This window comes from Ptychodera flava, chromosome 17, assembly GCF_041260155.1.
Source record: "Ptychodera flava strain L36383 chromosome 17, AS_Pfla_20210202, whole genome shotgun sequence".
Lineage (NCBI taxonomy): Eukaryota > Metazoa > Hemichordata > Enteropneusta > Ptychoderidae > Ptychodera > Ptychodera flava.
In genome coordinates this window covers 34105280-34177368 of record NC_091944.1, presented here as the reverse complement: position 1 = coordinate 34177368, position 72089 = coordinate 34105280, and the positions used below count along the sequence as shown (strand labels likewise).

The 72089-nt window shown below is 37.8% G+C and overlaps 2 protein-coding genes across 2 annotated transcripts; both read left to right on the top strand.

Moving 5' to 3' along the window:
- The first annotated feature begins 19879 nt into the window (after positions 1-19879).
- Positions 19880-34486, top strand: LOC139116124 (O-acyltransferase like protein-like). The gene is made up of 14 exons (XM_070678667.1): positions 19880-20253; positions 23972-24129; positions 24704-24779; positions 25128-25227; positions 26009-26274; positions 27718-27891; positions 28113-28209; positions 28785-29058; positions 29319-29398; positions 29678-29785; positions 30220-30355; positions 31481-31667; positions 32069-32211; positions 32967-34486. Exons 1-14 carry the CDS (start codon positions 20022-20024, stop codon positions 33093-33095), a joined length of 2160 nt encoding a protein of 719 aa, XP_070534768.1. The 5' UTR covers positions 19880-20021; the 3' UTR covers positions 33096-34486.
- A 3792-nt stretch (positions 34487-38278) lies between these two features.
- LOC139116123 (O-acyltransferase like protein-like) lies at positions 38279-70948 on the top strand. Its single transcript, XM_070678666.1, has 16 exons — positions 38279-38645; positions 52570-52727; positions 53972-54047; positions 54365-54464; positions 58714-58982; positions 60217-60390; positions 60963-61059; positions 61428-61698; positions 61928-62007; positions 62300-62407; positions 62835-62970; positions 65046-65232; positions 66931-67073; positions 67489-67741; positions 68328-69149; positions 69588-70948. Exons 1-14 carry the CDS (start codon positions 38405-38407, stop codon positions 67612-67614), a joined length of 2166 nt encoding a protein of 721 aa, XP_070534767.1. The 5' UTR covers positions 38279-38404; the 3' UTR covers positions 67615-67741; positions 68328-69149; positions 69588-70948.
- Positions 70949-72089: the final 1141 nt, after the last annotated feature.

Below are 72089 nucleotides of genomic sequence, written 5' to 3'. Positions count from 1 at the left end.
ACAAGAGCCAAATATAATAGCTAAGACGAGCAATGGTGGAATTATGGGTCTCTCGAAAACATTTATCTTTAGCGCCTCAGTTGTTGTTGGTGGAGAGTGGCCGAACCGGAAGAGGGAGATAAAGAAACGTTTCTTTTCTATAAAGTTTATGGACAGTGCTCAGTTGATGATGGGGTCATTGGCGAAGTTGGCAAAAACTGTGCCGGAGGATGGGTGGACGGTACCACTTTCGTACCCGGACATTCAAAGGGCGAAAGGTTTCTTCCCCTACGAATATTTAGACTCGGTTGACAGACTGGGAGAGGAGGAGCTCCCGGAGAGAGGGGAATTTTATAGCGAATTGACGGAAGAGGGGATTTCAGAGTCCGATTACGAACATGCTTTGCGAGTATGGGACGAAGTTGAGTGTAAGACGATTCGTGATTATATGGAATTCTATTGCGAGACTGACGTTCTCCTTCTTGCGAATATATTCGAAAATTTCCGTGACACATGTTTAGAAGCATATAAGTTAGATCCGGCCCATTACATGTCGGCGCCCGGCTTGACATGGGATGCTATGTTACTTTACACAGGTAATAAATTTGGGCTCATTCAAGATGCTGAGCAGATGAATTTCGTACAGAGGGGAATTCGAGGCGGTATCAGCCAGTGTAATATTCATTACTTACAGACAAATCATCCTGCTTACGCTGGCGCCAGCTCCGCCGAGGGGGCTGGTGAAGCTGGCGGGAACTGGGATCCAGAGAAGCCGGTGACCGAAATAAAATATCTCGATGCAAACAATCTCTACGGCTGGGCAATGAGTCAGGCAATGCCTACGGGCGGACTTCATTGGATGACGATGGAAGAGTGGGAGGAATGGGAAGAAAGGGGCCGAGGCGGAGTCGGTGGAGCGGGTTCCGGAGGGTGGGGACCTGGTTCCACCTTTCCACCAAGTTTTCTAGAAGTAGACTTAGAATATCCCCCCGAATTACATGAAGAACACAGCGATTTGCCATTAGCGCCACATCACTATGAATTTCCGAGGCAGGGCACTCGACTGATTACAAGTGTGTTGGATAGAGAGAGATACGTCTTTACACTACAAGTTGCTGGAATTCTATCTTCGGATGGGAATGAGATTGAAAAGATTTATCGGGTGCTTGCTTTCGATGAGAGGGCATGTCTCGCGGAATATATTGACTTTAACACTAAAATGAGGGCAAAGGGAAAGACAGATTCGAAAAGAATTTCTATAAGCTGATGAATAATGCAATGTTCGGTAAGACAATAGAGGATGTTCGAAAGTACAGAGACTTTAAATTTGTTTCGGACTGGAACGGTACGGATAGTGGCCGTAAAAAGATTCAGAAGTATAATCCAAAGATGAAACATATAACTTTCATAACTTCCGAAGAGGATGGCGATTCCTGCGACAGTGCCCTACTGGAACTGAAAACGGATGAGCATAGATATGTAAAACCAGTTTTCATCGGCGCCGCAGTACTGGAACTTTCTAAGCTGCTTATGTATGAGACGCATTACAATTACTTTCGAAAGCGGTTCCCTGGAATACGATTAGCCTACATGGATACTGACAGTTTTGTTTACAGTGTACCGATCCCGGACCCGGACGTAACTTTCAATGATATAGTCCGAGAAGATGTTGAAAAGAATGGTGAGAAGTCTATATATGATACTAGTGGGATGAGTGGGCCCAACTTTCCGAAGATTAATAAAAAAGTGATAGGTAAATTTAAAGATGAGTTGAATGGTGAACCTATTCTTGATTTTGTCGGCATACGCTCGAAAGTGTATGCTTTTCGAACTCCCGTTTCCGAGACGAAAAAAAATAAAGGGGTGAAAGATGTTTGTGTTAGAAAACATTTGAACTTTGAAGATTATAAAGATCTGTTTGAAACTGGGAAGAAGCCGGAGCCGGCACAATTTGTACAGTTTGTACGGAAAAAGGCTGGAGAAATCCGTAGTGAAAAGCGTAGTAAAATCATGATGGCGCCAAATGATATCAAACGTGTGCAGTTATACAATCCAGACACAGGCGAATGGCTGGCAGAAACATGGCCGATAGGACGGACCTACGTTACGGTTTAAAATTGTAAAGACTTTAATCTACTATTTTCAATAGAGACCTGGGCATCACTGATAACATAAACGTGGGCAAATATATTATCATTGTGAGCGTCATCGCCACCCCACGAGGCATCTTTCTTCAGGATCTCAAGCTGTATTCCGTCCTTTGTGTTCATTACTTTTAAACCATTTCCATGAAATTCAATATCTTTAAAGCTACGCAGATCGATAAACAGACAGAATTTATTCTTCAAATAATCAACTTCATCTATATCAATTTCACACCAATCTTTATCTTCAGCAAAATACCGTCGCACCTCTCGCCAAAATTGTCTTGGTATCATCTTCTGAGCGTACACTTTATTTGCAATGCCTTCAATCATTACAGACACAGATTCAATGGAGGGGTTAAAGAAAAGTTCACTGTTCAGTTCTGTCTGATTCTGATTTTTAGTGAAGAGTATAGCGATACCTCTAATGCTACGTCGTGGTACATTTATATTTTCATTGATAACCGTGTCCGATTCTTTGAATGGGATTGTTCTAAAATAATGTATGTGCTCGTAAAGGTAACTTTTTCCACCGTTGTAATAACCAGCAGTTGACCTCGCGAGTTCGGGGTCAGAAATTGTTTCGTATTCCATTTGAATGTTTTTTAATTTATAATTGGCTGTAACAACCTGATTACTGACAAGTAATTGGGAGGCGGGTGCCAACGTAATTTCCCATTCAATATGACTCCCTAACGCTTCTGGATATGCAACTCCATGGCCTGTTATGAGGGGGTGAGTGAGACGAATAGCATATTTTGTTTTATATGTGTCGAAAAGTAACTTATCGTTCACGACGGCGGCATCTGCATCGGTCGCACCGCTTCTTAATTTTCTTAGATTTTCGTTCTGAATTCCGTACAGTGTCATGTTCGATCTCTCCTTTTTATGTTTGAAGAGATCGCGATAACATTCAATAAGGTTATATTTATTCAAATTGAAGTGTATTACCCTCAATGTGAGAACCATACGCTCCACCAAATTTTTTGCAACATTTTGTACTACTCGGTTATATTCATCTCCCATTACTTCGAGATCAAAAACCAGGTCGAAAGTGTTAGGAACTAGTACTACTCCGCTTTCTAACTTCGGACATCGTATGATAAGTGTCTGACCTGGATCTGCCTCACTTGGATTATGAGCAACCACATGATGAGTTCTATATGACTTCGTTCCCTTCGGTATTCGGTTGCTGAAACTCGGTAATAATGATCTATCGTACCCCATTTTTGTGTAATGTATATAGTAGAAGAAAAAAAGAAAATTAATCACATCTTAAGTTTCACTTCGTGTATATAATAACTTAGAAGAAAAAAGAAAATCACATCTTTACGTAAATATTTCCGTCTGCCTGAAAGATAAATCGATTGCCTGTGTCGCGAATCAATCGAAGAACCCAATATTCTTGGAGATGTTGGACTTCCATTTCATCATTGTCAATCTCCTGAAAGACGTTTATGAATTCTAGTCGCTTAAAGAAGTTAGTCTTTTGACATTCCTTCACGAAAGCTAAAATGTTATGATAAAGATTATCATCTTTGAGTCGGACACCTGGATTTGCTCGAAGGATATGGCGATTTACCCGCCGAAGTTTGCACCATTCCAATTCGACAGAGAAACCAAACAGGTCTTTATTTTTAGAAAGAAACTTTGCAATATTCTTTTCACCAAACATGCCGATTCCGTAGGGGGTCATATATTAATACATAATTTTATTTATAATGACTAATGTTAATCCAGTTAAAAATATCCATAGCTGTTCTCCGACAAATCCGACCACCGATCCTGCTGTTTTTAATAGAAAACTGACAAGGGAGCCGATTAAACCTGGTATTGCAGCAGCACTTTTTGCAGCCAATGTTTTTAACCATTCACCAAATTGCTTTACAATTTCTTTCGCTTTTGTATATACTTTGGGTGGACCTGAACCTCCTGCGTTTGCTCCAGTTCCTCCTCCTCCTCCTAGTCACAGCCAGGGCAATTGTTGATATTGTCATTCCAAGGGCAGTCAGTATTGCAGCGATTGTTATACCATTTCGTTTAAATAACTCTGTCAGCTTCAGCCTGAGTGATAATTCTGGATCAGAAATTACATCACGAAGAGACCTAGTCGTAGCGAGACTTTCACGTGCCCCGCTAATCTTACCATTTTCGTATTCAATTCGATTGTCAATTTTAGCTTCTCTTGTTATGAGTTCAGCTAGTAGTTTCTCGTCTTTTTCTTTTCCTTGGGTGTGATTCAGGAATTTCCTTTAACTGTTTTTCAACTTCTCTTTTCTCTAGCCTTATTTTAACTTTTTCATTGTTAAGCTCACCAAGACGCATATTCGCAATCTTTAATTCATCATTAATAGCTCTATATTCAGGGTTTAGATTGTTCCATTGTTCGATTTTATTTTCAAAAGCTTGTATTTTATCTGCATTACCAGAAGCATCTTGTCGTAAGAATGTCAGTTCATCTTTGTATACACCCATGTCTTCTGGTGTCATCTTCTCAGCCGGTATTTTATCGTTTTTCACATCTTCAGAATACAATGTTGAACTAACAAATTCGGGCTCTTCGCTGCTCCCCCTCAAACTGTATACTTTACTTACAAATTCATATCCTCCTTCTTCTCTTTTTACTGTCTCGAGTGATCTAAATCCACGTCCTGTAGTTTTTGATAGCCTGAGGTTTTTATAATACAGCTTTCCATTCTTAATATTTGCATTCAAAATTAATTCGTTTCGTGCTGCTTCATAAGTAATATTATTTTCATCTAAGAATTGTTCAGCCATTAGTATTTCAAGTTCTACTCTCTGTCCAATCACACGATCCACCTTCGGGCTCCGCGCGCTTGAGCTATCCCGGTAAGGATCGACTTCTGCAAGGGCATTATCATCTTCTATAAAGAATGTTTCAGCAGTAGCGTCATCATCATTTAAATTTGCATCATCGAAATCCTGGAGTGGTATATCTTCTCCTCCTTCTGCCATATTGTATTTCTATATTACTACAATTATTTTTTATCATCCCTTACATATACAGTAAAAATGCACATCTCAGTTGTTGAAAGCGTTGAACAATTGGCTGACTATATCGAAAGAACAAGCGCTGCATATCGACGAAGTTACAAATTAATGGGTCGAATTGATATGGCTCTCAATATTACTAAGGGAATTCTTGTAAGTTCTGCTGTCATAGCAGCAATTCCGACAGTTCCAGTTCTTTTAGCTTTAACTCCTATACCAGGTGTTATTATTGATGTAATACAGGGAAAAACGGGTGTAGCAAAGAGACGAGAGAAATATAAACATTATTATGTGCAATATAAACAGCTGCTTACACAAATACAAGAAAAAGGTGCAACAACAGAGGCCCCGGGGTCAGAACTTATTCAGGACATATTTCATCAGGCGCTAGAAATTCAAAAACAAGAAGGATTTAGTCCACCTCTGGAAAGATACCTAAGACATTATGGATTAAATGGATATGAAATTTAGTTAACTTCGTGTTCAACATCAGCTAGACTCCGCGACTGACTGACAACACGGGTAAAAGTCCCTTTATATAGGCTAGTTTGATGGTGATGACTCACACGGAATTTCCCGTACACCTTCGGAACGTGTCTATACATGTTGTGTGTTTAGGTCAGACAGAACAAGTTTCTACATGTCCCAGCATCAGTGGTCCCCAGCTAGTGTATTGCGCAAGTCCAGGACCTGACTCAGCAGGGAATTTCCCCGCTTAGTTCAGGACAATGCACTGCTGCGCAAGCTGTTGTGCGTGAGTTCGTATATAGGTCAGGGTCATACTTTAGTTACATGGATGGTTAATTTTTCCTTCGCTCCATGTAGATAAATGAATAAAATGGGTGTAAAAAATTCTTACTTATCCCAGTTGTACACCTTTATTTTACTACTTAAAGCCAATGGAACTAAGTGTTACAACTATAACAGCACTCATGTAGTTTGTGAACAGTGTAGATTTTCCGATCAACAACTTTGACAGATGGTGGACTGACCTTTCCTACCGCAATTGTTATCTCCCTCGATTCAGCACAAAATTTTCGTGTGGACTGTTGATGATGCGGTGTTTACAGTTGTTACGTGGTGGTAAATCCTAGTCGTATTTACGACTGCTGCGTAAACAGTCACTGAATAAACTTTGCACGCATTTACGAGCACTGGATATTTTTACCGTTTTTAATCGAAAACCGTCCGTATACGCGTATGACAGTGACAAAAACAACACAAGGAATCTGGCGTATATTGTTACTGAATTACTTTGACCAAAAAAAATTCACCCAAATGCCGAACGGTGATCATACAGAACTCTGCAGGTTTCTGGACTAAACGACCCCAAACCGACCGGATCTCAGTCAACTGTGCCGGGCTTGACGTCTACTCTATCAGCGTCAACTCAAACTTTCACTCCAGACAACTTTACCCCACAAACTGGGAATATACTAAATTTACCTTGAAAAAATTCAAACTGTGTATCGTATTGAAAAAATCTTACCGGGGCCACGGAACAAATTAAAAAACCAACAAATCCCAACAGAAACAGTGGAATGATCATTAGTGTGCAAGGTCGCTGTATTATATGTCAGGGTAAAAAAATCTAGTTTGAAATTTCTGGACGGTACAAAAGGCGGGGCAGAATTAGACAAGATTACGACCAATGTGTTACCGCCGATGGTACATAACGTACTGTTGATAGCAGGTAGTTCGGTGTCCAATGAGAACACTATTCCCAATATAATATACCATGGCTGTTGATTTGAGCTGCCTCCGATCGAAAATTTTCTATACAAAGACATGATATCAATAATTTTGCGAGATTATAAGTACCCGCTGTCTTCTCGCCAAATAGCTGCGATCAAGATCATTATGATAGAAGCAATTGACCGCCGAACACCTGCTTGCTGTTCTTATACACAACGTGTAAAAAATGATTATTCCTGCTGAGAAATACGACAGCAAATATTGCAACGTGAATTTCTTACTATTTTCCTTGCAATGGTTTTACATCTGTGTCTATTTTAAGACGGTCACTGGATCATTTCTGACGATTTTACAAACAAAGAATCAGTTCACACTCATCGTGGGAACACATTGCAAAGACGTTCAAAAATGTTCATCACATGAAAGATTCCGTAATCCCCGTTTCAAAGATGTAGGAAATGTATAATGTGTTGTTCATCTTGAAAAATCCCGAACTGCAGCCTCTAAATACAACTTCCCGACAACTTGCCGACAACTTTACAAGCACACTCCGGTCATCACATGACGGTTGTAACCGTACATGTGCTGCCGCCAATGGAGAATCAAAAGACTTCAAATCAAAAGTAAAAAGTATAGAAAAATATCAATATCCAAGCATTGTAAAACAGAGTAATTTTGATAAGGTCAATTTATTGTATATTATAAAAAATCTCCAGGCCACTCGGAACAGCGTAAGATTATGATCTCACTCGTTCGAATACTACACTCACACGGTAGGGTAAAAATGGGAACTCAGAACGTTATATACTGCTTCCGCCAAGCGAGTCCGCTTAGCTAAAGACGGTAAAATGACCATAATTATTATTGCTAGTCTCTGTAAATTTTGCCGAACATTCGTTAGTAGTTGTCGAATTTCTTGAGTTTGTCCGAAAACTATTTCAGTGAATGACGTAAGTTTCAAGACATGTGAGTGCGAACGCAATATCGATATCGGGATAGCAAAAACAGTCACAGACAATCGAGGAAGAACATAAGAGTCTATTACATGTAATCTGCGAATTAAATGAATCCTAAGTTATATCAAATCGTAAAAGAGTGTCTTGTGTTTCGAATCACGATTAAGGGAACTTCAGACCACAGTGAGCGTAGATAGAGTAAATATATAGATCAGGCGACACAGGAATAACGTTCGCTCGAAACTTTATTTCCCCAGGTCAGCCTGATTGCTGCCTGGGGCAACCCTTAGCTCCGAGACGCCTGGAGATATGCTCACTCCAAGGCTCCCAAAGTCTGACTCCCAAATTTACAATACTTTGTCGACAAGAAAACTTGCCAACGCTTGTTTCACAATGATTAGGCCTAATACATAGTATGCATGAGACATGTCACAACACCATTGTTTTAAATCCCAAGCTGTGAAAATATGAATAGCGATACTTAACAGCTACAGTTCTGATAAAAGTTCGACTACATTGTCTTTCTATTGTCCAACCTTGCGTGAGACATTAATGCATAATCATAGGAATTCACGAGACATGCGGGTGCCTGGAATGGTGTTGCCATTGAATTTAAACAGAAGAGACTTGAAAATGTAAATTTGCCGCCAATTTGAAGAATTACACCTCCGGTAATCGTGGGAATTCAAGCCCAAGTGGCGAAATGTTGAAATTTGGCGAATTACTAGAATGAAGATTTACAGTAACCGGTGCAAATTATAGAAACATGACATTACTATGAAATAAAAAGGTAATGTTGTGCCCTGGTTAGGAAAGAAAATTGATCAAAAACACGTCAGATAATATTAGAGCAATTTAGTAAAAAACAAGCTCAGAAAACGTGTAGAGAAGAATGACATCACGGCGATCTTCAGACCTTTCATCATGTTTCAGTCTGAATGTCAACATTTGATGCTATAATCTATTTCAAGTGTCTCTTTTTGGTCAAATCCGACAGAGATGAGTCAATCGCGATTTAGTTTCATCGCCCGACCCGACAGGAAATAATGCAGCTCATGGGCACCTGCATAATTGTTGCATGAAACGTATCCAATGGGAGTCCACTGCCTCGGCCATTGACCATGCATCGCCAGGCAAACAACGGTTTTAGGACGTCACGAGAGCATTCTTTTCGCACTCTGTGAGCCGTTGAGTGATTTGGGTAGGCCATTGGATTTGGATCGGACTCGAGTTGATTTCGGCCGAAAACAGTCAGAAAAGTAGTTTTTCGTACTCCGTCCAAATCGGATCCGCGTGTTGCCGGTTTTGTCCATGGCAATCAGCAGAGTCGTGGTGGAGGCCGTATAACGCGGGAACACACGGCATCGTACGCAGGGCTAGGCCACTATGTACTTCCAAAAGAGATCTATCATAAATACCGTATACAGGTCAACATACACGTCACCATTTATAGGCCTACAGGTACACAGATCAACAAACAAACAGGGAGAGGCAATCTGCTTGAAACCATGAAGCAGTCCGTTTGTGTCTGAACTCATCTGAGACTCGGTTCAGTAACCGTTGGTCAAGTATTTTGCTCAGTGGTAAGGGACTGGTCAGTTTCTTCAGCCTGGGGGGGGCGGTGGATTCATGGGGGGGGGGGTCACCCCTGTTTTTGACTTTGGTGATAGGGGGGGTCACCATGTTTTTGAAATGCCCAAGGGGGGGGGTCAGTGTGTTTTTGAATTTTGAAACAGGCTCATCATTGCCTAAAATGCTAGTGTCAGCCACAAATTTCATCATTCAGTTGTATTTTTCGGCGCGCCCTTCGGGCGCGTAACTTTAATAATCAGTCATATTTTTCAGCACGCCCAACTTTAACATATCAAGCATACATACATCAGAGATATCTGTATGTTCAATATTTTTCAGCGTGCTCTTCAAGCTCATTACTTTTATATATCAGACATTTTTCAGCATGCCCTTCAGGTGCATGACTTTAATATACAAGGCATATATATCAGAGATATCAGGATGTTTCATATTTTTCGGCGCGCCCTTCGGGCGCAATACTTCAATAAATCAGAGATATCTTGATGTTTGCTGAGTGAAAGTGTACCATTATGAAATCTGCATTTCATATGAAAAGGATGACAAATTCCTGATACTTTTCTGTTCTCTCTATGAGAATTCAGTATGAGAAAGCAACATGCACAAATATTTCACAATATATATTTGATACAGTGACTTAATTTAGGGATAGAAAAATGACAAGATATCTTTCCTTCTCATTGATGCAATTATTTCCTTTGTGTCACAGGTTTTCTGTAGAAAGATGCTTTTTTATGAACAAAATAACAGTTAAAAAAGGCAGTTTTGTCATTATTAGCTGTGCTTTTATGGTTTCAATGTTACAAGAAAGGTCCTCTCAGACACTGTACACATCAGATTTGGCTAAAAAAGCTCTCTAGGCTCCTCAGGAGATTTAATTGGATGGTTGGCAAGTCTTAACACCCATCAAAGTTTTTGATTCACTGCTTTTTCCTCTTTGATATTAATGATTGACATCCATTTCTGTACAACAGTTCAGGACATCTGGTTAAGCATAGAAAGTGTGAAATACATTCACAGCTCATTCAAAATACAGCTCATTCAAAATGTACTGTATTCAAACTTAAGATTGACACTTTGAAATTCCTATCTTACAACTGACATGTCAACAATTTCATTAAAACATAGAATGACTATTAAAATATAATATATGTAAAATGTAAAATATAATATATATAATATATATATATATATATATATATATATATATATAATATATATATAATATATATATATATATATATATATATATATATATATATAATTTATGTCCACCTTTGTTTTACCTATGTCGCGCCGGGGGGGGGGGGTCACCCTGTTTTCGAAATTTGGAATAGGGGGGGTCACCCTGTTTTCAAAATTTGGAATAGGGGGGGTCAGCCACTTTTTGACGTCGGCAAAAAATAATCCACCGGCCCCCCCCCCCAGCCGAAGAAACTGACCAGTCCCTAAGAATCGTTTATTCATTGTTGACAATCGTATCGATCCGATGTACACATCAAATGTTTGATCGTTTGCACCATTTTCGCAGTCCCCTCGTGATTGGCAGCTGTTTGAATGCTTTCATCTATTGTTCTTTGGATGCTTTGAACACAACATCAAAGCAGTTTTGGCATCAAAAATCAACTTAAATGGAAAAAAATGAGAGAATTTCACCAACAAGGTGATGCAACAAGTATTCACAAAACGTAATATGTTGGAACAGTGCTTTAATTTACACCATGGTTGTTGAAAGCTCCAGATTTCCGGGAGCGTTCGTTGACGCTGTTACCATACGCCACTCATTTTGGATTATGAATGCCAAGGGAGATAGGGGGTATTTATAGGCTCCCCTGCCTTTAAAGAGATAATTAAAAGAAGAGTATTCTAGTAGTTCTGTTCTTAAGGATGGGAATGAGAAATATGTGAGTATGTATAAAACTTTACTGAAACACAAGGAACAATTAATTATCAACTTTTGATGAACAGAGCTGAGCTCAATGATTGCTGGTAGTGTGACAGCTCTGTCATAAAAGGGATGTGACTCATAATGCATGCGTTTTCCATTTGTGATTGTGTAAGGATTTCATCCTACGCAAGTCAATCAAAGGAGGGTGTGGAATTGGTGGAAGGTTGGTATGCACAGTCCTTTAGGTAACCTAAATCAAATGTCTTTCTATGGGGTGAAATTCTCATGTTTGTATTTTTGGTGCATTTGTTTAGCTCCCATATGGCCATATATGTTCCCTTGAAAGATATTCTTATATCCCGTCTGATTGACATCTTTCTGAAAGCCTATGTGACAGCACATCCTTCTCCCATACTTGTACCATCCTCTGTGCTTACAGTGACATTCCCTGTTCAACTCAACTATACTCATCAATGCATTATGAGCCACCCAGCCCCACTTGCAATTCTGATGTAAAGAGGGTTCCAGAGCAAAAATGAACACTTTATACCATTGTGCAATGATGGAGTCAAAAATCTCCATGGTGTAATTCACATGTTGGGCACTTTTGTTACTTCCCCTTTTGCACATCCATACATTAAATATTTACTTACGAGATACATCAAATTGGAGTACAGTGTTATTGACAATTTTGTTTTATTCATTTCTTTCAGTATCTCTGGTTTCGTAGAATTGTTGGATTGAGGACGAGAGAAACTGGTGTTATTCAAAGATTCATCACACAACTTTGGCTTGTCAACAACTGGGTATAATGGTCAAAATTTCATGATACGTTTGTGGTTGTGTTTATTGGCCTTTTGAATGTTCGCGTGAGTCACTTGTTGCACTGGAGAAATGAAGGGTAATAAAATGTTAATTGCCAAAAAGGGGGGGTGTGTTGTCTCTGATATGTTTCCCTGTAAAGACATTTCCCATCATAATTGTCCATTGACCTCACATTTTGGAAAATCATATACATTTGCTGATCCAAAAGGTAAGTCTGTGTTCACAAACATTTCTGGACTGGGGAGGGACTTGAAAAAATTTACAAAATGCCAGGGGGGATCTGAAAAGAATTGACATCGCAAAGAGGGGTCATGAAAATTTATTGAATATCAATATTCAAAATGCCTTCTGCCACTTTCATTTCCTGCCATTTCCATTTTCGGGCACGTCTTTCGGTGCAAGTTTTAGGGTATATTAAACAATTTATTGACGTCTAAGCAACCAACTTGAGGCAAAGATTTAGGTTGTCATGATTTCCTGGTACCCAACCCCTCTTTTGTGCACTGTTATTGTTCAAAACTGTTCTCTATAATGACGTAAAGTTTGAACTTAACCTTTCCATAACAATTACGGAGATGATAACTTATTGTAACATCCTCCCATTGACAATACATTAGGTCTAGGTCAGTGTCAAATGTTCATGTGGCTGTATACACATTTGTATTTTTGGGGGACTTTGACAGAACACATACAAACTATTTAGACCAGTGCATAGTGTCATTAATAACAACTGAAAGCTTCAGGTCAAACAGCCTTTGAATAACAATTTTGGAAATGATAACCTTCGAGTCCAAATTGTCTCATAGACAATACCGTACTCTACCGAGAGTTCATTTCATTCTGCATGTCATATTGTCATTCACTCCTGTGAAATGAGATCTATACTAGGTAGGGATATGGCAAAATAGCCACCGTTCCCCGTGTCTTTGCCAAAATAAGGGGATGGGTACTCTGGTCATGCAATCATTAATTTTAAATCTGAAGTCCTTGCTCTACAGCACTAGGGTAAATGAAATGTAAATTATTTTCAAAAACTTGTGGTAGGGGCTGAGGGAGCTGTCATTATTTATGGACTGGGAGGTTCACTCAAAAATTTGAAAGTTACAGGGGGATTGTCAAAATATGGAGAGAAAGAAAGTGGCGTTACTCAATTTTGGCGGAAAAATGACTTTTAACACCTTTCAGATTGCACAATCTCATACATAACTTCTCAAAATGTTCAATGCGAGAGGGGGCCACCCCCTCTTGCACTCTCCCCTTTGGGTATTCTAACAGTTTTACTTGAAAAAACCTCATATTGCACCAGAGTGCACCATCGCACACATTTGTTTCTCAAATTTTTCCACATGAGAGGGGGTTACAACATCCTCTGACACTCCCCCTCGGCCTCCTGCACATTCTCCCTGTGTACTTTCAAACTAGCATGGTACACCAGGATATGACAGGTCTTTATACTGTTGCTATATTTTTGTAAATTTTACAAATCCCATTTAACTTCTCTATTGGGGGTGTCAGTCAAAATTTCTGTGTTAGAGAGGAGGGGTTACTCAACTTCATCAGAGTTGGGGGGGGGGCTCGAAATTTCAGTTTCCGATGAATTCCCTCCCTGCCCTAAATAATGACGGCTCCCTATACATCGACAGGAGTAACTCAGTTAAAGCCCCCACTCAATTATCAGATTTATGTAATATAAATATTATTTACTTGATAAAATATTCAATGGAAAACAAAGAATGACAAACTGTCAATGGGCTGTTGACACATTCGCTAATGCGAGAACCTGGGATTGAGAAGGAAGGCACCTTTAAGTACGATACATGCATGGGTCTGGTTTATGTCAAATGTTCTTCTTAACCAATGAATATTTCCATTTCTAGAGGACTCTACTCAGAAGACATGCTATTTTAATACTACATAGTGTTTTAAATAACTGAAAGTTTCAACGCAAATAACTAAATAACCTAGGGGATAATAATTCATGTGTCCAAATCCTTCCGAAATTGACTTCTGCTGGAAAAATGTATGACCACTGTCCCTCCACACAGGACTGACATTTCATATCAATATAGGGACTAGACGGAAATTACGATGTTTTTCAAAATGATGCTTTGCGAAAAATAGTAACTGCTTAGAAGTGTTTGCAATAAAAAGAGTGACCCTCCCTAATTTTCCTGCCCAAAAGACTGACCCCACCCCTGTATATCACAGTCCGTATCAAGTATATCTTAATTGACATATTATTTCTCATTTGACCTTTGAACTCAAAGTTTCATAGAACACTTTTTAACCTCTACAGATACTCACTTTGGTGAAATTCCAATATCATATTTGTTTTTCATACCGGCTCTTTCAAACATCCTATTCTCATCACGTACATTCATATCAATTGTCACGCATTTATAAAAGCACAGATTTAGCTTGTTTTCTATTGTAAAAAAGTACAGAAATAGCTGGTTTTGTGGGGGAAAGTTATTAATAGTTTGCCCAATGGATTCCAAAGTATTATGATTTTGTATTTTTCTGTGAAGCACTGTGTTAATTACATGTTGCCTGAACTTATAGTTGTGCAAAAGAGATGATCCTACCCCAGAGGCATGCATGAATTTGAATTTCATGACCTTTGAAAAATCTCACACAAAAAATAGCGACCCAACCAAAAATAACCTGGCCCTACCCCTCTGTAATTTCTGTCCCGTCCCTTTACTCAACAGAGTAGCTGTATCACAGTAATAATGCTCACTCAATATACTGTTATTGCACCACATTTAGTGTGAACAGGCTTCTAGCAAAACTTTGCAGTGTCAACCTATGAGATACCCTGGAATTTGAACAATTTTCATATCTGTTGGGAATACAATGTCGGTAGGTTTGGTGGGGACTTCAAAATTTTAGGGGGGAGAAAGAAGTTTGAAAGCTTTTGGGGTGTGGTAGGGACACTCAAAATTTTTCACATTTTTTAAGATCCCCCCCCCCTCAAGAAGTTTTTGTGAATGCAGCCTGAGTGACATTCATGCTGAGCAAGAAGGAGAAAGTCAACATGAAAATGATCAAGTTGCCCACTTTGACTTATTAAAATAAAGGCATTTCTCTTTGTCCAAAACTATATAATCTTGTGAAAGGTTGGAAGTTAGAAAGGTTGTAGGTAAGCAAGTTCACAAGCTTGTATGCTCCCATATACACAACTATCCATGAAATCAGACCACTAGCTCTATTGCTAGCCTAGAATTAGGTATGAATTAGAGGATGTGCCGCTATTAGGGACTGGTCGGTTTCTTCGGCCTTGGGGGCACCCTGTTTTTTTACTTTGGTGATAGAGGTCACCATGTTTTTGAAATGCCCAATTTGGGGGGGGGGGGGTTTCAGTGTGTTTTTTAATTTCGGCATGGCTCATACTTGCAAAAAATGCATTGTGCCAGCCACAAATTTCATCATGTGAAATACTTCAATCTATTCGTCTCTATTTCATGAAATGCAGTAGTCCGTTTCGCTTGTCTTGTCTTCCTTGTTTCACTGACGGTTGATTTCGAGAATGCCATGAATTTGGTCACACTGCAAGTTCTCTTTATCTACACACGACCTCTTAGATCGACTCTTGATTTTTAACCAACTCTTTTGTTTAGTGGAGTATCACAGTTCCGCTGGCCGGATGAAGGTTGATGCGGTGAGGTCCTTTTCTAAGACAATTTTCGATTCATAATATCTCACCAACTTGACTTAAACATTCTGGTTAACTGGCCTGTGTGCAAAATTTTGCACACATCAAAACAGAATAAATTGAAAGAGATAAACTTCAGCAAACTGTTGCGTTGATGGTGACGCGATCGCAAACTTGAGAGCAAAAACAAAAAGGAATTGAAAGAATGAAATTTTGTATGGATGGCGAATACAGTGAAGACCCTACTTTAACAAATCAAATATAATAAAGAGAATTCCCCGATATGTCAGTGTATATGTATGACTCTACTCAAAGTAATAGACTTTATGCATATAGCTATAAGAATGCCTTTCATACACTGATGTGCAATGTCCTGTGTACGATCTGATTCACTGATAATAATTTCACCATGTTCTTGGTGGACTTGGAACTTCTCTTATGAAGTAACATTTACCCAATATTACTCTTATAAAATTCACTTTTGTGTAAGTCATGGTTTCCCAGGAAATAGTACAGTTCAGTGTTGTATGATGCTGATAGCATTGTTTGGAAGTCACTGAGTTGGGGATAGGTCTCATACTTTGCATTAGCTTTCCTGACAGTTTCATTTCTATGGCAACTGGGAAGTGAAATTACCGAAAAACAAACAAAATCCCTGTTATGAAACAGATGATGTTTGCAATGTACAGAAAGGTGATACATTGTTGGTCCCATAAATCTGTCATTTCACAGTGTATTTTCATTTTTCCAATGGTGAATGGTTCTGGATAAATCCATGGTGATATACTCCAGAAAAGTTATTTTGGATTTGCAATTAGTAGAGTGACTGATGTATTGTAATTTGTAATTGAAAAATAGCTCTATCGGAGGAAGATGTGAATACAGACATTGACAGTGGGAATGGAACCGGAGACTAATGATGTCATGAATGCATAATGAGGTGTAAGTAGACATTGACAGTGGGAATGGAATCAGAGACTAATGATGTCATGAATGCATAATAAGGTGTAAGTAGACATTGAGAGTGGGAATGGATTCAGAGACTAATGATGTCATGAATGCATAATGAGGTGTAAGTAGATATTGACAGTGGGAATGGAATCAGAGACTAATGATGTAATGAATGCATAATGAGGTGTAGTAGATGTTGACAGTGGGAATGGAATCAGAGACTAATGATGTCATGAATGCATAATGAGGTGTAAGTAGACATTGACAGTGGGAATGGAATCAGAGACTAATGATGTCATGAATGCATAATAAGGTGTAAGTAGACGTTGACAGTGGAATGGGAATCAGAGACTAATGATGTAATGAATGCATAATGATGTGTAAGTAGATATTGACAGTGGGAATGGAATCCGAGACTAATGATGTAATGAATGCATAATGATGTGTAAGGGAGCGTTCAGTTAACATGGCCGGGGGTGGGCCGGCAAAATCCAGGGGGTCACCTCAAATTTGAAAACTGCAAAGGCGAGGGGGCATGTATTTTTCAAAGAGCTCAGAGGGGGGGGGGGGGCACTTAATTTTCATAAGTATCCGTCCATCAAAAAGCAGTTTCATTGTTCAGAAGTATTCTTGGAGATAAAATGATTGGTTGCATGATTTCATTCTCTGAAGTTATTCAACTGTAAATCAGAACAAAAGTATAATTATCTGTCACATGAACATCTTGACTGGACAACTCTGAGGCTTGTCTTATTGTAAATCAAGCTCACTACACTGAGGGCAATGAACAATTCCTATCAATTACATATTAGAGATATAGCAAGTTTGTCAGGGAAATTATATAACAGTTGCCTGTACTGAGACTACTAGTACCATGAAAAGTTAAATAATACTTTTAGGTGAAATTCAATATCATAATTGCTGTCCACATCTGAACTTTTAATATCCTATTTGAATCAAGTACATTTGTATCAATTATCAAACCCTATAAAAGCGCAAATTAATTAGTTTAGCATAGCAAAATATTATTCTTAGTTTCTCATAGACTCCAATGTATAGTGAATCAACATTTCGCGGCTGACTTGCAGCGTGTTTGCAAGGTTATATCTGATTGGTCGATTGTCATTATTCACAGCAACTTAGGGAGTTTTATTTTCATTATTCCAATTATAATGGTGAGATTCTGCCAACCAATGGATTAAAGCTTTCAAATCGCTGCAAGTCGCACACATATCAACCTTTAACCATCCTAGACTAAGTATTTTAAATGAATTACTCAAATGTCTATAAATACACAGATTTGATAGTTTTGTTTTGGAAAAATTATTCATATTTTCCTCATAGACTCCCATGTACAGTGAATCTACATTTTGGTATAATTCCAAAATCCAATTTCTGGCGAAACACATCCATTTGTTACCACCCTAATCTAATCAAGTACATTGATATCAATAATCGAGAGTACATAAATACACGGGTGTACCTACTTTTGTATTGGAAAAAAATTATTCATAGTTTCCTCATAGACTCCCATGTATAGTGGATGAACATTTTCAGTGAAATTCCAAAATCAGATTTCTTGTACACATAATATGCACCTTTAACCATCATATTCTAATTAAGTACAATTATGTTAATTATTGAACGTCTGTATATGCACAAGTATACCAAGTTTTCATTGGAAAAAAAATTATTCACAATTTTATCATTGACTCCCATGTATAGTGGATGAACATTTTTGGTGAAATTCTGAGGTCAAACTTTTGTCCACATGCCAGTTGTAACAGCCCCATTTCATTTATGTAAATTATCATATATCTATAAATGCATAGATATAGTTTTGCATTGAAAAAGTATTACATTTTTTCATCACACATTACCTGTATATAGTGAATCAACATTATCAACAGCTGATTTTAATTAAATCAAATATCAAAATTTGTACACACACGCTTGCGCAAAATATTGCGATCCACCTGTAATTTCTGTCCAACCCCTTTGAGGGGTAATTTCAAAATTATAGCAAGTCAGAAGGCGAAATCTGAGCATTTACACCTTGTGAGTTTGTAAGGAAGGTCATTTGAAAAAATCTAAGCTCTTTCTTTTGGATTCTATCGCTCCATACCCCCGAGGTGTTTGTGTGTTCAGCTTTACTCAAGCAATGTGGGGGGGGGGGGGGGGGTCATGAAATTTTTGTCATCTTGAAAGGGGGGTCCATCAATTTTTTGGTACAATGGGTAGGGGGGTTCACTTATTTTGACTGATGCGCAGGAAGAATTTGCCGGCCCACCCCTGGCCATAATAACTGAACGCTCCCTAAGTAGACATTGACAGTGGGAATGGAATCAGAGACTAATGATGTCATGAATGCATAATGATGTGTAAGTAGTGTAAATTTGACAGTCTGTCTGATAATTAGAAAGATAAAGGAGTTTGCTGTCTGTCAGTCTGCAGGGGTTGTGTGTGTGTGTGTGTGTGTGTGTGTACATAAACCAGGTATGAACGTACATATCTCAAGCATACATATTGCTGTTCTTTACTATATTGTTGTATTAATTCATAACTTCACTAAATGCTTCAGTACATATCAACAAAATTGAGTAGCCCGCCCATCTTGTTCTCCACTTTTGAGCAACCCCCCTTGTAGCTTTCGATTTTTTGAGTGACCCCCCGCAGATTCCTCCGACCCCCAGGCCATAAATAATGACGGCTCCCTTAGAGGCATGGGTGTAAGGGTCAATTAGAGTCAAAGAAAACTGGAAGTGTCATAATCCCCTTCTATGTTTTATATTTGAAACAGCATGTTTCCTTTCAGTTTTCCAATCTCAGATAATCCCTAACCCTCCCCACCCCGCATTGTGCTGGTCCAACCTCGGCCATAACAAATGGACGACCCAATATGCCGGTCAGCGTGATCGATTCTTGCACAAAAGAAACATCACGTGCAGATACACGGTAACATTTCTCAAGGAAATTACAGCTTTTTTGGAGCGGTCATGATGTTTTCGCATTGGAAATGGGCTCTTGTTATTGATTAAGTCAGTGTTATTTGATGTTATAGACAGCGGTGTCTCTAAATTTCCGAGATTGCCTTTGTACAATATATAAAAAATAAGGTTACCCATTCCGATAATGGAATGGTCCTACAGTTAACTCCTTTCGTCACCTACCTGAAAGACACAAAACCTTTAATCGATCGCATTATTAGGTAACCGTTCACTCACACAGTCAGTGAATCTCAGTCGCAGTATCCGGACGCCAGGCATTTTTCCTGCTTTAGTGTTGGTCTTTGTTTGTCATCGATTTGGAACACAGTACAAAACGAAATGACTATTAAGAACATTAAGGCTGCTCTAACCACCGTAGCAGTGATAGTGCTACTTGGCCGTTTTGTTGAGGCACAAAACGTCATGGACGCTACGTTCGCAGTGCTGTCTCGAACACTACAGAATAACACTAACACGACCAATCCGCTACAAGCGGTCACCATGCCCTGTTACTGGGACACAGTAAAGTATATGCGCGACCTTAATACATCGAAGACATACGCCAGGAGTAGTAAGTATGGGGTGTTTCAATCCGGGGTTTCAATTCACTGTTGGTAGCATGGCTGTTCATCGATAGCATTTAGTAGTAGCATAGAGGCTCCTACTACCTCCATGGTAGTAGCACGATATTAGACCGTTTTCGATTCGCGATAATTTGTGTGGCAACTGTTGTAGGCCTACAGGTTATAAATTACGCTCCGTCCCATCATGTTTCACGGCTATACTTGTACCCTGTACGCAATGTGAGAATTGGTGAGAGTGTGTGGTGACTTACAACATAGAATGACTGAATAAATAAATATAGACACTATATAGACACTAGAGCGGGTCCATCATGAAGCGTTACGTTATCAAACGAAAACAGCTAGGCATAGAGCGGAATTGGAGCAAACGAGCGACAATTTTGATATTTATATGCCCACAAACTAGGAGCAAGTCTACCCCTGTTGCAATACAACTAAAAGTCCACTGTGTTCCGGAAAGTATTACGATATAAACAGTTTATGGGCGTTCCTGCAGGCTGCATTACATTTCTGGGATTCCTATTAAAATCATTATCATACCGCACTTACGTAACGCTATGTTTACACTACACGCTGACCGACATCGAGTGTAGTGTGTAACTCAACACAGCTGACAGTGTGTCAGTGTATCAGAAATTCTATGATTGTGTGACTTTATATCGACAGCGCCCATTGAAATGGAAACTGTCGTCAACCTTGTTAGATTCGCCCACTAATTTTTGGAAATCCTTTCGTTAGGAGCGAAACTGAATTATGATGAAAAGGGTGTCAAATGACTTTCTAATCCAGCTAAGTAGTGTCTTTAGGTGTCAGACTGATTTAGTATTTAAATAATTACTGATAGACTTACGCAATGACATTGTAACCCATCGTCTTACATTTTCTAACCATATTAAAGTTCTGTATTAACCCATTTCGGCAGAAAATACTCCGCAACCAATCTCAAATCACGCCAAGGAAATCACATTCAACCAGGAAAATTAAGTATTCACCCCATTTCACTGTAAACAGGTCCAAAATCACCATTGATAACAATGGGATTGGGTTAGTCTATGATAGTGAAAGGGTTAAACAAAAAAGCCGCGCAAGTAATCAATAACACATTCTGTGACATTGATCATGAGGGTGTGTAGGAACAATCTACGAAAGCCCTAATCTCGCACAACTGTATTAAAATTACAATCCGTGATGACTCCGGGTCATCGCTATCTTTAGAAACTAATTATCATGATTTCCTTTGATTAACATGCTTAATTATAATAACAGGCCCGTTAGGTGGGTTCGTAAATGATCATTTAATCAGCTTAGGCGAACATATTGGGAGAAATTTATACCATAATTAGCTTCCAAACTATCTCGTTACCCATTTTAATCGCTTATACAAGTGGAATTACGACAAAAGTCAGAGAAAGGGACGGTCGCACTATTTAGTTTTATAATGTAATTCTGTTTGTTCAGGAAAACAAGCGTATATTCTTTTAATAATATCGTTGTGATGAGGAAACGCACATATTCGTATTTTGCCAGCCATCAAAATGCATACGTTGAAATTCTTCTCGTTTTCAATAAGTGTAAACAAACAACCGTAATATATTCATCTTACTACCCTTTTTGAAGCCGCCATGACGGTCCAGTCAACACCTGCTGCAGTTGTTGAGGACTGTTCCAACTTTTCATGCTGTTTTATGCTCGACATTTTTGATAAACCTCTCTTACGATATATCGCTGACTGTATAATTTCCAAAACGACGACTGACGAGTTTGTTGGGAGAGATGCTGTGTTTACCAAATTAGGATGATAGACTTAGACTTCAATTGTCCGCGGAGCTGCCGTTTTGATATCTTTACACTTCCAAAATATCTAGATTTCAGTTAATTATTCATAATTTAACTTTTAAAACATAAACCTGTTCCTTTTATCAGCATATACTAGAGCACGCAAATAATGTTGTCCGCAGGGAACCTATAGAAACAAATAAATCAGGCGACAATGCTCCAAAAACAGTGTGGATGACTGATTACTAAAGCACAGCGTAAGCGTAGATAGTTCAAAAGGGTACAACATTCCGAGAGTTCTGTTTGCGTTCAGGTCTTTTTTTAAAGTTTTTGCTAATTAATTAGGCAGTTCGCGCCTCGAAAATGAAAGAATTAAACTTTTGCCAGTGCTCAAACTTTCCTCGAGCAAACTTTGAATTATTCTCTTACGAAATCAAGAAAATTATTGGTGGTCAGGGCGGAAATTTTGGAGAAACAAATTATCCAATATTGACTGATTTTTGACATTCAAAGTGGTCGCCATCCCTGTGTTAACTCTAGGGGGAAAATACTCTCGATTTTCACAAAAGTAAACCAGCGAAAACTTTATGTATTCCATAAGCGTCAAAATAAGCCCACACGTGGTAGACTAAAAGAATATTGTGCATTCTCGCTCCTTAAAGTCAAACTGAACTAGTCAATGCCACTTCTCTACAAATTAGAATGTCACAATGTAACGCATAGTGTTCCCAAACCGACCGAATTATAGAAAACGAATAAAAAATCACCGAGAGTCAATATTCATAGGTACAAACAAAGTATCAAAACAATCCCACGGGCATTAGTAGACAACTTGAAGATTCATTATCAAATTTAAGAAATCGCCTTAAGATTGCTATATTATGGCGAAGTACAAACACCAGGCATTGTAAGGAAGAGTTTTCACGTCGATAGACGACGCGAACGTCGACAGAAAAGGCTGGCAATCATTTTCAGCTCCATTTTCACGGTAGAGTCAAATGATGCTTATCTCCATAAATGATAAATGAAATAAAATTGCTAGTAGCTGTAGCGCGTCCAATCTCTTCAACACTACGTCCCTTTTACGATGCCAAGTCAAGTTCAACACTACGTATGATAATACTTCCTAGCTCCACTGGGAACTTTGGTTCAGGAGACTATCATCATGACATTCGATGCCGTACAGCCCTGAATATCGATACTTGCTCTTTTTTCTCTCCTTGAATGTTTCTTCTCGGTTGTTTGAATATAATAAAATAAAACAAAAGCTGTGAAATAATCGCATACGTAACAGCAGACGTGACAAACTTTTATTTCATCCTTTCTGTTATGTTTCTCCGGACTCCCTTTGCGACTTTTTAGTCAGAAAAACTCTCTTTAGAACATATAAACTTAAGGTAGAATTCACCTCGGGGACAGATACTCCCACTCGTCAAACTTTTAGAATACAGTTTTGGCCAGCTGTTTGTGGGGACCATTTTGAGGTTCATTTAGTGAATAAACTTTTCACCGTCATATATTAAAAACATCATTTTTCCTTAGAGTGAACACATGGTGGTCATTTTGAATGGGAAAGGTCCTTGTAAGTCGGTATTCATAGTACTACATTTTGCTCGAGGACGCTTGGTATTTATTTTTGATTTTGAAAGGAATGGTTTAAAGCTTCCTTGAGAAAAAATGGTGAAAGTTTAAGTCTTTTTATTTTCGAACCGCGAGTTTTGAATGTTTTTTCGCACCAAGCTCGTTTAAAGCTATTGCTTGTCAATCACTCAGTAGCGCCATCTCACTTTTCTCAAATGCTGATTTTCCCAAAATCACATTGAATGAGTAGGTCCATGCGACTGGAATACACATTCCAGTATGAACGTAAAAGAATGTATGCTATCACATTATTCTAAAACTAAAAATATTTTATTGGCATCGTTTCAGTGTATTATTCGACGGGTAGATTTCAAGAAGATTACGACCTAACATGGAACGTCAAAGATGTTGGTGATTTCACCATGTGCCAGCGATCCGTAGGATCAGAGGAGCATGAGATCTCATTCGTGGCGAAATATTGTCTGACTCACACGAACATTGATCCGGTCAGTGTACAACAATAGTTATCAAAGGAATCCCAGGGGGTGCATATGCGTGTGTGTGTGTATCTATCTGTCTGTCTGTCTGTCTGTCTGTCTGTCTGTCTGTCTGTCTGTCTGTCTGTATGTATGTAATGCTGCATATATGGATGTAAGTATAATATGTATGTATGTATGTATGTATGTATGTATGTATGTATGTATGTATGTATGTATGTATGTATGTATGTATGTATGTACACAGACAATGAATGTTTTTATTTACATCTGTATTTTTTGGCATATATATATATATATATATATATATATATATATATATATATATATATATATATATATATATATATATATATATATATATATATATATATATATATATACATATATACATATATACATATATACATATATACTATATATATATATATATATATATATTATATATATATATATATATATATATATTTATATATATATATTATGTATGTCTATATATCCCTGAACTAACAGATAATGCGTACGACATACGAAATAATACGTAAATAGTTGATACTCACTCCTTTACTTTACTTTACTTAAGACTTACGAGATCACGATGGCTGTGTGCTTGCCGAATTCTTGCTCCGATGAAGATGTTAAAACTCTTGTCAGGGCAGGTATGTTGCTACTATTCAGTGGAATATTTGTGAAAAGTACTTTCAATTTTTAAAAACAATCATCATTATTAATGGTCGTATTGCAAAACGCCATCTCTCTGAAATGATGTGGTCCATTTCCATGACGATGGTAATATCAGAACGCGAGATGGCAGTCGTCTGGTACAGGTTGTACTGTGTCTTAGACAACAGCACCGTCAAGATTATTGAGAAGATTCTTATTGGGAAATAATAAAATATCAACGCGATCGATTTAATTTGACCACCATTGCTCAGGAAGCAGATCCTTATATCGGCGGTGTCATACGTGATTGAAACTTACAAAATTCATACGTAACCTTCTTTAAGGGTATCTTGAGCGGAACCATGAGTTGCCATGGTGGACTTATACCAAAACTTTGTGTTCACCAGTCTATTATCTATGGCGGTGGAGCGACTTCCTTGCCATGTAAGTACCCTTGGTAAGTAATTTTAAAGAAAGAGCAAATCAAATGTTTGAATACAGCACGTTCTCTATATTTCCCTGGTAAATACCTAGCGTATTGGGCGCAGACTTGGACTTTAAAGTTACAATGCCTTTGACATTTGCGTGTTCATTGTAATACAAGAACACACGTGCACGTGAGCAGCGCAGCCAGCGGTTGAAACGGGGCAGGGGACCAGACTACCATTAGCTGTGGACATGAGTTTGTTCCCCTTTCCATGAACGACAGATTTTTGTTCAACTCCAAAATAATATTATGTATCATTTGTATTTTTGGGCGCATGTCCTCATTTTTCGTCAAAAACGTCTCGGAAACCATTCGTCTCATTGCTTAGAAACTTGCTATGCATGTTCCTAGAGGCAACCTTAGTGGAGTGTCTTTAAAGAGCGGTGAAATCTTTATGTTTATTTGTATTTGGGCAATTATTCCCATTTTGGTCAAAAAATCATCTTCTCTTAAATCGCTTGCGGTCGCGTCTAACCTTTCGTTTTCTGTTCCTTTAAGTTTGTGTGCATTTACATATTGTAAAGTTCCCTGACCTCAGTCATAGCAGTGTGAATTCAAATCCAACAATGTATCAACGATGCGGAACTGCTACAAAGAGATCAGAACTCAAATTTATCACTAAACGATGGCAACTAGAATATATCACATTGTGCTTGAAAGGGAAACATTTCGCTTTTGCCGTACTGTCATCAGGCGCACATTATCCATCGCTTGTTTGTTTGTTTCTTTGCTTCGAAGATTTATTTGTACAGTGCTTTCAATATTTATCGTGTGCTGTACAATATACGATATAATGCGAAGAAGGAAAATGAAAAAAAAGAAAAAGGAAGCCTCCAAGATTTCTCCGGAATACCACGGACTTGAAAATCTACAGGATAATGGAGAGGTTCAAGAAACAGTGGAGGAACAAACGCCAGTACAGAGCCATACTAGTTTGACAGCTGAGGTTACAATTGAAGAAACGAGTCAGCCTCCGGCTTCAGCGAAAGATAACAAAAAGAAAGGTAAACAGACGATGCTCAGTTTGCTAGTTTGATCTTATCCTAGTTTCATATATTTGTTGATACCTGCATACTCAAGGTGTAAATTAAGTTGCAAACATCTCTTCAGAATCTGGGCCAACCGTTTACCAGACATACCCGACCCGCCTTCTTTTTCCACGCTTTCTCTCTCCAAGTGTGACCGTTTGTCCCGCCTAGCACCCGTCGCATCACTTTTCTCGCCAGCAGTTACTGGCTGGTCTAGCTGCCATCGCGTTCACGCCATCATCTATGCAACAGCCTACCACTAACTCGAGTCTGCTGAAGTTTATTCCTTCAATTTATTGTGTGCCAAAAACTTGGAACAAGTCTACGTCTACCACTAAAAGTTAAAAGAAGTCTGATTTTGTGAAAGCTAATTTATATATATTGAAAATCTAGACCAAATATTCTCTGTGAAAGAAATGGTTTATAATGATCAAAAGTCAGAGCAACTCATACAATCGATGTCCCTCGCACTCAATTGTAATGTAATTAGTGATAACATGTTGGACCGACTGATATCAAGTGCAGCTATGTTATTACAACCGATGTCTGTCACCAGTATGACGATCATCGTTATGATCATAGTGATTATTGCTTTTGCAGTTGTAGTTCTCTGTGTGGAGACAATTATATCGAACGTCGCACCCCATAGGATTCAATGGGAACCTGTCGATGACATAGTCATTCGACTTTAGAATTTAAAAATGCTAAAATTACATGTTTTACACAAGAAATCCGGTTTTCAGAAAATTATGCATTAAAAAATCGTAGACCGCATATCATTGATTTCAATACATCAGTTTGCCTTTTGATGATGGAAATCGTTTTCTTTTTTCACAAATTTTCGTCTGACATGGCAATAAAGCGTGTGTTTCATTGTCATTTCTAAATAGACCAATTCGGAAAATAAATTAGTGTTACAACTATGTAAGCGAGGCAATAGCCTAAACAAGGGACTAAATACCTTCGAGGCAGGAGACCCTTTGCCCTTCTGACGTCGGACAAATGGTTACCTGGCCATGTTTGAGCTATAGTATACAATGTCGCTTAACTGACACAATAATCTTTTTTGATAAATTATCAAAAGATCAAAAAATATTCCATTCAAAAAGCAAAGACTAAGTGTCCTTTATATTTGTCATACGTCGTTTTATCTTTGGCTTAGTTTGACATGGTAAGTCTGGCTGACCTTATTTTCACTATCGATTGCATTCGAAAATATATTACAAACCTGCTCGTGAGCTAGAATTCAAAATATCTGACTCTTTTAACCGGACAATACATAGCGCTATATGCAACTTTAGAATAGCATTCAATGTGGCATTCTTTTAGAAAGACTCCTGGAAGCCAGTTAACTACAATGATGGACGAAGATATACTTCAGTGAAGTGACCAATTTTCAATTGCTTCTCTTCTTTGTAGGCAAACTTACCGACGTCGCCATTGCGTTCTCTGTACTCGACACTAGCAACAAAATCTTCAATATGAATCCATCCAAGGGAAGTATTGGATGTTTGAACGGTATACGTGTTATCAGCATGTTTTGGATAATAGTATTCCATACCTGGCTATTGCTTGCATCTCCCACTTACATCAGTGAGTATTCCTCAGTATTATTTGTGTCTTCCTCAGCATCTACAGGTAAGCGACGTCTGGAGTTTGTGTCATGTTGTCTGTCACCTGGATGAAAAAAAACCTCTGTCTCCAAAGTCACTTTTCAAGTAGTCACAGCAGATGAATATGTTAACGTTACGTCATTCATGTGTACCTATTATCTTGACTCCATGTTCATTGAGATATTTTACACATCTACACAGGAAATGTACGTTACCTGGAAGAAACTGTTAAGGCCCGGCACGCTGTTCAAGTGTTATTAAATGGTGAACTTGGGGTGGAAGCTTTCTTCGTACTCGGGTAAGTTACTGAGAAGCATAAAAACTTGTCATTTTATAATTTTAATACCTGCGAGTGAATTGACTCCCCCTATAGTCGGACATTGCAACCCCCGTAAATGGGGTCAATTTGAAAAAGATTGTCATCATTAGACAGAGTAACTTGGAAAATTCTTAAAAGATTGGAAAACGTATACTTTAAGAGGGGCCATTAAACGATAAAAAACGTTCGTATGCAATTTTCACAGCTGTACTGCGAGAGATGGCCATTTAAACATACGGTCAGCTTCTCTCTCTCTCGAAGCAGGACAGAGTGTATTCTTGACATTCAAATCTGCAGGGGTTTATGTAGGAATATGACATTAAACTGGTCCAATAATCATTTCCATCCAAGGTAATACATTGCCAGGTCTATGGGACATTTGTGGTTTACAAATTTAAGTAGGACAATCCTGAACCATCCTGAACTGTCGAATATAACACGGTAACGTTAGAACAAAACAAAGGTATATCCCTGTAGGATATTACTGCTCAGGGGTTTAATTTAATAAGTGACCAGCTATATTTATAATTGATCATTTGTTTTCTGTTTACTAGTGGTCTTCTGGTGTCGTATCTTACTCTCAAGAAAATTGATAAGAGTGGCGGACACGAGAAAGTTAGCTGGTTACGTTTTTTCGCCCATCGTTATCTGCGACTCACACCAGCCTACGCATTCATTCTATTGTTGTATTCCACAATAACTATACATATGGGCGAAGGTATCTGGTGGCCATATTGGTATGGAGCTCAGCTTACGTGCCATCATAGCTGGTGGTCAAACCTACTCTACATTCATCATTTGTACCCTTTTCCTGGAAGTACCAGTGAGGTAAGAACTGAAGCCTTTAGATTATCAAAGAAATAATGCTAGCATAAGTGGAGCAATATACCTTGACTCCGTTTTCTCTGCACACATAGGGAGACTGACTGCACGACTGATATCAATTAATTAGTAATAATAACCAGTTACTTCCAGTAACAAGCAGTAATCAGCAATAACACGCTAGAACTAGCTCCATTTTCGCATATTATTTAATAGCTGTTACGTTGTCAAGTGACTTTCGCTATTTTGTATTTTTGTTTCTTTAGTGCATGGGCTGGTCTTGGTATTTATCCGTTGATATGCAGCTGTATTTTATCAGTCCGTTGTTCATCGTCCTTTTGTACAAGTAGGTTTGTCTTCATTGCTTTATAGATGAGTTCGCTTGTAATTTACATCGAGCCCAGCGGAATTAGAAATATTTTCTGTTTGCTACATCATCGTAACATCATAGCTTGAGACTAGGGACTTTACGCTTATACCATCAAACGCTATTTACCATTAACCGTCATTTCGCTTTGGCAATATCTTCATGCTAGAAAAAGTCAGACATACCTGTCGCTGATATTTTTCATAAACCGCGAGTTTATCTGACTTTGAATGTACCGTTGTTCTTTCTGCTTTGCAGTCGATTGGTCATCGGTATCGTTGTTAGTGTCATCACCACACTGTGTTCCTTTGCCATATCCGCTTACTTAAATTACGCCTTGGCCAGATCCATAGGACGCTCACCAAGGTATGTAACTAAGTACGTGTTCTTGTCTGCCAGTTGTTGGATGGGGATATCTTCTCAAAGACAGAATATTATCAGTGCAGTACTTGGCACAGCCGCTTATCTGTGGTATATTTGAAAAACTTGAAAGGGGCAATATACTGCTACTTCCATGGCAGTTTAAAAATAGTACTATTGTAACAATTCAACACAGGTTTGTATATAGAAAGTTTGGTCATTTTATCAGTTCATCACCACAAGTTGCTTTTTCAGCTCGTTGTGTACACAAGACCTGACATATGTCAAGTATAAAATCTCAAACTCTTTTGTTCTGGATACCTGTATTCAATTGAAATATTTGTAAAAGTGAGTATCCCCCCGATTGACTCTCAATGAAACGTTAAATTAAGCTTTCAAGGAAACGGGGATACATTTAATTTCTGTTCAATTCACTCTAGCTATGGAGAACCCGCATTGCCAGAAGGAGCGTGGCTGTACACGAAGCCATACTACAGGATAACTCAATATCTTATCGGTATTATCCTCGGCTACGTCTTGTTCAGGCTGAAAGGAAGGAAGGTCAAAATTCACAAGGTAAAGTTATAGCAGAAGCACTGCTACAGTATGTGATTTTACGAATCCTCCTATGTCTTGTTACACATTTTATGCAGACATTGTGATCAGGGGCACCATCGCTTACAGCTAGACTATGGCAACAGGCTTATAGGTGCGGGTTATTCACCAGTTTTATCTTAAAACAAATTAAGTTGTCAACATTTTTGAATGAAAACATGCCTAACACAATAACGTAGTCTATGTTGACAAGAAATGATGTGAGAACCAGGAATCGAGAACTTCAGCTTAACGTGTTCGTGGGGTAGTAGGGCGGATTTCCAACTATGTTAGATAGAAATGACGTAAATGCGCAGGGTGTTCTTCTCAGTTTTGTTTTCAAACAAGACGCGGAACGTGATGAAACTGTAAAAGGAAAGCAAACGGCGAAGACAATGTAAGTTTCCACAGTGTTTTGCTGCGACGACTTCGCACCTTTCACCGGAGCACATCGCTCATGAATTTTAGTCCGCTTCAACGGGAACCTTTGCTGTAGACACAATCGCATTCCGTCATATGCTTTGCTAGCCTGGGTGGATCCACAAACGGAGTGTAGAATTTTGCAAACATTCGTTCAGCTTGAAAAAGGTTGATTCTATGATCTGCTATTCTTCAGTGAATGAAGTGATTAAATCAACGTTATCTTTCAATATTTGTCACAATATTTGATTTTGACCTAGTGTGCCGGAGGCACTCTAGGGACCAATGTCATGACCCTGTCAGTCTCTGTGTGTGTCGGTTTGTCTGTTCGCCCGTCCGTCCGTCTGTCCTCCCGTCGGTAGACCAATTTTGTGAAGCTCATAAGTCAAAAGTACAATCAGAACAAATATAATAAAATAATCTTATTTGGTCTTGTACTAGTTATGAGCTTCAAAACTTTGGTCAGACGGACGGACAGACAGACAAATAAACCGACACACACGGACGGACAAAGTCATGACATTGGCCCCTAGAGTATCTCTGTTCCACTAAATTCGACATGTAGAAAAGTGTGGCAGGCTTTCTCCTGCGCGTATTATCAACTTGTAAAGTAAAGTGTGCCTTAGAAACACAGATTGGTACCAATCATTTCATCAGGATGAATTTCTTTCTTTACCATGATTTCAGGTTCTCAACGTTTTTCTATGGTGCTGTTCCACAATAGTCGCCTATCTGGTCATTTACGGACCATCCTTCACCAGCGATGACCGCCCTGCTCCACGAGGACCGACAATTTTCTACCTTTCTACTCATCGATTTTTACTCTCTGTCTGCATCGGATGGGTCATATTTGCATGCGCCACCGGAAATGGAGGTATGGAAAGTCTGACAATAATTACCACTTCCGTTAGAATATGCTGTGCTCTTTCCTCTGAGAATAAATTCAAAAATTATCCGCATTCAACTCTATCCCAGCATATTTTCAATGATACTCAGCCAGAGATAATGTCGACGATCATTTTTATCTTCAGAACAGCCTCCACTTCTACCAATTATGACTTTATCGAAGATACTGATAAATCGGCGCATATATTGTTCGTGCGAATCTACGTAGAGCTCAGGCCCTTTCTACAAACTTAACGCACTTCTTTTTTTGATGAGTGGTTTCATGACCAATGGTATCTGAAGTGGGCGTACATTAACGTTGTTTTCGTAATATACTTCAATGGTATAATTACTGGTAAATGCTCATTACTTTCACTTCATTTAATCCAGGACCAGTGGATCAATTTCTCTCCTGGCGTGGATGGTTGCCTCTTGCTCGTGTAAATTACTGCGCATATCTTCTTCATTTAACCGTAATACTGATGTACACTTGGGGGTTGAAATATCTGTGGTTTTATTCGGACTTTAACATGGTGAGTATGCATGGAAATGAATGCAACTTTCAGTGCCAACTTTAGCTCTACTTAATTCAACAGCGCAGCTTAGGTGAACAATTTTCCTATCAAATAGGATATGTGTGTTGACGTCAACGTTACACTACTCTGTCATCATGTATGCAAAATGTTCCAAGTACATAGTAATTGATGAAAGAAGTATATCATAGCATATTATTCCGAATGCTTGATATTCATTTTGCGTTAGCTTGACAATTGGAAATTCTTCCTTCATTTGCTGAGTACAGCCGACCAATTTCCAGAATATAATACTACAAATTCTAGTTTGTATCGTACATTGTGCATCTCCTTGGACGTGATTCTTTTGACCTGATGCCAAACAACCAGCATGACTGATTTCCGGCACCTCAGGCCAACATAATTGACTTAAGTTTGAAGACGTATGTCAACCCTGGTTTCCTTCTCGACTTTCCATCGCGAGAACTGTTGGATATTGCGGTGTCTTTCTGATAATTATGTAAGGTGACCAAAGATTTTTTTTTTCGGTAAAAAGTACTTGATCATCTGATGTGAAGGAAAATGTGATATAGCAAATCTTCATCATCATTACGTGAAAATATCAGATTCGATGGAAGAGTAATGATTTAGTTTTGTCCACCGTTTATCAGCACAAAATCTTATGAAACATTCTGAGTCGAATGCAAAGGACACAAGACCATACAGTTTCTTGTATTCCAATCATTTTAAATTCTGTCGTTTGCGTCTGTACACAGGCCGTGGTATCTATAGCAATGGTCGCCATAACTTACGCTCTCGCAGTGGTCTTCACCATGGTGATAGAGATACCGATAATTGGTCTGGAAAAGATATTTTTCCCTGACAAGAACAAGAAGAACAAGTGATAATGTTAAGATGGGGGTCATCTCTGCAGACATTACACAAGTAAAACTATTTGACGCACACTACATGCAAACACATTGCTCCGGAGTTAGTGTAGAATGCTGTCAATGGATGGTGATGCACGGCACCAGCCCCTGCCCAGTGGCCTCCAACCCTTGCCCAGGGTTTTCCCCAGTGGCCTCGCTTTGACTTCAAATTCACAGTGGCCACAGGAGGGCGCTATAGACATGAAAAGGGTCAATTCTAATTATATGTCTGATAAACAGTATATGTAAGAATTAAGCATTCTGCTATAAAACAATGATACAAATGTCTACTCTATCAGCAGAAAGCGTTTTGTAATATAGAGGAAAGAGAACAGCATATATATATATATTCATTTTAGTGTTCTGATTAAAGACAATCTTCAGAAAGGGGCCACTATATAAGTCGGCCAAGATCCTTGTAAAATTAGTTGCATCGAATAAGAAAAATACTCATTGCATATCGTATTACTTTAGAAGCGCAGTATTTAAGCAGTTGCAAGACATGCGAAGTTTATTGATACGCTTTCGGCACAATATCTAATCGGATATACAGTCATAATAGTTTACTACTAAGTGGCAGCATTTCAAACCGAGCCTTAACTCCATGACGTGGGATGGAGATACAAGACATTGGACCGGCATCGGGTATCTGTATTTACCGCGTCTTTTCAATGAATTCGTTTTTAATTGTGCTGTCTTGCATTTTAATCTCTTGTCAGATTACTGGCAATCTACCACTCCTAAGTGATAGGCTACCTATGCTCTGCACTTTTGAAACAACCGAAAACATTGTTTGGCCTCAGGAATGTACCCATGGTAAGAACGTAAAATTGTATACGCTTATAGAACATATTGTAGACGCAACACAGAATCACATCCCTGTACGCTTCCCACGCCACATCGTGTGACTGTCGTCTGCCATCACGAGTATGCTGCATTCATAGTCATGGGTTCCTATGCAATCACTGATCAAATTGTGGAAGGGCAGAGCGCAGATATGGTCGCCGTCTAAAAATTACAGACTAAAGAAAAATCATTGTTTCGAATTGTGTTACATATAAAAGAAGGCGTATATTGGGATTCAGGTAAAAAGTCTGCCTCAAAATCAGTTCTACACCGCCTAGAATGGGAACAACCTATTGAAACTTTATAACCGACTTAGACGGGTTGCACTGTTCCATTCAGTTATAACATGAATACATGTAATTAAAAAACACACTCACAGTAAAAGCTTTTTTCTTAAATAATAACATTATCTTAACGAAGGTAAGAAAGGATATCGGTGTTCTTCATTGTGTAAATTTATCGGGAAGTTCACAAATGGCTGTAAGTGAAACTGTGATTTTCCACAATTCTTCGAGCCTTTTAATATTAGAAGTATACAGTGCTTCCTACATATGGTGCGATATCACCTAAACCCTCTTATGGGCATGTCATGTCACTTTTACGGACTGTGCAACAATTTCACCTTCTGCAATACGAATATAATTGTTTTAATTATTTATTGAGAAATTGCTTTTCACAAATATGGCACAATTTTGCTGTACGTTCATAACATTCGTCGTCCCGGATCATATGATAGTGCCAAGCTTTGATCTTGTTCAAAATGATGAGCATTATGATGAAGAACATCGCTTTCCCATATTCAAAGAGTCGTCAAAACCATTACTTCTAAAGTTGGTACCATATCACAAAGTCGCCATTATGTTGCTAAATCCATATTGCTACTTTTGTACGACTCTCTCATCCTTCCACATATATCATACTACATTGAGATCTGGGGCAATACTTTTAAGACTTTAATTTAGTCAATACTACTATTAGAGGAGAACCTTACCCGTTTAATTGGTTTTACAGATTTCCGTGTCCATACTGCCAATTTATTCAGAAAACTTGACATACTAGATGTTCACAAGATATGTAAATATAGCACCTGCCTTTTTGTTTTCAATTTGTTGAATAACCAATATGCCCATGACAAAATTCGGTACCTTTGTACAACGCCTAATGACTATCCCACCTTTTTCGACTGGGGATACCTTCTATGTCCCAAAATAAATTTATCACAAAGTAAACATCACAGAAAATATTCAGAAACTCACAGGTGGATTTCTCTCCCCATTCAAATAAAAAAAGATATCAGTCGAAGACATGCATTTAAGAAACCGTTGAAAACTTATTTAATGTATGAATAGTTCATATTGTACAGACTTCTCAAGTATTTTATTTGTCGTGTATTACTTTATTGAAATAATCTATCTTGTACTTTGCTATTTAAACATGCGTTTTTCAATATTATACCTACATGTATTTACTAAGATGGTGTAAGTTTTCTCCTCTTACGCATTGTCTATTATATATATATTTATCACCGAAGTCTAAGTTTGTATATATTTTCTTTCAACTATTATGTGACTTCCATGTACTCATTTCGCATCCCATGTCTTGTTAACATCAATATTTTACACAGATGTGCACTTCTTCAGTTACAATATGATGTACTATTTACCCAGGCCACTGACTAGACTGGTTCAGATAGAACTGTTCTCCGTGACCTCCATCAAATTGTAGATTTTTGATTTTGTGTTATTTGTTTTTGTGTCATCTGATGAAATAAATATACAATATACAATATACTCTCAGCGTTCTACATCTTTTGAAAGACATCGTTTTCTTGTACGTATTTACAAATTTTAAAAATAACATTACACATTGCAATTACACTTTGCTACTAAACATTCAGAATAAGAGTAAACGAGAGATGCATGTCGGAGGCTCACCCTGTACTATAAATATGCACCTCATGATGTTTTTACTGCCGTTTATCAAATTTTATTAGCAAATATAATAAAAGCCTTTGTATTCAAAACGATTCTTTCAAAACTTCCACTTCGTGTGAATCTGCTTATTCTTTATATATGAAACACGTCAATGCAATAAATATTCTAAGATGTCTAGCATTTTTGACCTGTGGTTTTCTTTACTTCAGCGTTATTTGTACAGCACTGGACAAGCAGTTACGTTGCACTGCCGAGGAAAATACTTGACAGATTTATTGTTGTGTGTATTCGAACAGGTGATTGGTGGTTCTGTATTATACAGGTCTTCAGCGAGGCTGTGAACAATGACATGTTCATCACGCACGTTTTCTTCTAAAGTACACAAGAAAGTGTTGATAAGCAAGACACTAAAGTTGCCGACTCATTTAATGGTTAGAAAAACATGAAGGTCTCTCTTGTCTTAGGAAAGGCAGCGGTCAATTGCCTTTCTGTTTACTGGAAAGAGGTCATTAAGTGATCCGTCCCTGCTAATACCATAACCCCTTGGTATGCTTTTCTTACAAATTAGGGATATGTCTTTCCTAGATCCGGGAGGCTTCCATGCTTTTCTGACCAGTTAATAGTAATGATTGGTTAAAAAATAAAAGTATAAAGATATTTTTACATATATTCCACTGAATAACAATTATATACCTGCCCCGCCAAGATTCGTAACATCTTCATCGGAACAGGAATTTGGCAAGCACACACCTATTGTGACCTCGTAACTTTAGAGTAAAGTCAAAGAATTAGGATCAATTATCTAGCAATATTTCGTATGTGAGTTTTGTTCAAATTTCCCCGTTGTCTGACGGGCGCCCCAAAGTAGGTCTACGATATTATACGTCCGTCAAACATATACTGCTGTTGGTCTGTCTGGGAACGTTAGGTTCTCATATTTCAACAATATTTACTGAATCTTGCCCTGAATCACATCGCATTTTGTGACTTTCAAGGGAAACCTCTCATTTCGTTTACTCAAGGAAATAAGTGAATATTTAATACCGCCGTACAACCGACAGTTGTAGGGGTCACAAAATTTAATAACTTGGCCTGGGTGTAAGGGGGAGTGAGAGGCAGAGAGAATCGGAAGTGTCAAACTCAAGTACACGATATTGCAGCAATATTCCAGTATGAAGCTTCTCAGTGGTGAGGTAACACTCTGTCCGTAGCGTTTTATATTATACAGCCTGATACAAAAAATGTGTTTTTATATATTTGAAATTTATTTGAAGAGAAATGCCGTCCAAAACATACAATTTGTACATTTCCTATTCTTTACAGTCCAATTATCGAAACTGAAGAACAAAGTCGATGATACCCTTCATATATTCTGCTGTTTTTGTTGCTACAGATACATTTTTGTACTTATGGATAAATTGTAGACAGCACAGCGACACATGAAAACTTCTCAAGCAACTTTAAGTCTGTAAATAAATGTAAAACGTAGCGTTGCACTTACGAAACGGGCACTGTTAATGGGGGGGGGGGGGTGAACGGAAAACATTTCATCGCCTCCCCCCTCTCCGATTTTAGCCAAAAGTTTCTGGAATATCTTTGTACACTGAAACTAGTCGTTTCGATGGGATGTTTTTACTTAAATGGCCTCCTTTCCCTGTTGTGTTGTATATATGAAAACGATATACTTCCTTGTAGTTTTTAATCTAAGATGACACTCTCCCCGCATCATGCTGGTCCAACCTCGGCCATAATAACTGAACGAAGGGGTCATGATGTTTTTGCATTCTCAATGGGCATTTTATATTGTCGACAGCAGTGTCTCTAATGCCCCCATAACTGTGAATGTGTAACAAACCAATCTCAAAATATCCTCAGTTTTCCAAGACCGTTCTTTGAATAAGACCCAATTAAAGACTGAAAAAGTGTTTACCATTGTCATAAGTGTCGAAAATTGCATATAAATTTAAACGTTTTCACATCATTTTAGATTTCCCGCCATTTCAAAAACCAATCATGTGACATAGAAAATAAAGATTACAGCAACAAAATGTTGTCCATTCTGTGTTGTGCATTTAAGTAAAGGACATCATGCTTGTTTCCTTTATGATCACGATGTGTATGTGTATACTGTATTTTTGTACTTTTCCATGGAGGCGCTATTTTATGTGAGCGGTACCAGTTTATTATTTAACCTGTTAAAACGCGTAGGCATGGTCCAAATCGGTGAGCAGTAATACTTATATACATATTCTTCAGTTTTGCATAAAATCGCAGTTATTGGGGCTTTAATGGAGACTGCCTTTGCACCACATATAAAAACTAAGGTTACCCATTTCGATAATGGAATGGTCCTTCCGTTCACTCTTTTCGTCACCCCCCTGTAAGACTCGAAACCTTGAGATCCTTGTGATCGGTGTCATTCAATCCGATCAGTCGGTGTATCCCACTAGAAGTCGGGCACTTTTCGTTCCTCGGTGTAGCTCTTTGATCGATAAGGAATACAGTATGTTAAACGAAATGGTTAAGATAATTAAGGCTGCTCTATCCACCGTAGCAGTGATAGTACTACTTGGCCGTTTTGTTGAGGCACAAAACGTCATGGACGCTACATTCGTTGTGCTGGCTCGAACACACCAGAATGACACCAACACGACCAATCCGCTGAAAGCGGTCACCATGCCCTGTTACCGGGACACAGTACAGTATATGCTAGACTTTAATACATCGAAAACATACGCCAGGAGTAGTAAGTATATGAGTTGCTTCAATATTGACGATTAGTCGCACATATGGTCATCGCTAGCATGTACCTACTACTTGTGGTGCACGACTCGATCATTCTTCTGACAGCATACACCTTTGCCCACCTTACTGTTGATTAACCCAGTTAATACAATCTGAGAATCTGCTTGCATGAAACAACAAAAATAGTGGCGGCCAGTGTAGTAAATGTAAGGTTCACTATCTGCACCCCGCTGTCAGGATTGAGATAACGTTCCACTACAGCAGACGTCTGAATAATTGTCACACCAAATCAGCTGAGCAGGTTTGCGTATGACCTACTGTTTACCTAAACAAGTCCGTTTTATTGTCTGAAGATTGATAAGGAATCTACATCAAACTCCGCATGCAGCTGCTCTTCTGAGTAAACTGATATGCCTATACTGAAAACTTTTGAAAGGGGGAATAAAATAGAATAAAATAGTTATTTTTTCTCCTGCCTTTCCTTTGGCATTTGGAATATAACACGAGGAACCATGATTGTAACTACAAAAATTGTGTTTTACATTTTTCAATATTTTATTCCCCTTGCAAAACTCCAATGAACTGGGTGCCAGTCGAAATGGTTTGTTCTAGTTCTATCGGAATTTCATGCTAGTAGTTTCCACGGGGTGCCGATGGTACATGGTAGAGTAACCGTTTTATCACCCTTCTGTAGACAGAATTTCTGCTTGCACCAGACAGTAAACATGGTAAAGTGGCCCAGGGTGTAGAATGACTGAATATATAGATGGAACCTAAAGCAAGTCCGTTATAAAGTATTACGTAATCAAGCGAAAGCAGCGAGTCTTGTGGTGAAGTAAAGTACCCGCACCATTACGCCTATTCATGTACAAGAGCCAAGGTTGCATAAAACAAAGGAGTGACCCCAAATAACCTCAGAGGCGACTTGTATCGTAATCTACCGAAAAAGCCTGCTCAACAGAACAACCCTTACTCAAATCTCCTAGAGGCCAAAGTACGGTTTGCATTTTCCCCTTGTCGTACACTGGCCCCAGTCCCTTGCACTTGGTTTACTATAAATTGGCATACTGCATTTACGAAACACTATACTTGGGCTTATACTTGCGCTACACGCTGACCGAAATCGGGTGTAGTGCGTAACTCAAGAGCTGCATGACTATTTTTAACACTGGCGTGTCGGTGTACAATAAATCCTGTGATTGTGTGACTTTATATAGGCAGTGCCCCTTGACATTATAACAGCTTTAAGTCTCTTTGGATTCTTCCACCTATTGTTTGAAATCCGTCTCGTCTGGAGTAAAAAAGTAAGCTTAAATTTTACGATGTGAATGGGTCATAGGACTTTCTAATCCAGTGAAGTAGCATACTAGTATGTATTTCACTGAGATAGGCATACGCAATTACATTGGAACTCATTTTAGGCCAGTTTCTTACCATGATGATATAATAATCAAGTTCTCTATGCTCCGCACAAATTGACAATCATGCCAGGGAAATTGCATACAGACAGGAAAATTAAGTCAACAAACCATGTCATTCCGAGACATTAAAACATTCTGATAATCTCTAATTGTTTGTAGGAACAATCTACGCAATAATGTTATAAATAAAGTGGGCAAATCTAATGTAGCTATCAAACACAATTCATGATGGCCGTAAGCAGGATTTCAAGGTCACTGTTATCTTTAGGAACTAATTATCATGTGTCTTTTGACACATGATATATAATAAGAGGCCCGTTCCGGGGTTGCTAAATGATCATTTAATCAGCTTAGGCACTCTTTCATAACGAGCGTGCAAACTATCCTGTGACACATTTAATCCTTTTAGCACATGCTTCTGCAATTGATTGATGGCAACCGTCAGTAAAAGGGACAGTTATGTGATAAATAATTATAATAATGTAATCTTGTTTTTTTAGGAAAACAAGCATATTTTCCTTTAATTATTTCGCAGAATGTTATTTTAGGAAAACAAGCATATATTTGAAAAGCATATATTTGTATTTTGCTAGCCATCAAAATATATAGAAAATATTTTTATTTTCAATAAGTTTAAGCAAACTACCCTATCATATTTTGTCGTACTTCAATTTCGAAAGCCGCCATGCCGATCCAGTCAACACCGGCCAGCTTCAGCCGTTGAGGGTCATTGAAATTCCATGCTGTTTCCTGCTTGACATTTGTGATATAATAATAATTAATATACTTTAATACCATGACACGAAATACAGTACACGTGCCATGAAAGGCATATACAAAATTTACATTTCAATGGTAATATGGAGCAAGAAATATAACTGTACGCTAGTCTAGCCTGGCCCATTTACGAAATTTGCATTGCAAAGATAAACACGTGCGCTCTTATGCTAAGAGTTCTACAAGTACTTTTTGTATCTATATTTTAAGACAATATACTTTTTAATTAATAGCTTTAACGATCGATCACTAAATTACATAACGACTATTGTGACTTAATTAGTTCTTAGTAAGGTATTCCTGTACCAGATACAGTATCAGTTTTTTGTGAAGCTACACCTGGAAGTATATGCTTTGATTACACTAGGCAATGAGTTTACAATTGAGCAGTCATCTAAGCTTACGAAATTGCTGACTGACCTTTACATGTGTACATTTTCGGGAAATGTCAAATTCATCCCCAATTTTGGACGGGATATTTAATCGGAATGTAACGCTGGTAGGATATATTGCTGACGGTATAATATCCTACATGACGATACACATTCCCACCCTGCCATATCATGATGTCGCCCTGTCCGTGGAGTGACTGTGTCACACATTGTGAATACCACACCTGTAAACACTGCGTCACGTGCCCTTGCGTCACGCGAACATTCACATGTTAGGTTTTACTGACCGAGAAACCGACCGACGACAGCTTTATTGACCTGCCACGGTAGCGCGTTTAACTTGCCACGATATGTACTTTTTCAGCAGCGTCATAAAGCAGGCGCTGTAAACTTTGCACCCATACTGTTTACTTTACAATAAACAATTGGCCTTCATGCCATCTGTGTTTAAGACAGCCAAGGCGTTTGGTTTTTCTCGGCGGATTCTGTGAGCAATCGCGTTCACCCACGATCTGCTCAACAGCCTACCACTAACGCGACAGTCTACTGAAGTTTATTCCTTTAATTTACCCTGTTTTGATATGTGTATGCCCATAGACTTTGAGCAAATCTAACCAATATTATGAGACTAGCCATATGGCTGTTACCATAGTCTACCATATGGCTGTTACCATAGTCTACATGCCAAGATAAAAAGCGAACCATTTGTTGTCGGGATAGAGGAAGCTGACAGGAGTTTTCGAGATAAAACAAACACTATGATCAAGAAAATTTTAGAGGACACATCAGTCTTTGTACTGTTCATGGGAAGACTTCGTTTTGACAGTTTGTTGGGAGATATGCTGCGTTTCATTGAAACCAAATGAAGACGATAGACTTTGGCTTCATCTGCCTGCGGAGCTGCTGTATTGATGATATCAACTTTCAAAATCTCGAAATTTCAGTTGATGACTCACAATTTAACTACAAAACATAAATTAATTCCTTTCATCAACATACATGTACGAGCAAATATGCTGCGAACGAACCTACATGTAACATAGCACCGTCTCTAGGTGAATTATCTTTACATCAAATCAGGCGACATGCTTCAAAATGTCGATGATGACAGATGACTTGGTAAGCACAGCGTAAGCGATGACAGTTTGGATAAGGACTAAAGTATACCAAGTTTTCTTTTGAGTTCAAGTCCCATTTTAAAGATTTTACTAAGTAGGTATACGGCGCGCCAAATGTTTCAAAAATATTTATCGATTCAGTGCAAAAATAAACTGTCTTTCTCTATTGAAATAAAAATTCGGTGTCATTAGGAAGGAAATAAATAAGACAAGTATAATTAATAATCGAAAGACAGAAATGTCATTTAATACTTCATTATAACTTAGGAATATTCTTTTAAGCGTAACTAGGAAATAAACAATTTTAACGATTTGAAAAAGTCATACATCCATACTTATCGACATAATACACGTATAATAGTTCGCGAAAAGGTGCAATGAGTGCTGATTTTACAAAACAAAAAAGTAAAATATGTTATACAGTGGTACGTACACAAAAAATCACAAGAAAATCACTAAAAACCACTACTACCACTCGGGAAAACAATTACAAAAAATTAAAATGTGAACCACATACAGAAAATCATTATAAAAGAATCAGACAAAAAAAAGGCCATGCATACATAAAATTATTTAGGCCTATGTACTTAAGAAAATTAAAAATCAGTACGTCTCAGAAAAAACATATTATAGATAATCAAAAATATAATATGAACCACCAGCCGCTTTGACAGTAAAGAGAGAAAATCAGAGAAAAAATTCGGCAGTGATGGCTCTAGACAAAAGTGGACATCACCAAAAAAAAAAAAAAAAAAAAAATTAAAAAAAAAAATAAATGCCATGAACACAGCAAATACAAAAAACGCGTGGGCCTGTGGAAAGATAAAACAAATGAGCACTCGCCACAGCAAAAAAAAAAGGAAAAAAAAAAAGAAAAAACGAGCACTCGCCACAGAAAAAAAAAACAAAACGCGCGAAATTACAATTAATTTATTCAAAAAACTCATGGTTCACGTTTCCTTCGATCGATGAATCCCCAACAGCTGGGAATCCGATCACCACATACTACAATGTTTGACGAAATATTAATTGAGCATTTCAGTGATAACTTTGACATCTTGAAACCTAGCTCTGTTTGGCTGGGCCCTGCCAAGCAGAGCTACTTGAAACCGTACTTGATGAAGTGAAGTGGGCAATATCACCTAAAGAACGTCCAGGTTAACAGTGGATAGTTCCAGAGAGTCAAGTTAACCACAGTTAAGATCACGAGCGAGACGTACAACCCATGACCCTTCATAGCAACACTGTGAACATATGGATGCCTTAGGCGCGGTATGACAAGGGGGGCACTGCAGGCCTTCCACCGAGCCGCTCTGTCATCGCCGTTACATGATTTCTACACAGTTACGTGTGGTTTGATACATCGCGTTCAAATACCACGCCACCTCGTTGTTTGGTATAATTCCTCGTCTATCCTCAAAGATCACCCAAATCATGATAAAATGAATAGTTTTGAAGAAATCTGCCGCGTGTAGAGAGAATGTCCATCGTTTTCCATGGTCGCGACATGACGAGCAACGCGCGCAATGCAACCCACCCAAGCCTTACGAGTATGGCGAGAGTGTCCGGCCTTTGCAACGCCAGACACTCTCACTATACTCGCAGGGCTCGACCGGCACATACAAGACATGTCGATCCCCATTGCTGAAAGCTTTATATTCACACAGTCCAATATATGGAGCTACGATATTTGTGCAGTAGCCTATATACATAGCTCTAGGTGGCAGGGCTGTGAGTAGACTTGCGTACAGGTCTGTGTGTTCCCGGTGTTATATACGGCCTCCACCACAATAGTGGAGGCCGTAAAACGCCGGGAACACACCGACATGTGTGCAGGACTAGGCTGTGCGCTACTGGCCGTATAACGCCTGTAACTCACAGCCCTGCCACCCAGAGGTACAGTATACAGAGAAATGGTGGCTGCTTGATCAGTGTTTGTCAAGTCGGGAGCGTTCGCGTTCTACATGCACTAGTGAAAACGTTGCCTCCATTAAAACAGAGTGTTTTAGCCTGAGTATTTTTGCCTTTGTCACACTCCGTTCAGAGGCTAAACCCACGGTTATGTGTGGTTTGATGCATAGCGGCCGCTGCGTGGTATGCAACTATGCACACGGCGGCCGCTATGTATCGAACCACACGTAACCGTGGGCTATATAGCGGCTAGCCATCGTTTTGTTGGGGTAGGACTCCATGGTTTGGGCCTAGACTGTCTATGGTTTGGGAAAGGCGGCCCTACACTGTACAACGAGGGGATCCCTGTTGCCGGCGTGTACTGAACTAGCGACGGGACCGCCGGCCGCTGGCTTACCACCTCAAGTGTACATTGAGGCACGCCGTGAGCGAGGGGACCGCTGGCAGCCGACGAACCACCACGAATGTTTTGTCCACTTGTAACTGTTTAATAAGAATGGGACGTGTCGGTAACTTGGACGTCCATGAGATGTTATCGCTGAAATACGCAAAATATCATCCGACTGTGATGATCCAAAACCCTCTGGCACTCAAACTCTAACATCATGACGTTGAGAACATGTTAGGCTTTTTCTGTGGGGTGTCCCACTCTGTTTTATTTTCCCGAACGGGCCTCTTTTTTCCACTGTTTTTTTTTTTTTGTTTTTTTTTTTTTGCACCTCTTTTTTTTTTTTTGTAACCTCGTTTTGGTTTTTTTTTTCAAACTGACCTCGTTTTGGTTTCTTTTCAGCCTCAAGCCTCAACGCCAGCGCGATCTCGGTCGACTTTTCAGTTGTGACTCTCCTTCTTTTTTATGTCAGACCTGATGGTGGTTCGTTTTGTTTTTGTGTTTTTGTTTGTGTAGTGAAAGTATTATTTTTGTTTTTGTTTTTAAGCATTTCAATATTTTTTGTGTGTGTGCTTGATTTTTTTTTGCTTTTTTCCCTTATAATCAGCATTCATTGCACCTTTATATCAAATACACGTGTATGTACGTCAATAAGTATGGAGTGTGGTATTTCCAAATTTTTGCGAACAATATATCTTCTCATTAAGTTTTAAAGAGTATTTTACAATTAAGTATTACATAACATTCTCCCCTTTTTTGCAATAATACTTTTCTCGTTTATTTTCTTCCGTAATTCCATCGAATTTTTATTTCAATCGAGAAAGACGGTTGCACGTCATCTTTATCTGTACAGACACATTCAAATATTAAGTGACACATATTTTCAAAGGAATGTTATTTTTATGAAGAAGTGCATCAATAAAATGCAATGATATGGACGAAAGAACTTTTTTCTTTATTATTCATACACGTTTAAGACTTTATTTAGAAAGAAAATTTGACAGTTTTTTTTACTCTATGACGGTAAATATTTTTTGAAACATTTTGGCGCGCCGTACTAGGTAGCTGGCGCCTTTAAAGTTAAGACTTTAATGTTTGCTCGAATTTTCTTTAAGCACACTTTTAGTCCGTGGGCTGGAGGGGCCCACCGTGCACCCCCCCCCCATAAACCTACTACATGGGTATTTTTTTGTTCTTTGGGATCTGCTGAACTAGAAAAAAGATGTTAACATTGGATATTTTGGGATGCACTACCTGTCTGCACTGGTTTTTGATTTGTATGTACCACAAAAAATGGCGAAAAATGGGTAGGGGTAGGGGGTACTATATCCTCCCCTAAATTGAGTAAACTAGCATGAAATAGCACAAACCTTACATTTTTGGAAAGCTCAGATACTGCTCTTTTTGGGGAATACCAACTTTAGCAAAATTAATTTGTGTACATAGAATAGGACGACTTTAAATTGCATTTTTTTGACAATTTTGAAATTTTTACCCAAAATACTATGTAACAATTGTGATTTACGTTTTATTAAGCAAAATTTTCACAACTTTTTGTGTTTAAGTTATTTATTCCGATATATTAAACAAGAAAAAAAGTGTTAACATCAGATATTTAACTATACACTACTTCTCTGGCGTCAATTTTGAATTGCGTGTATCTGTATGGGGTGTACAAAAGCTGGGGTAGGGGTACAACATTCTTTCCTTGATAAAGTAAACTGGCTTCAAATGCCATATTCCTTATAGTTTTAGAAAGCTTAGATACTGGGCTTTCTAAAATGCATAAGTTTTTAGTAAAAAATATGACGTCATAGAATTGGATAACTTTAAATCGATTTTTTCTGGTAATTCAGCAATTTTAACTGGAAGAAAATACGATAACTATTGTTTCCTCCCAATGAAGCCAATCAAACAGATTTATGGTATATAGTGGTATATAGCAATATGCAATATCTTCTATAGTTTTCATGAAATAGGGCCATAATTTACATCATACCCAAAGTTTATGTCGCAAATTACTGTCAAAATTAATCTAAATTCTACCAATTATTTACCTAGACATAATACAAAGGGCAATGCTGTGTATTAACTTTGTGTTATTTGCTACAGGTACATGTTAGAAACCTGAAATAAACTTTTGACAGAAAAATATTGGGATCCTGTAGCTGTAACAGTCATATTTTGAAGGGTTCCACAAATCACAGTATTACTGAATCACATTCGTTTTTGTTAAACCTGTCTTATTGTAAGTCTTCTGCTGAGCTTATTTTGAATATAAAGAGGCATATGCGGTATCATTTGAAAGTTAATTTACTTTTCTTTAAAATGATATATTGCAATATGCAATATATTCTATAGTTTTCATGAAATGAGACCAAACTTACCCCATACCCCAAGTTTTATGTTGCAAGTTACAGTAAAAAAATGTCAAATTCTACCAATTTTTTTCCTAGACACTTTACAAAAGGCAATGCTTTGTGTAAAATATATTTTATTTGGTACAGGGACATGTCAAAAATATGAGTTAGACATTTAACAGACAAAATATTGGGATTGAATGACTGTTACTTGCATGTTTTGAAGGGTACCGTGAAGTCAGAGTATTACTGACTCGCATATGTTTTTGTTAAATTTGTCGTCTTGTAAGTCATTTGCTCAGCTTACTTTCTTGTATAACCCAGCTTATGGGCTGCCATTAGAAAGACAATTTATTTTGCTTTAAAATGACATATTGTAATATACAATATCTTCTATAGTTTTCATGAAATAGGACCAAATCTTACCCCATACCCCAAAGTTTTATGTCGTAAATTACTGTCAAAACTAGCATTTAATTTTGAAAAATTCTATAAAAAAGACAAACTTTGTATGAAACCTATTTCATTTGTTACAGGGACATTTTCAACTATGAAAGATACCATTAACAGAATAATTATTGCGATTTAATAGCTGTTAGCATCATATTTTGAAGATTAGCAGGATATGTTGCTGAAACCCGTGAAATTTTATTAAACACTTCCATGAAATTTATCTGCCAACCTTTATTTGTCCATAACCCAGATTGTAGGGTATCATTACAAAGATTTTATCACTCTTATTTTAGCATATCATAAAGTGCATTATCATCTTAAGTTGTAATGAAATAGCAAAAACCTCATCACTCCAGCCCTTAGTTTGATTTGCAGACTACATCTGTTCTAAAACTTTGCAGTTTGCGAATTTGGGATATGGGGTAAGTTTTGGTCCTATTTCATGAAAACTATTGAAGATATTAAATATTTCATTACGTCAGTCGGTTTTTGGCAAAAATTGTCTTTCCAATGATAGCCCATAAGATAGGTTAGAGTAAAAGTAAGCTCAGCAGATGACTTACAAGATGACACATTTAACAAAAACACATACGAGTGGGCAAGACTGTGACTTTACGGTACCCTTCAAAACACGACAGCGGCAACCATTCAATCCCAGTATTTGTCTGTTAAAAGTCTATCTCATATTTGTGACATGTCTCTGTAGCTGATAAAACAGATTTCATACAAATCATTGTCTTTTGTAATATGTCTAGGTAAAAGTTTGGTACAATTTGAAATCAGTAGTGACAGTAATTTGCAATATAAACTTAGGGGTATGGGTAAGTTTTGGTCTTATTTCCTGAACACTTAAGAAGATATTGTATATTACAATATGTTATATCAAAGGAAAAAACCTTTTCAATGATACCCCAATAGCCAACTTATGTTAAAAAAATAAGCTCAGCAGATGACTTACAATAAGACAGGTTAAACAAAAACGTATGTGAGTTGGCAATACCATGATTTTGTGGTACCCTTCCAAATATTACTGTTACAGCTATAGCATCACAATATTTTCTTTCTGTTAAAAGTTCGTTTCAAGTTTCTAACATAAACCTGTAGCAAATATACTAAATTTAATACAAATCATTGCCGTTTGTATTATGTCCCAGTAAATAGTTGTCAGAATTTGAGATTAGTTTGACTGTAATTTGGAACATAAAACTTTTGGGTATGGGGTAAGTTGTGGTCCTATTTCATAAAACCGTAAAAGTTATTGCATATTGCAATATATTATTTTAAAGAAGAGTAATTAACTTTCTAATGATGCCCAACTTGCTACGTTATAATAAAAAATAAGCTCAGTAGGCGACTTACAAGAAGACAGGTTTAACGAAAATGTATGCGAGTTGGCAATACTGTGATTTTGCAGTACCATTCAAAATATGAATATTACAGATACAGCATCCGGATATTTTTGGGTTAAAAGTTTATTTCGAGTTTCTAACATGTACCTGTACAAATAAAACAATTTGATACAAAGCATTGCCCTTGTATAATGTCTAGGTAAAAAATTGGTCGAATTTAAGATTAGTTTTGGCAGTAACTTACGACATAAAACTTTGGGGTATGGGGTAAGTTTTGGTCCTATTTCATGAAAAACTATGGAAGATATTGCATATTACAATATGTCTTTAAAGGCAAATAAATTGTCTTTCTAATGACAGCCCATAAGCTGGGTTATACAAAAAAGTAAGCTGAGCAGATGACTTACAAGACGACACATTTAACAAAAACATATGCGAGTCGGTAATACACTGACTCACGGTACCCTTCAAAACATGCAAGTAACAGTCATTCAATACCAATATTTTGTCTGTTAAACGTCTACCTCATATTTTTGACATGTCCCTGTACCAAATAAAATATATTTTATACAAAGCATTGCCTTTAGTAAAGTGTCTAGGAAAATAATTGGTAGAATTTGACATTAGTTTTGACTGTAACTTGCAACATAAAACTTTGGGGTATGGGGTAAGTTTTGGTCTCATTTCATGAAAACTATAGAATATATTGCATATTGCAATATATCATTTTAAGAAAAGTAAATTAACTTTCAAATGATACCGCATATGCCTCTTTATATTCAAAATAAGCTCAGCAGAAAGACTTACAATAAGACAGGTTTAACAAAAACGAATGTGATTCAGTAATACGTGTATTTTGCGGAACCCTTCAAACTATGACTGTTACAGCTACAGGATCCCAATATTTTTTTCTGTCAAAAGTTTATTTCAGGTTTCTAACATGTACCTGTAGCAAATCACACAAAGTTAATACACAGCATTGCCCTTTGTATTATATCTAGGTAAATAATTGGTAGAATTTAGATTAGTTTTGACAGTTATTTGCGACATAAACTTTGCGGTATGGGGTAAATATGACCCTATTCCATAAAAACTATAGAAGATATTGCATATTGCTATATACCATTTTCAAGAACAATAAATCACCTTTTAATGATACCCCATAAGCCAGGTCATGTTAAACAGTAAGCTCAGCAGATGACGTACATGAAGACAGGTTTGACAAAAATCCATGTGGTCACAAAATCGTGATTTTGCGGTAGTCTTCAAACATGACCGTAACAGCTATTGAGTCCCTATATTTTGTCTGTTAAAATCCTATTTCTTATTCAAGGGATCCCAAGGCTTCTGAAAAATACAGGTTTGTTATCCTGTGCGGTGGGGGGGGGGGGGAGGTGCACGTAGATGCCCCCTTTATCCCATGGCCTAATAGATTGTTAGTAGTGCTTGCTGTATAAGTAAGACAAGGAGGCATAGACAATTTTCCAAATACGTCTTATCAAAATTATTTTATAAAAAAAATATTTAAAAAGTAAATTAAAAAATAGACAGTCATCAAAAATCTATTTACTTGAGGAGAAAATGGCAATATGACTATGTGTGTGCGTTTTAAAGTCTTCTTTTTAAGCCTGTGCATTAGTTCATTGCATAACAATAAAATGCCCATTCGCGATACACCAATGTAGCAAAACTTGCAATTTTAGTGAGTAGAGACAATAATTCATTGTAAATACCCAATTTGACATTTATTTTCTTCTTCAGCGCATTACATTTAGTAAATAACATCCATACATCTGTTTGATTGGCTTCATTGGGAGAAACAATAGTTATCGTATTTTCTTCCAGTTAAAATTGCTGAATTACCAGAAAAAATCGATTTAAAGTTATCCAATTCTATGACGTCATATTTTTTACTAAAAACTTATGCATTTTAGAAAGCCGGTATCTAAGCTTTCTGAAACTATAAGGTATATGGCATTTGAAGCCAGTTTACTTCATCAAGGAAAGAATGTTGTACCCCTACCCCCAGCTTTTGTACACCTCATACAGATACACGCAATTCAAAATTGACGCCAGAGAAGTAGTGTATAGTTAAATATCTGATGTTAACACTTTTTTTCTTGTTTAATATGTAGGAATAAATAACTTAAACACAAAAAGTTGTGAAAATTTTGCTTAATAAAAAGTAAATCACAATTGTTACATAGTATTTTGGGTAAAATTTTCAAAATTGTCAAAAAAATTCAATTTAAAGTCGTCCTATTCTATGTACACAAATTAATTTTGCTAAAGTTGGTATTCCTCAGAAAGAGCAGTATCTGAGCTTTCCAAAAATGTAAGGTTTGTGCTATTTCATGCTAGTTTACTCAATTTAGGGGAGGATATAGTACCCCCTACCCCTACCCATTTTTCGCCATTTTTTGCGGTACATACAAATCAAAAACCAGTGCAGACAGGTAGTGCATCCCAAAATATCCAATGTTAACACCTTTTTTCTAGTTCAGCAGATCCCAAAGAACAAAAAAATACCCATGTAGTAGGTTTATGGGGGGGGGGGGTGCACGGTGAGCCCTCCAGCCCACGGACTATTTAGACCATTCTCTGTCAGTCAAAATCTTGTTTTTTTGGGGGGTAGTCACACTGCGAATTAAGTACCAGAGAAACGAAATACCCAATATTTACTAGTATTTGCAATTCAAAAGTTACGAAAATTGCCATGTACATTAGACACATATATTATGTTATAGCAATCATGACAGCCGTGCTAGCATTCTTAGATAAATTAATAACCAATTTGCATGTATAATGAACTTTCATAATGACGGGCATATATCTGAATACACTTGAGCAAGTTGACAAAACATGCTATGTTCATTGAAGATACTATGATCAAATAATACCGAACGTCGATTGGCATTTTTAGACCAGCAAGTTACTAATGAACTAACTTTATAAATTAGGGACATAGAACTGGAAGGACATTACAAAAGTTTACGAAACTTTCTCTGCATAGTTATTAGACAATTATATTGCATTGGTGGAAGATATTTGCTTTTTCATGTCAGCTAATTTAAAAATTTGCATATCCAATTAGCCTTCACGGTTTGGCATATAAAGTTTAGTGAAGGACTTGACCAAAGGGAATTACGCTTGCTATATCAAGAGGTAATACAATGACCGCAGTCCGAGTAAGACATTTAGTATTTTTATTTCAACTAATTACATATTTGTATACCTTATGACCTTTGGAATTGATCAGTGGTGAATGGAGTCCATGGTGTCGATCATAACAGTTTCAATGAAGTTGCAAACTTGTGGCAAAAGATTCAATTTACAGACAACTGGAAGTTATTGAAACACGTTAGAATTTTCAATTCATATCTGGTTAATTTCGATTGTCGGTAAATATTGGGTAATTTGCTTCCAAAGTACCTAATTTTTTCGGTGACTCTTGATTTTTGGGATTTTGAGAGACAGTAGTTTCAAGTTTCCTTGACGAAAATTTAGGTGAAAGTTTAAATCTCGAACCGCAATCTACTTATAGTATGCAGATGTTATTTCGTAGAACTTTAAAACCCTTTTATTGGTTGTCAATTATTGTATAGCCCCACCTTACTTTTCGTAAATGTTGATTTCCCAAAATTACTTTTCATGAATATGACCATGAGACTGGTATACACTTGACATTATGAAGTTAAAGACTGCATGCAATCGCATACTTTTAAAATTTAAATTCTGTTATTTGGATCATTTCAGTGTATTATTCGACAGGAGGAATTCGATTAGATATGGATTTAACGTGGAATATCAAAGATGTTGGTGATTTCACCATGTGCCGGCGTTCAGTGCGATCGGAGATGCATGGAACCTCATTCGTTGGGAAATATTGTTTGACTGACACAAACGTTAATCCGGTCAGTGTACAACATAATTATAAGTTATCAAAGGGAATTCTATGAGTGAATACGTACGTACGTACGTACATACGTACGTACGTACGTATGTATGTATGTATCTATGTATGTATGTATGTATGTATCTATGTACGTACGTACGTACGTACGTACGTACGTACGGACGGACGGACGGACGGACGACGTATGTATGTATGTAGTATGTATGTATGTGTCTGTCTTTCAGTCTGTCTGTCCGTATGTGTGCGTGCGTGCATGTATGATTGATGTAGGTAGATATAGACATATACATATATGTATATGTATATACATTTATAAAGATATATTCATTTATGCTATAGACTATCAATAATATATATATATAAATATATATATATATATATATATATATATATATATATATAAATATATAAATTCTTGAACTCACAGGTAATGCCTAAAATATACGAAAATATCGAAATATTGCTTCAATAATTGATAATCTTTACGGCCCTGATACGGCTTTTGCGGCCCGAGGTCGTACGGCGGAAGGGCCCGAGCGTGCGAGGGCCGTACGCCGTACGACCAAGGGCCGCAAAAGCCGTATCAGGGCCGTAAAGGTTTTATCATATACCTATGGAATGATAAATATGTAGTTTACATAATATTCAACATAGTTTAGGAGATAAAAATGCGTGCGATATCAAAAATTCATCGCCATTTGTGTCAATTTTCATAAATACGATGGCCGCTTCCCGTCGCGGATTGACATACATAATGACGTCATTTGTTTACCTGCAGAATTCTAGAACGCGCAAAGCAATATACGTACTATTACATGACCACAGAGATCAAGGCTGAAATTGAGGTGTAAGAAGGACAAAAGCGTGATGTCAGTTTCTGGTAATTTATACTGAACATGCACGCACTTAGTATACACAGGATTTCACTAGAATTTAGAAATAAAAGCCGATGTTACCGGCGCGGCTCCACTGTTGCCACGCGCAACTACGATCTGAGCGAGCAGACGTTTTCCTAATCTCGCGCTGGCTTTGTGTACGAATGGAACGTTTGCGGATAGCAACGCGCGTAGTAACCAGAATCGAGATAGTTCAGAAATGCACGCGATTGCCCATATTTGGGCACCGGGCCGGGGCGTGATACGTAAAAAAAATGCACGGATCTGAGGGCGCTTTCTCCCATAGCTTTACACAGGCACGTGAATGTAGGTATATGATAATCCTTATTATTTTACTTTACTCTAGATTTACGAGCTCACAATAGGTGTGTGCTTGCCAAATTCCTGTTCCGATGAAGATGTTCAGATTCTTGTCAGGGCAGGTATGTGACTATTATTCAGTGGAATACATGAAAAAGTACTTTTATTTTTAAAAAAATCATCACCATTTACAGCCGCATTGCAAAACGCCGTTGCTCTGAAATGATGTATTCCATTTGTACGACAATGGTAATATTTGACAAGGAGAAAGTATTTCAGCTCACACAACGGTACCTTTTAGATTTTTGAGAAGGTTAGTGTTTGGCAACAAAACACATCCGTATAAATCTGACCACTGTTGCTCAGGAAGCACACGTTTTATATCGGCGGTGTCTATTGTCATTGAAACGTTGAAAATTCGTACTTAATCTTCTTGTAGGGTATTTCGAGCGGGACCCTGCGTTGCCATCATGGACAGATACTAGAACCATGTGTTCACCAGTCTCTTATCCATGGCGGTGGAGCGACTTCCTTGCCATGTAAGTACACTAGATAACTTAGGGACTGGTCAGTTCTTCGGGGGGGGGGGGTGTGGCGGTGGATTATTTTTTGCCGACGTCAAAAAGTGGCTGACCCCCCTATTCCAAATTTTGAAAACAGGGTGACCCCCTATTCCAAATTTCGAAAACAGGGTGACCTTCCCGGGCGCTACATAGGTAAAACAAAAGGTGGACATAAATTATATATATATATATATATATATATATATATATATATATATATATATATATATATATATATATATATATATATATATATATATATATAAATATACATATATATATATTATATTTTACATTTTACATATATTTATATTTTAAATAGTCATTCTATGTTTTAATGAAATTGTTGACATGTCAGTTGTAAGATAGGAATTTCAAAGTGTCAATCTTAAAGTTTGAATACAGTACATTTTGAATGAGCCGTATTTTGAATGAGCTGTGAATGTATTTCACACTTTCTATGCTTAACCAGATGGCCTGAACTGTTGTACAGAAATGGATGTCAATCATTGATATCAAAGAGGAAAAAGCAGTGAATCAAAAAACTTTGATGGGTGTTAAGACTTGCCAACCATCCAATTAAATCTCCTGAGGAGCCATAGAGAGCTTTTTTTAGCCAAATCTGATGTGTACAGTGTCTGAGGGGACCTTTTCTTGTAACATTGATACCATAAAAGCACAGCTAATAATGACAAAAACTGCCTTTTTAACTGTTATTTTGTTCATAAAAGAGCATCTTTCTACAGAAAACCTGTGAAACAAAGGAAAACAATTGCATCAATGAGAAGGAAAGATATCTTGTCATTTTTCTATCTCTAAAATAAGTCACTGTGTCAAATATATATTGTGAAATATTTGTGCATGCTGCTTTCTCATACTGAATTCTCATAGAGAGAACAGAAAAATATCAGGAATTTGTCATCTTTTCATATGAAATGCAGATTTCATAATGGTACACTTTCACTTAGCAAACATCAAGATATCTCTGATGTATTAAAGTATGGCGCCCGAAGGGCGCGCCGAAAAATATGAAACATCCTGATATCTCTGATATATATGCCTTGTATATTAAAGTCATGCACCTGAAGGGCATGCTGGAAAATGTCTGATATATTAAAGTAATGAGCTTGAAGAGCACGCTGAAAAATATTGAACATACAGATATCGCTGATGTATGTATGCTTGATATGTTAAAGTTGGGCGTGCTGAAAAATATGACTGATTATTAAAGTTACGCGCCCGAAGGGCGCGCCGAAAAATACAACTGAATGATGAAATTTGTGGCTGACACTAGCATTTTAGGCAATGATGAGCCTGTGTCAAAATTCAAAAACGCACTGACCCCCCCTATTGGGCATTTCAAAAACATGGTGACCCCCTCCCATCACTAAAGTCAAAAACAGGGTGATCCCCCATGAATCCACCGCCCCCCTCCAGGCTGAAAAAACTGACCAGTCCCTTACAGGTCTTTAAGCTAGGCTGTGAACAATTGCATGTTCACCAATTGCATGTTCACCACACACTTTTCCTTGTAGAGTACACACAGAATGTGTTGATAAGCCAGACATTTAAGTTGCCGACTCATTTAATCACTGGTTAGAAAAAACACGAAAGTCTCTCGGGTCTTGGGAAAGACAAATCCCTAATTTGTCGGAAAAATAATGCAAGGGGTCGTGGTCTTGGCAGAGACGGATCACTAGTGCCAGAACACAGGGTGCCAGTTAATGACCACTTTCATGTGAACAAAAGGCAATTGACCGCTGTCTTTCCTAAGACAAGAGAGACATTCGTGTTTTTGTAACCATTGATTAATTATCAACGCCTTCTGTGTGTACTTTAGAAGAAAACGTGAGCGATGAACGTGCAATTGTTCACAGCCAGGCTGGAAGAACTGTATTTTACAGAAATCTCCAATCACCTGTTCGAATACACACAACACGTTCTCAGTATATTTGTTAATGTTACAATACCTTTGACATTTGTATGATTATTGTAATACAGGAACACAGGGCTCTTAGTTTCGTGAGCAGCGCAGCCAGCGGTTGAAACGGGGCAGGGGACCAGACTACCATAAGCTGTGATGTATAACATGAGTGTGTTCCCCTTTTCATGAACGACAGTTTCTCGTTCAACTTCCAAAATAATATCATGTCAAAGTGCACAGTGTTTAACTTGTCAACACAGCCAGGATATGTGAGTCACGTCCCAAGTTAGCGCAGATATATTAATTCAGGAGGAATACGTCCCAGGGACAAATAATGTATTCGGACTATCAAATGTTTGAAATTCTTTTCTGATCTACCACTATTTGGCTCGTTTTATAGTTCTCAAATTAATAATAAATTATACTGTCCTAGTTTTTCGAAAATCGAAATTATTATTTTTCCCCTAAAGTTAATGAAGGGATGGTGCCCATTTTGAATTTCAATTTCAACATTGGCAAATTTTAGGTAAGGCCAAAGTAAGTAAATTCCGTTTTTGGCGATTTTGAGGGAAAAACACAAACTTTCCTTTTGAAATTTTGCCGTTAGTGGCGCTATTTTGTCACAAAACAAGTGGTGGCTTTTAACTTTGCGGCTAAACATTCCTTTACGGCAGTCGGATTTCACTAATGAACCATGCGGTGACGTAAAACGGTACCCTCTACCACATTTACCTCTGTCGATAGTCGCTGCCTCACGTTCTCGCTGTTTGTTGTGGCTTTGCCTTTGCGATATATAAAAATGGATGAAAGCTGAGAAATTAAATCGACGTTACAAAAAAGGAAACCTTTGCACGGCTACTTGCAGGCATGGTCATTGCGAGCAATCGGGACTTGAACAGCAAGAGATTCAATTGGCCGATTGAAATCAACTTTGGTACCTTGTGACGATGGTACAGGTGACTCGGTCAGTACGGCAGACGGAAACTTGAAAGATGTTGAAGCCAATCCTAGTTTGTCGGTCCTTCAGTTTTCAAAATTGAAATAAATTTGGTTCGTTTGTCTATTTTAACTTGAAACAAAAACAAACCGGTGATCGGTCCTGAAACGAAATGCCTTTGACGTGCTATTGGAAAGTGCAAGGAAAATAAATGTGAAAAGGGACTGGCGATTATGAAATGATTTCATTTATTTAATGGAAAGAAAAGGTGCTGGTTCGGGTGGTTAGGAGGAAACTACAGGGAAGATATTGTCAATGTCACCAGTGTCTTGTTCCCTCTGATGCCCCATCGTTCGAAAATTGAATGCAGAGGCTTCATGTTTATCGATATGTTTGCTGTTCACTTTCAAAACAAAGACATCTTTCAGCAGGAAAGCTTGTATGTAAAGTTAATGAAAATTGTACAGTTTGATTGTTTGAAAGAAATCGACAATTTAATTATCCCCGCCCCCATTGGAGTAAATACAAAGGATATCTACTATTTAAGCAGAGCATTAAAAAGTAACACACAATACTTCAGGAACAAAGTAATGATATGTTTTACTTCAGTTTCTTCTATTCTACAGTCTTCAGACTGACAGACAGAACTAAACGTATCCTCAAATCTTCACTATCATTTACACGGTTTAGACATACAGTTGCGTTTAACCTGTTCGTTGTTCCTTACCTAAGTGTTTTAGGAGGTGTTGAGAATTGATAAATAATATTTTGGCGACATTTTGAAACCAACTCAGAGCGTTTGTTTTAACGAGGTAGATTTATCACCATTGGTCATGTGTTGTTTTTCTGATATACAAAGATTACACTAGTTGCTGAAATTAGAGTAGCTCCATTTCTGTAAATAATTGACCATTATGAGATGCGCCAAAGGCCTTGTCATTGTCTTTGAGAGACCAAATACCGTTTCATAGTTTAGCAAAAATATGGAAACTAACATCGGCAGGAAATGCCTTCAATTAGTTTTTCAACACTTGCCAAAGGAGTCTAAGCTACACAAGATCTTCAATAGAAACACAATTGAAGTGAGTTATAGTTGCGTTTAACCTTCCGTTTGTTGTTCCTTAACTAAGTCTACACATTGTAAGGTTCCGTTTTCAGTTATAACAGTGTGAATTCAAACTCAGCAAGGTCTTAATGAATGGAAGTACTCCATTGAGTTAGGAACTCAAATTCATCACTAGACAGTGTACTAAAGGACATCTCGCATAGTATACACACTGCTTGCAAAGGTATACAGTTAACCCTTGTACTATCATCTGAGGATTATAATTAATCGCTTGTTTGTTTGTTCGTTTGTTCTGAAGATTTATCTGTGTAGTGTTGTCAGTCTTTATCGTATGCTGTACAATATACGATATAATACGAAGAAGAAGGAAAATCAAGAAAAAGAAAGAGGAGGCCTCCAAGATATCCCCGGAAAACAGCGGACTTCAAAATCTAGAAGATAATGGAGAGGTTCAAGAATCAGCGGAAGGACCAACGCCTGTACAGAACCGCACTACTTTGACAGCCGAGGTTATGATTGAAGAACCGAGTCAGCCTCCAATTTCAGCGAAAGACAGCAAAACGAAAGGTAAACAGATGATGATTAAGTTGCTGGTTGCTTTTTATCCTATTTCCAGATATTTCTTGAGACCTGCATACTCAAGGTTTGAACTAAGTGGCAAACATCATTACGGAAACTGACCAACCATTTGCCAGACCAGCCCGATACGCACGCGACTGTAATGTACCAGTAAATGTAATTTTTGATAACATGTTTGACTGACTGGTGGCAAGCGCGTTGTGACCAACCGATTTTTGCCATGAGTTTGCTGCTGATCATTGTGATCATAGTGGGTTATTATTCTATAGTTGTCGTTTTCTGTGTATAGTCATTGATTACATGTCTCATATAGCTCCTATATCGGGCCCCCATAGAATTCAATGGCAACCTGTTGAGGACCTAAGTGGTCGCATAGTTATCATTTGACTGAAAGTGACCGGTATTATTTTTAACATGACAACTTCGGTTTTTGAAAATGATGACATTATGAGTTTCACGTAAGAAACCCACTTTTCAGAAAAATGCAGAAAAAATCGTAGACCGCATAACAGTGATTTAATATCAATGCGCCATATGATGAAAAAAAGTCATTCTATTCTTTAACAAATTTTCGTCATACATTTGAATAAGGCATATGATTGTCATTTGCAATTTAACAGACACAAAATTGTGAGACTACTAAGAGAGGCATGTAATAAAATATACGCTAAACAAGGACTATGTACCCCCGTGGCTGGGGACTAATTACCTTCTGACGTAGGGTAAATGGTCACCAGCCTTTTAGACACAAAGTCCCATGATTCGGCTATAGTATATGATATTATCGTTTAACTAACACAATCATCGATGTTGATTCATCATCACAGATCAAAACATTTTCAATGCAAAAAGCATAGACTTTGTGAGTTTATATGCACGTAGTTAACGTTTTGGTTAAATTTGACACGATAATGCGGTTGAAGGTTAAATGACAACAACCTTCGTTTTTTCACGGGAAATGTTTGGATCTATGATAATGTATCAACATCGATGGTTGTGATATTATATACAATAGCCTAAACACGGGACTCTGTACCAAATGACAGGTAATTTGAAATATCTTACTGTGTTACGCGACAACATAGGGCGCTATATGCAACTGAAGAATAGCGTTCAATTTAACACTCTTTGAGAAAGACGCCTTGGGCGAGTTCACCAAAATTGTGAACAAAGATACACCTCAGCAGAGTGACAATTTTCCAGTTGCTTCTCTTCTTTGTAGGCAAACTTGCCGACGTCGCCATTGCCTTCTCTATCCTTGACACTGGAAGCAAAATCTTAAATACGAACCCAGCCAAGGGAAGTATTGGATGTTTGAACGGTATACGTGTTATCAGCATGTTTTGGATAATAGTATTCCATACCTGGCTGTTCCTGACAGGGATCGGTTACCTCAGTGAGTATGCCTTAGTTTTATTGGTATCTTCACTCTTCAAAACTTTAATCGAGAAACAGAGCAAATGCACCTGCAGGTAACAACGTCTGGAGTTTTGTGTCGTGTTGTCTTTCACCTGGATGAAAAACCTCACAGTCGCCAAAGTCACTTTTCTCTACATTCAAACGCTTTTTTGGCAGGTATCGCAAGCTGGTAGATAAATACAAGATCTCTCTTCGACAAATGATCGCTGATGGCATCGGTGACATTGGGCCTTAGTTAGTGACCACTACCTATCTGACTTACAGATTGATATATGGCAGCTGCCACATGCGGGGCAGGATGCACTTACTATTTTCGAAACACCTGACATCACTTCTTGGTCTTTTGGCCAAAGGTCCATATATCTTTCTTTCATGAATTTGACTTTGTTTGTGTACCAGCTATATTTACTGTCTGTTCTGTGCTGTTTTGTGTCTATGTATACAACTTTTGTATTGCGATTATTTCACTTCTCAAATCTCAAATGTTTACCCTAACTATTGTCTGGACTCGATAATCATTGCGTTATTTGACATAATTCATCCACGCAGGGAACGTACGTTACGTACAAGAATACATTAAGACCCAACACGCAGCTTATTTTTTGATAAATGGTGAACTTGGCGTTGAAGCCTTCTTCGTACTCGGGTAAGTTACAAGCATGAAGACTTGATTGGACTCCCGTTTCATCCCGAAAAGATTTTAATGTGTACTTTTGAGAGGGCCATTAACCCATTAACAAAAAAAACAAAGCCATGTTCGTTAGCAACTTTCACAGCTGTAATGCGAGAGCTGGTTATTTATACATACGATAGGCTCCTCTTTTCCGAGGACATAGCAATAGTGTATTCTTGACATTCAAAACTGAAGAAACTTGTTGCAGGAATTGCCGAATGAAACACGATAATGTTGGTATAGACCATGAAGGTAAATATCCCTCAAGGATATTACTCATCAGGAGTTTAACTTTCGGGAGCGACCAGCCATTCTTATGCATTTGTTTTCTATTTTCCTAGTGGTCTTCTGGTGTCCTATCTTACTCTGAAGCAAATTGACAAGAGTGGCGGAGCAAGGAAAGTTAGCTGGTTACGCTTTTTCGCCCATCGTTATCTGCGACTCACACCGGCCTACGCATTCATTCTACTGTTGTATTCCACAATAACTATACATATGGGCGAAGGTATCTGGTGGCCATATTGGTATCCATTCCAGCATATATGCAATACGTGGTGGGCAAACCTACTCTACATCCATAATTGGTATCCTTTTCCTGGAAGTACCAGTGAGGTGAGAATTGAAGCCTTCAGATTATAAAGAAATAAGGCTAGCCCAATTAAGCAAAGTACCTTTACCCCGTTTTCTCTGCAAACATAGGGAGACTGTAAATCAAATAACCAGACAGTTACGACGACAGTAATTAGTAATGACACGCTAGAACTAGCTCCATTTCTGTATTTTATTTAATGGCTGTTACGTTGTTAAGTAACTTTCGCACTTTGCATTTTGGTTTCTTTAGTGCATGGGCTGGTCTTGGTATTTATCCGTTGATATGCAGCTGTATTTTATCAGTCCGTTGTTCATCGTCCTTTTGTACAAGTAGGTTGTCTTCTCTTCTTATTCTTTTGTTTGTGCTTTGTTTTTGGAAAACTTACCACACCAGTATCAGCAGGTGGTTTACCTAAAGCCCAGCGGAATTAGACAAATTTTCAGTTCGCTACCTCATCGTTACGTCGCAACCGAAGATAAGGGACTATGGTCTTTTACTAGTTACCGGCATTTTTTGTCGTGTTGTGCAATATCTAAATGGTAGAAAAAGTCAGACGTACCTTTTACGCCGTTGTTATCTTCACAAACGGCACATTTATCTACCTTTGTTTCTGCGTTGCAGTCGATGGGTCATCGGCATCGTTGTCAGTGTTATCACCACACTGTGTTCCTTCGCTATATCCGCTTACTTAAACTTCGCTTTGAGCAGGTCCATAGGAACCCCACATAGGTATGTGACTGCAACTACGTTATCTTGTCTTTCAGTCGCTGGATGGAGATATATTCTGAAAGGTGGAACATTATAGTTCTAGTACTTGGTACTGCCACTAATCTATGGAATCGAAACTTAAACGAGGAAATACACTGCTTCTACTATGCTTCTACTATAGTAGTGAAAAAATAATACTATTGTTCCACAAGGTTGACATGTTGAAAGTTATGTCATATTATCATTTTGTCACCACTAAAGTTGTCTCTTTCCAGCTCGTTGCGTACATGTGACACAAGAACTGACATATGTCTAGTATAATCAAACTCTTTTGTTCTGGATACCTGTATCCAATTGAAACATTTGTAAAAGTGAGTATCTCCCCGATTGACACTCAATGAATCGTTAAAGTAAGCTTTTAAGGAAACATTCGTTTAATTCTCTCTAGCTATGGGGAACCCGCATTGCCAGAGGGATCGTGGCTGTACACAAAGCCATACTACAGGATAACTCAATATCTTATCGGTATTATCCTCGGCTATGTCTTGTTCAGACTGAAAGGAAAGAAGGTCAAAATTCACAAGGTAAATGGAGAATTGCAGAGGTGCTGCTACGGTCCTTGATGTTGCGAATACACCTTAATTTTGTCGTGTTACACATGCAATGCCAGCACTGTGCACGTGAGCAGGATAGAATGTGATTGCTTACACCTTTACTAAAGCAACAAGCTGAAAGGCTTGTGTTACTTTCGTATCAGTTTTAACTCATAATGACATAACAAATGAAGGTGTTATCATTTTTTGACCGAAAATATGCCTAGCACACTGAAAGTCTATGTTGACAAGAAATGACGTGAGAACCAGGAATCGAGAACATCGGCTTTAAAGTATCCGTCGGGGTAGTGGCGAGTTGCAAATAGTTAAGTGAGGAAAGATGTAAATGCGTAGATTTTTCTTCGGTTTTATTCACTGCTAAACGTGATGACACTGTAAATGGAAAGCAAGCGACGGAGACTATGTAAGTTTTCGATGCTAACGAAATCTAATGCGAGATTCAGGGATTTAGGACCGCAGACATTTACAATAATCTAGGGACGCACATCGCACTATCTTCAATGCCACAATTATCGTTTATTTTGGCCCCATATGCTCGAGGCACTCTAGGAGGCCAATGTCTTCATTCTGCCAGTTTGTATGTGTTAGTTTGTCTGTGTGTCCGTCGTCCGTCCTTCAGTAGACCAAATTTGTAGGGCTCAAATTCAAAAATCCATGAGCAAATAAAAGTATTTAGGCGTAATGGAATGTTTAGTAGAATATCAAGAACTAAGTGTAATCAGATAGGTGTAACTTGCATAAGAAGGAAAAAACATGCCTAAATATGTTTTTTAATAAATGTTATATATACCCTCATAATAGAGTAAATGCTTTGATACTTAATGGCAATGTTGTATTTGTGAATGTGAGAATAAGTTGAGAAAAAAAAATTCATTATGATGTAAAACCAGTACGCAATATTATTTCCATTCTCCTGCCAGTACTAAGAATAAAGATTGTGCAGGAGTAATGAATGCCAGGTAGACTTTTCTTAATATGGGGGTTGGAGGTTGGGGGGAGGGTTGAGTTCCATGTGCTATAGCGAAAGTGACCTGCTATTGTTGTTATGCCAGGCAGAGAACTTGAAACTGTTGTTACAGTGTAAGATAATAGAAGTATTCCACGCAATATAGCAACACATTGATTTTACAGATGCAAGACATGATGTAATAAAGTTAATCTTTGTTTTATACCTGTGCGATTGTGACAGCCTATTAAAGAAATATAAATCTTAATCAAGTTATTGTCAAGTGACAATGATGACATTATATTATTAGAATGACATCTCACAACCAGTTTACAAAAGTTCATACCATTTGCAAGTCTGGTCGTTGTTTGGTTTTAGTGTAAGCTATGCCAGACTGTTTCAAATTAATTGAAATATATTCTATATGTTATTGTTCATGCAGTTTTGCCATCGAGAATACACTTTGTGTTCATGTTGTTTTGGTGATGTTCATGCAAAATGTATTTTTAGATTATTGATATTCATGAAATAAACACATTTCTGTTGATATCTTTCATGAAGTAAATGTCATTGCCATTAAATGATGTTCATGATATGAAATGATATCCAGCATATTGTATCCACCAATATTTATTTTTGTACCTTAAATATATCTTCTTGATCCAAACTCTAATCGACATGAGAAACAACTAGCCAAATAAAAATCTTTTCTGTGGAATACTCAACTTACCTATTTTAGTTGTACTATAATGATATTTTTGTGGTGTCCAAAGAAAAATTTGAATATTGAAAGAATCAAAGTGATTGTATGTTTCTAACGAGTTACAACAGACGAGGGTCATAAAAGTTTTACTTTGATTCATCTTTTCGTTAGCTCTTTAATTTATGAAACAGCGTAAGACCAATTTGCAACTGTTAAAGAATAGGAGAGATTTAATGTTCCCATTGTCCCTGTGCTTCTATTTTTAACACGATCATCTGTTCCACATGATTAAAGTATGGCAGCCTTTCTCTGCGTTTTATCAACTTATAAAGTGCACCTTAGAAACAGACATGGGTAACAATCATTTAATTAATTCCTTCTTTACCACCATTTCAGGTTCTCAACGTCTTTCTATGGTGCTGTTCTACAATAGTTGCCTATCTGGTTATTTATGGACCATACTTCAGTACCGATGAAAACCCTACCCCACAGGCGGCGTCAATTCTCTACCTTTCCACCCACCGATTTTTACTCTCTGCTTGCATCGGATGGGTTATATTTGCTTGCGCCACTGGAAATGGAGGTATGACAATTCTGACAATAATTTCCCCCTCCATCGGAATATGCTGTACCCTGTGCTCTATGAATAAATTCAAAAGTATCAGGATTCAGCTTTATTCCAGCGTATTTATCATCTCTAAACCAGCACGTTTAATGTCAACTATAATCGTTGTGCATTAGTTTGGCATTCAAGCCCACAGAAAGTATTCGATATATTTACATCCATCTCAAGAAATTAGAAAATCGCTTGCCGGACCCATAGTTGTGCAACAACATCTGAGTTGATCTCTGTCATGATGAATTCATATTGGTTTTCTGTGGCTTCCAAGTTTTGGTCGATGTGCAGTGGCTCGGAATTTAATACGTGATCGGTAGATTTTAATTACTTACAACAACTTACGGAGTGTGAAACAAAGGCTCTTGTGTAACTGATTGGCTGTTTTGAAATGAATCAATGATGACAATGACATCGAGCCAACCAATTAGATACAACCTTCAGGGACGCCTTTACAGCCACAGTTAATTGAAGGTAGCAAGTGTCTTGGATATTCGGACTCTAAAATGTTTACTTCTTTTCTGATATACCATTTCTTTAGGCTTATTTAAAGATCTTTGACTAAAACATTCCCCGCTCAGTATTTAAAAAAATCGAAATGTTTATTTCTTCCCCAAATTTTTAATTTTTTCTCATAGTTAACACAGGAATGGCGGCCATATTGAATTTTAATATCGGTAAATGTTAGGGACCTTGTTCTCTAGTCCATATTTTGCCAGGTGACCCTTGATTTTCATTGTCGATTTGGCGAGAGAATTGTTGAAAATTTCATTGAGAAAAGTTTTAAGTCTTTCATTTTCGATGCGCATACTACCTTAAATTGGTAAATTTGCCGGCTTTGGACATTTTCATCATCGACACATGCATGACCAATAATCCTCACTGCGTTTTACCCCAACTTCTTCATATCCCGGAACTAAAATTTCGAGAACTGCAAACTTCGACGCCAAAAGTATGATTTGAATTTCAAATTGCTGAAAGAGGCTGTTGTAAGTTACAAACAGCACATGTGTAATGAACAGTACACATATCCCAATAAAATTTGAATACTGACCATGTGTGTCTCTCTCACACACATACACACTCACCAAATCGTGAGTTTTGCATACGTTGTTGTAGACTTGGTTCAAGTCTGTGATTTAGTGAATTTTTGAGTGAAGTAAGACGACCATTTGTGTTCTCTGTCTTCATATGAAACGTTTGAGTGGGATGAATGCGATGAGTGGAGTGAGCGCTGTACGAGTGGGATGAATGCGATATAGGGGAGTTTCACCCGGAATCACAGACAGAAACTAACTCACTACTGCGCAGACTCAAGGTCAATGCGTTCGATCACCAGGGAAACCTGACCTGGACTGCCAAATTTATAATAGCTTTTTATGAAATACTCTTAGAAGAGTTACAAATCAACCTGTGCAAATGATATTATTTTTTTTTTGAAAATTCACCGATTTGAACCAAGTCTAATATAATTGTTGGTGCGAATTTACTACGATAATCAAAATAGAGTTCAGTCCCATTTCTACAAACGTAATTGGTTTCGTTTATTTGACGGTTGGTTTCATGGTTTCTTAGTCCCTGAAGTTGACGTAGTCTGCTACTATAATATATTCTAATCCCATACTTACTGGTAAATTTTCATTAATTTTCCTGTATTTAATCCAGGACCAGTGGATCGATTTCTCTCCTGGCGTGGATGGTTGCCTCTAGCTCGTGTGAATTACTGCGCTTATCTGCTACATTTAACCGTGATATTAATGTACACTTGGAGTTTGAAATACCTGTGGTTTTATTCGAACTTTAACCTGGTGAGTATGCATGGAAATGAATGTAACTTTCAGTGCCAACTTTAGATCCTCTTTACTCAACAGCTCAGCTTAGGTGAACATTCTTATCAACTCTATGGGGCTACGTTACAGTACTAAGTGTCATCTGGTCTGCAAAATGTTCCAAGTACAATGAAACTCAATGAAAGAAGTGGGTATATCGTAGCACATTATTTCGAATACTTGAGCTACGCATTAATGGCCGGTTGAAAGATGGAAATCTATTGCTGTGTATGGCCGATCAATTTCTAGAATGTATTAGTCATGGACTAATGGTTTAGTTTCGTTCCATCTTATATCAGCACGGCATTTTCTTAAACAGCTCAGTTGCATTCAAGGGTTACAAGACCATATTCCAATCATTTCAAATTCTATCGTTTGCGTGTCTTCTACACAGGCCGCGGTATCGATAGCAATGGTCGCCATAACTTACGCTCTCGCAGTGATCTTCACCATGGTGATAGAGATACCGATAATTGGTCTGGAAAAGATCTTTTTCCCTGTCAAGAACAAGAAGAACTAGTGATAATGTTATCACTGAAGACAATACACCACTAAACCAATTAACGTAGGCCACATATAAACACATTGCTCCGAAGTGTAGGATACGCTCAATGGATGTTGATGCACGGCACTGATTTCATTCGATAGTCATCACAGGGCGATGCCTACGTGTCCGTCCCCTGGGGTGGGTAGGTCTTTCGTTGTATTGCTAATAAAGATATATTCTACCAACCTTTGGTGTTTTGGTCTTAAACTTAGCACTGCCCTTGACAATCTTGCGTTAACGTTTTATCAACATGCTGTATCTATTACTTGATGAGTTTGAGTGCCTATTGGCCAAAGTAAGCATGGTAAATTACTAATCGTTGACGCTGTTACCTGATTATCACCGGGTTAAATTTGACAAAGTCAACAACGAACGCGCCAGCAAGGTATTCAGTTATACCTGCTGTTGCGTTCGTTGTTGACTTGTTGTTCGTTGTTGACTTTGTCAAATTTAATCCGGTGATAATCTGGTGACAGCGTCCACAGCTTAGTAATTTACCCTTGCTTACTTTGGCCAATTAGGCACTCAAACTCATCAGATGATAGATACAGCATGTTGATAAAACGTTAACGCAAGATTGTCAAGGGCAGTGCTAAGTTTAAGACCAAAACACCAAAGGTTGGTAGAATATATTTTTATTAGCAATACAACGAAACACCTACTCACCCCTGGGGACGGACACGTAGGCATCGCCCTGTGTAGTCATCTATACTTGCAGCCTACTTTAAATAACATGCCTGATAAAAACTATATGTTAGAACGAAGTTTCCTGCCGTAATCAATAGTACAAATGTCTACTCTCTCATTAGTTAAAAACGTTCTAGAAAATAGACGAAAGAGAGTTGTTTTTCATTTTTTATAGATTGTTGAGATTAATTAAGATGTTTAGAAAGGGCCGCTTTAGAAGCTGGTAGAGATCTGTTCAATATGCCTTTCATGACATAAGAAAAATACACATTGTATATTAGTTTAGGAACGCAGTATTTAAATAGTTGCAAGGCATACGAAGTTTATTGACTTACGCTTTCAGTACTTTATCAGATCGGATAGACAGTGATAATAATTTACTACTGAGTATCAGCATTTCAATCCGAGCCTGAAGACTCCATGACATTAGACTGGGATACAAGACCGTTGACTGACATTGTTTATCGGTATTATCTCGTCTTTGCAATGAATTCGTTATTCTAATTATGCTGTCTCTCATATAGGCTGAAACTATCTCTCGTCTGGTCACGGACACTCTATGGCTACATATGCTATATAGGCTACATATGATCTGCACTTTGGAAACGAACTAAATGTAGAAAAACAAAATCAAAATGAATGTATGCTGGCACTTACTGTAGTCTATGGATTGTACCCATGATAAGAACATAACACTTATACACGCTCATAGAAACTATTGTAGACCAGCACAAAATCACATCCCTGAACGCTTCCCACGCCACGTAGTGTGAATATCATCTTACAGCCTGCCCCCACGAGTGTGCATGCATTTACTGGAGGCGGAGCCTCCCTTTAAAAAGGCGCCAACCTATGGCGGCGTTCATTGTGTAAGTGGACGCCAAGCAGGTAACATGAGGGCACACGCTCCAGAAAATGCCACTTTTTTGTTTTTCCGACCGCAAAAACGCTGACAGACTGCCAAGCGGTCAGCACGAAGCTGCTGCCGATCGAACTCAGTGGTTATATTCAAATTCTAACGTGACTTGAAGACGTATTTTAAGGAAATTCAAGTGTGGTGCTGGGGAATAAATGACCGTTGGCAATTTGAACCTACCGTCAATCAAACGGTTATATAAGCTCTGTTTGCAGGATTAGCAAAAGGTGACAAAAGATTTAAATCAGTTTGTGTAATTAATGTTATAGAAATCAAACATCGTACTGTTATGTGTTTGACTGGGAGGAGAACTCCACTAATGCGAGAACCAGGGATTGAAAAGTGCGGCTTTTTAAGCATACAGTGATCAAATTTGGGTACGGCAGAGGGTAGATATGGTCACCGTCCAATTAGTATACAAAAAGAGGAAATCATGCTCTCGAATTGTATAACGCATCAACAATGGTGTATGTCGAGGTTCAGGGAAAAGTCTGCATCAAAATAACTTTTACGTTATCTAGAAGGGGAAAACCTACTGAAAATTATAACTGTTTCTTTTAGTTATAACAATTTAATTGATTTGATTTGAATTGAAGTTTATTACCCTTCTGAATAAATATTACAAAGGAGGTAAGAAATCTGATCTATATTTGCACACAAAGTAATAGGAAACAGAAAAATAGCAGGACTGCTAGCAAGTCTGCTTTCTAGATGTAAAATTAATGATCACCAAAATGCAATATTTAGTATTACATAAATGTTAATATATCAGTCATTCAGTAAATCTATGAATATTTATACAAATAAATAATAAATATTACCCAGAGTTTATTTCATATTGGTTAGAGACGATTTTGAGGGAATTACTGAATTTATTTTGTGATGTTTTTGATCTGATGTCAGGTGGCAAAGTGTTTCACAACGCAGTGCCGGTGTATGATCATTTAAAAACACAACAGAAGCGTATTTGTTAACTCGTGATATTATGGTATAATGGATCTTGTTTTCCTGCATGTTTTAACTTCATCGAGAGTTCCGAATGCTGTTAATGAAACTATGATTTTCTGCAAGTCTTTGCGCCGTCTAAAAATCAGAACCAGAAAGTGCCTCTAATAATATGATGTGATGTTACCTTAAATCTCCTAAAGGCATATCTTGCCACTATGTTAACGACATTTTTACCTTTTGCAAATTTGAATATAAAATATTCCCGAGAAAATCATTTGTTCACCAGTCTTGTGCAATTTTGCTGTGTGATCATCAACATATCTGTTGGACAAGCCACTGCACGCCATGCATCGGATCTTGTTCGAAATAATGAACATAGTGATGAAGAATATTGCACTTTCATCCGAATTCAGCGTTCTATCCACATTCAGCGTTCTGTCCGAAATCAGCGTTCTATATGTTTTGAAATACATTAATTTCTTGGTACGTGTTCACAACTGTAAAAATAACATTGCAGTTTCACATTGTTGAGGACATTCAGAATAATAGTATACTAGAGATGCATTTCGAAGAGTCATTGTGTTCTATAAATATAAACGTCCCTGTGTTTACACTGACATTTTAAAGGAATTATTGTCAAATATACACGTCTTGGTATTAAAAACGAGTTTTCATAACTTCCACTTTGTGTGAACCTGTTTATACTTTACATACGAAACACGTCAATAAAATAAATATTATGATATGTATCGAGCAGTGTGGACTTACATGTGGTTTTGTTTACTGCAGCATTATCTGTAAAGCACTGGGCAAGCAGTGCAGTTGTACCACAGGGAAGCCAGAGAAAACAAACAAACAGACATACGAACAAGCATACAAATACATAAGTAAATAATAAGCAAAACATACAGATAAACAGAAACAAATAGGTAAACAAACAAACAAACATACAATTATCATAGAACGTTGAATAAATTACAAGCACAAACAAATAACAAACAAATGTATACACACACGCATATATAAATATATACACGCATATATATATACATATATATATATATATATATATATATATATATATATATATATATATATATATATATAATATATATATATATATACTTCCCAAAGGGATGTGACTCAATGGCCGCCAACGCCATGACATGGCCGATGATATAATTTTTCCAACCGCAAATATACTGACCGTCTCACTGCAAATGAGCAAAATTCCATACCAGTTGGGAAGGACATGAATGGGGCTTGCGTGTTCAACATCATGTAAAATGAATGTGCGATCAAAAAGAAAGCAATTTTCCGGCGATTTCTAAAGTCGTTCCGATACCACTTTTTCCGGTTGCTACTCTTCTGTATAAGGAGTTTAAAACGCCCGGGTCGCTGTGTTGTCCGTTGAGCCAGTCCATTAAAATCGTAAATTGGCCAATTACGTAACCCGTATTGGCTTGAATCCATCGAATCATTTAGCGCGATACGGTAGGACTTGCGTAGCTCAACGGACAACACAAATCTTGACTTCCATACAATGTAATCATCATTCAGATTTTCATGAATGCATCACATTGTTCTTGTCAGCTATTACAAACGACACTACACCAATGAAAATGGAAAATGAAATGGCCTTAAATGAACGAGGACGGGAGGAGCTCTGACGCAGTATGATGATCGCACGATCGCAAATTTTGTTCTCAGTTTCTGAAACGCTGTTTGAACTGTGAAGGAAAGCCTTGTGCCACTTCGTCGTCATAAATAATGAGAAAGTTCTTCAAGATTTACGCTGCCACCGCGTCTAATTGACCGTGATGTATTCCATGTGTAGTCTCTATGTATGGCGTTTAGTAGCACTGCAGCTAGAGCATCGTCAGATCTCAGGTCTCGG

What these genes read in the sequence shown, in the direction of transcription:
- LOC139116124 (XM_070678667.1), top strand. Translation starts at nt 20,022, where the DNA reads ATGACTATTAAGAACATTAAGGCTGCTCTAACCACCGTAGCAGTGATA. An exon ending in TGGAGCGACTTCCTTGCCAT is followed by an intron (nt 25,228 to 26,008) that starts GTAAGTACCCTT and finishes TTTGCTTCGAAG; the next exon opens with ATTTATTTGTACAGTGCTTT. An exon ending in GGAAGGTCAAAATTCACAAG is followed by an intron (nt 30,356 to 31,480) that starts GTAAAGTTATAG and finishes CCATGATTTCAG; the next exon opens with GTTCTCAACGTTTTTCTATG.
- LOC139116123 (XM_070678666.1), top strand. Translation starts at nt 38,405, where the DNA reads ATGTTAAACGAAATGGTTAAGATAATTAAGGCTGCTCTATCCACCGTA. An exon ending in TCAGATTCTTGTCAGGGCAG is followed by an intron (nt 54,048 to 54,364) that starts GTATGTGACTAT and finishes ATCTTCTTGTAG; the next exon opens with GGTATTTCGAGCGGGACCCT. An exon ending in GAAAGACAGCAAAACGAAAG is followed by an intron (nt 58,983 to 60,216) that starts GTAAACAGATGA and finishes TCTTCTTTGTAG; the next exon opens with GCAAACTTGCCGACGTCGCC.